The sequence below is a fragment of the Doryrhamphus excisus genome, linkage group LG3 (genome assembly GCF_037039965.1).
Source record: "Doryrhamphus excisus strain RoL-2023G ecotype Guam linkage group LG3, RoL_Dexc_Guam_v1.1, whole genome shotgun sequence".
Taxonomy (NCBI): Eukaryota; Metazoa; Chordata; class Actinopteri; order Syngnathiformes; family Syngnathidae; genus Doryrhamphus; species Doryrhamphus excisus.
Genome location: NC_136359.1, coordinates 25,619,874 through 25,677,298, shown reverse-complemented (window position 1 = coordinate 25,677,298; position 57,425 = coordinate 25,619,874). Strand labels below are relative to the sequence as shown.

The 57,425-nt window shown below is 42.0% G+C and overlaps 1 protein-coding gene across 1 annotated transcript; it reads right to left on the bottom strand.

Moving 5' to 3' along the window:
• Window positions 1-3,942: 3,942 nt before the first annotated feature.
• On the bottom strand, window positions 3,943-36,039 carry adgrd2 (adhesion G protein-coupled receptor D2). The gene is made up of 25 exons (XM_058070833.2): window positions 35,596-36,039; window positions 34,184-34,241; window positions 33,876-34,115; window positions 33,173-33,796; window positions 29,108-29,230; window positions 28,157-28,251; window positions 27,058-27,345; window positions 24,453-24,564; window positions 22,351-22,485; window positions 21,907-22,015; window positions 21,107-21,212; window positions 20,970-21,025; window positions 20,754-20,880; window positions 20,503-20,606; window positions 19,374-19,476; window positions 18,900-19,053; window positions 18,341-18,474; window positions 15,412-15,527; window positions 11,021-11,141; window positions 8,034-8,075; window positions 7,878-7,931; window positions 7,283-7,430; window positions 7,031-7,089; window positions 5,477-5,507; window positions 3,943-4,060 (listed from the first exon to the last, which is right to left on the bottom strand). Exons 1-25 carry the CDS (start codon window positions 35,638-35,640, stop codon window positions 4,053-4,055), a joined length of 3,192 nt encoding a protein of 1,063 aa, XP_057926816.2. The 5' UTR covers window positions 35,641-36,039; the 3' UTR covers window positions 3,943-4,052.
• Between the last annotated feature and the right edge of the window lie 21,386 nt (window positions 36,040-57,425).

Genomic DNA, 57,425 nt, shown 5'->3' with positions numbered 1-57,425 from the left:
GCAATTAGAAAACCTTACCTGGCAACCCTCCCATTTTGCCCATTTTTATTAAAGTCGTTATTTTCCCTTACTGCCATTTCCTGTCTTTACTGATGTCTAGTGACCAGAATACTACATACTACATATGGCTTGTATTCCAATGTTTTGATGAATAGGCCATAGTCTACCACGAAACAGCTGACATTTATTCATGGATTCATTGCTGAAAACCTGCAATATTAAAGGAGTGATAATGCGCAGGACGACTGTACTAACATGTCACTGTATTGATGAACAGAGGCATTGGAACACACGTGAGCTATGGTTGCATTTCTGAGCTTCTAATTGGTCCAAGTCTGCATAACATCAAGAAACTCTGCTGTGGATGGGATGAGGGAAATATGCATTTTGGAATATATGTGTGGACATGAAGACGTGGTAACGGCCTGCTGCCATTAATGCCTAAATATTTCATGGCGTATCACATGTTTGTTCAGCCACGTCTTTCTCATTAAACTGGTGTATTGAGCAGCGATGACAATGTATAAACTCTGAAACAAATCCTTCTTGTAACATTGTGCCCGAAAAATGTCAAGATATCGTAGACAATCGCTCAGTCTGCCTTAACACACACACACACACACACACACACACACACACACACACCTGAATGTCCCTGCTGAGACGGTTGTGTGTTACATGGTGTATATTTATGTTGTGATGTGACAAAATGACAATTGATTGAAACTCAAACAAGCTGTTTGTTCGGGTCCCTCTGCTACTGTTGGTGATATTGCTTTGGTTATTTGGTTATTTCTTTTTTTGGTTTCTTTTCCTTGTGGGTGGACAAGTCTGTCCCGACTGTGTTTTTTTTCTTGCCAAAAGAGACAGTGACCCAAGCATTTTGTTTTCTTGCAATATTTTATTGTAATAGCATCACACCAATAAAAGTTGCTGGAATAAAGCTGCATCGGCATGTTGGCGATCTTACTTTTAACAGTAGCCGTGATTATGTACAACACATGACCTTAATATAAATACTTGTGTCAGTACACTTCCATCATAAGTACACTGTGTACTAGGGATGAGTGAGTACACCGCTATCCGCATCTAAATGATCTGGATTTGTATCTGTACTCGGAGTGGGCGGAGTCATTGATAATGAATAATGATGGATGGAACAGATCAGATCTCGCACTGCAATCATGCTTCTGTCTGCTGTGGAGAGACGAGGACATAACAGGGAAATGACTATCTCAGTCTTTACCTGCTTCTTATTTTCTTACTTTTAAAATGCGAACTGGAACTGGAACCACTTAAGTCAGTCGGTCTCCCGTCCATTTCTGGTCCCATAATGTTTTTTTTCACGCACTCAGGAACCGAGTGTACACAGCATACTTATTGAAGTGCACTGACAATTTGGAGACACATAAGTTAAAACAAAGAGCAAACTAGACATTTTTTACATGAGTAACTAAAACACGGCGAGATCAGACGACAAAGAGCAAATACGTCTATTTATGTACGTGGCAACCTTTCGACAACATGGAAAGGTTCATGTCAGGTCATGAATGATGGAACATTTAACAACCTGAATAACGGAGATAGGCTTGGTGGAGATGATGGGATGCGGCACACGTTGTTTTGTCCGAGTTTCTCTTTCCAACATTTACATTTTCTTACACATGCATGGACAAAGAAAATCCAAGGTTGTTTAATAAACTACTTCCTAATGACAAATCCTACACTTTCTATACGCTTCCCAACAAGGCCTTACAGATGCTTCTGGCCTTCAGGATGAGGCTGACTGCACAGCACTGGTGACATCTATTTCTTAAAAGTACCAAAAAATTATTCTTGTTCTGTGCTTATTTCAGATATTTTACCTTGCTGAGACTTCTACTTTGTGTACTTTGTGTACTTTGTGTACTTTGTGGACAGACTAAAGAAAGACCGACAAAAATGATTGCAAAGAGCATGAAGAATGACAAATATATGAGAAGAGTCACAGGAACGTCGAGGAACCTGCGCTGTCCTGCGTGCAAGATGTCTTTCTACTGTTTTCTCAGGAAAAATACCATCTTAAAATCTGCTCAATACAATAATAATACTATTCATGAGTTTTGACACTCTTGACTGGAACCTCCATTTCTGTTTTCCATGCCAGTAAAGCAGGGGTGCTCAAACAAGTCAGGCCTGCATACAAATACACGTTAATACATTTTGTACTTTAAGGACACTAAAACCAATTAAAAAAGGCAATTGTGTGGTTATAAATTCCATAAATAAAAAGCTTTATGGGGAGAGAATCATCTCGTTTGCTTTAATGCAGTCGTTATCCACATTTTAAGAGCATCTGAGAAATGGAAAGATTTGACATTTTGCATTGTTGGATCTGAAGGAGGTTCTAAGAAGATGAAACGGGACATTTTTGAGAAAGCATATTGTGTTCGGCAGATAATGAAAAGTTTAAGACTACAGCTTTTAAAAGCCAAAATGTGGATTCAATGTCATTTTCTGTCAGGTATTCACACTCTGGTGGCCTCTTGGTGGCAAAGGCAGAATAGCTTGTTGGGCTGCGTCTTCAAAGGTGGTTATGGAACAAAGTGGTAGCCCCCCAAAAATGTAACCGCCCCACCAGAGATGTTTTCTACACGCCACAGTGAAGGGGGCGCAATCCTGATCTGGGATGAAAAATGGAGGGGCATCTCTGTGTGGAGTCCTCCCCGGGTTTTCTCCGGGTACTCCGGTTTCCTCCCCCATTCCAAAAACATGCTAGGTTAATTGGCCACCCCAAATTGTCCATAGGTATGAATGTGAGTGGGAATGGTTGTCCCAGTCAGCTGGGATAGGCTCCAGCACCCGCGCGACCCTCGTGAGGATAAGCGGTAGAAAATGAATGAATGAAAAATGGAGCTACATGTTGTGCAGGGGCGTCTATGTGGCGATGTTGCAGGGGGCATCCCCCATGACTGAATGGCCTCGTTCTGTGTGGTTTTTCAACACTGGAGTTCACGATGTTCGCCTTCTTCCAGAGAAACAACCTCACTCAACACCAGCATCAAACGTGCTCAAGCCCATTTTTGAGGTGACCCACAAGAATGGCGCAGCGAGTCATTACTGATTCAGTAGTTATTATATAGCATATTTTGCTTTAATGGTTGTTTGCAATACATTGCTTACTAAAACATTTCTTCCTTTGCGTTTTGAAGCTGTGCTTAGAAACTCCTTAAGATCCAAATATTCCCACAACCTCTGAACTGGAGGTATCTACTCCATAGGCCCCGTGCTTTAGGTTATAGATTAAGTAGTGTAATAAGTCATATGTATTCATTTTACTTTTCTAATAAATAAAAGATGAGCTGTGGGCTCCCGGCATGCACTTTGGACACCCTTGCAGTAAAAGCACACAATGAAAAAAAGCAAGTCATTATTCGTACGCGTAATACGCAGGAAGGTTTGTGTGAAGGTTTGGCTCTACGCGTATCCAAATAGCTATGGTGGAAGCAAAGGTTCAACCATTCTTCAATGTGACTTTGGTCTCCACCAGCGGCATGCGTGAGTGTTTGTGTATGCTTGTGTATGCTTGTGTATGCTTGTGCATGCTTGTGTATGCTTGTGTATGCTTGTGTATGCTTGTGTATGTTTGTGTATGTTTGTGTATGCTTGTGTATGCTTGTGTATGCTTGTGTATGTTTGTGTATGTTTGTGTATGCTTGTGTATGCTTGTGTATGTTTGTGTATGTTTGTGTATGTTTGTGTATGTTTGTGTATGCTTGTGTATGCTTGTGTATGTTTGTGTATGCTTGTGTATGTTTGTGTATGTTTGTGTATGTTTGTGTATGCTTGTGTATGCTTGTGTATGCTTGTGTATGCTTGTGTATGCTTGTGTATGCTTGTGTATGCTTGTGTATGCTTGTGTATGTTTGTGTATGTTTGTGTATGCTTGTGTATGCTTGTGTATGCTTGTGCATGCTTGCGTATGCTTGTGTTTGTGTACACTCCCAACTGTGTGATCAGGTGTGATGCAAAAGCGCCAAGTACCGGGCATCAGGACGGACTCCATTTGCAGTTCAGCAACCTGCGGTGAAACACAGAGAAGGTCATTAGCTGCGGCCACATTAGAACATGATGCTTCCCTATTGCGAGCCTGCAAGTGCGTTAGCATACAAAAGACAAATTAAGAAGGGAGGCCGAGTGAAAGCAGAGTGAGAGCGAGAGCAGGTGTTGGAGTGGTTAATGGCTAACGCTGTGAATAGCCAGACACGACCATTGCCGAGAAAGGGAATGAACTTCTTCTTTGTCTCATCAGTCGACAATGCACGCCCACGGCCACTCCAACGTCATCCAGCAGACGCTTTTCACAGACACTGAAACATTGAATGAAGCAATTTCAAACTTTGTTCGTGCCACTGATTGCTATTGGACACCATTTAACTCCCTGCACCATCTGTTGCTGCAAAATCACAACAGCAAAATACACGCTGACACTTCGCATTCATGTTTATTTTCTTTAACGAAAAACAACACATGAACGCATTTCAAAATCCATGTTACATTACGTACATTAAGTACTACTAATCGTATAATTACTGTGCCGCTTGCAAGTCACTGAGGAAACGGTAGCTCTTTCTTGGTAATGGTAATGGTAATGGTAATGGTAATGGTAATGGTAATGGTAATGGTAATGGTAATGGTAATGGTAATGGTTCAATATCAGATTCCAATTGAGTGCATCCCATAATCAGTTCCCAGTTCCACATGTCCAAAAGGAGTAGGAAGAAGCAAAGCTTATTAAATCCTACCCCTCCATCTGGTACTTTTACAATCACTAACTGTTACATTTGTTCACTTCCTGTTTTCCTGATATATATATATATATATATATTTTTGATCACATAGTGAAGTACTGGGTACTGGGCATCCAATGCCATAATGGGTACCATAGAGCGTGTCAATATAGTGATATATATAGCACATCATGACTGGTTCAAGACTCTTCATCCTTGTATTTAGCAAACATCAACTGCTTGTATTGTTTCTTGAATTGGCTCATCGTTGTGCATTGTTTGATTTCCTTACTCAATCCATTCTTTGACAGGAACCAATCAGGGTGACTGGGTGTCACACAGCAACCCAACACTCAAAAAGTAGCTAAGAAATGTACAAGAAACAATTTTAAATAAGTACCAGTTTAAAATAAACAACAAAAACTATTTGAACGTCTTCCAATATCGCATTTCCACAAAAAGGACTCCATAGACGGAAGTCGAAACTGAAACCAGCGAAACGCAACAACATGGACAGCAGTTAAGCATACAAGCGGAGTCAAGAGTCAAATTGTATGCTGGATGACATTTTTTTTCCATCGACAATCAGGGTGACGTCATGATATTTGGATTTATAAGACTCGGTTTTCACAAATTCACTGTTTATTAGCATGAAACATTTGACGGTAAATGTTACAATAAACAATGAAAGGGGGTAAACGTTGTACCTGATTGCTTGAATGCTGTGAGCTGCACCACCTGTTTCATGCAAACAAGAAGAAGAAGAGGCAGCATTTAACCAGTGTGTCTAACATAATAATAATAATAATAATAAATAATGCAATGCTAATAGAAATACACTGTGACTCTTACTGTGTTCCTTATGTTTCTAGTGTATTCATGTTAGTAAAATCAAGAGGTTGAAAATTGAGAGATTTATGAATTATGACCTGTAATTAATTGAACTCATTAAGCTTTTTTAATCTAGCCCAAAAAATTCTCAATTGCCTCACCATGACATCATTTCATTTAAATTAATTACTGTATTGTGGCAGATCAAAATACTGATACACTGTGTAACACAGTGACGATAAGCGGCATAGAAAATGAATGTCTGTATAAAGTCATGTACATTCTGCTGTCTTTGAGACGAGGCCCAAGTGCTGCCTGTTTCCACCACCAGGGGGGAATATTTATGTGTTCTTTTGCCAAATACTTAATAAAAAACGACTTTTTAATCAGATGAATCCTGTTTTTCAAATTGATTCATCATGAAGAGAAGGGCTACTGGTTCTATATTCTATATGATATATGATATCCATCTACCCTACTGCAATGCTTATAAAGCAAGCAGTTAGCAACATAAAGAAATGCACAGCAGCGTCGCATCTCCGCTATAAGTACACTAAACACACTGAAATGCCATGCTAACACTATCAATTGGTGGCGAGGTTAACAAGGCTAACATGGTGGAGGTAGTGTGATGGTCTGGGGCTGTTTTGCTGCTTCACGACCTGAAAGACTTGCTGTGATAAACGGAACCATGAATTCTGCTGTCTACCGAAAAATCCAGAAGGCGAATATCTGGCAATCTGTTGGTGACCTTCGAGCTGAAACCAACTTGGGTTCTTCAGCAGGACAATACAAAAAAACCCAAATGAAGACTTTGGAGTGGCCTAGTCCAAGTCCTGCCCTGAATCCTGAGTGATTTGAGATGCTGTGGCATGACCTTAAAAAGGCTCTTCATGCTGGATGAAGAGCCAATGTGGCTGAAGGACAACGATTCTGCAAAGACGAGTGGCTAAAATTCCTCAATAGCGCTGTAAGAGACTCATGGCAAGTTATCACAAATGCTTGATTGCAGTTGTTGCTGTTATGGGTGGTCCAACCAGTTATTAGCTTCAGGGGGCAATCACTTTTTCAAACAGTGGGTTTGGATTTTTTTTCTCCCTTAATAATAAAAAGGTTCATTTAAAAACTGCAATTTGTGTTCAGTTGTGTTGTTATTGACTAATGTTAAAATTGATTTGTTTATTTGAAACATTGAAGTGTGACAAAGGAAATAAGAAATGAGGAATTATTTTTCCACATCCCTTTATATGTCTTTGTGTGCATTTAGAATTGTTTTCTGCATCATGTGACGCTATAATTGTAAAACTATAAAACAATGATGCAATGATGCAGAGGTTCCACTGTATATACAGTACATGTACACACACATACACACGCATATACATACATATATATATATACGTAAATATACAGTATATACAGTACCTTACCTGGTTTCCTGTTGAGGGCTTAAATGCAAAACCCACAAATCCCTCTTTTCTGAAACTCTCTGAAATAAAAGAAGAAAAGTTGATTGAGTCAACAGCCTTATTTGGATAATTCATACTGGAAATATGTTACAGTGTTACAATACTGTTACAACGCCAAGATTGCAGTCTGGTTAAATGTTTCATTATGTCTGCATCTGCAGTTTAGCTTGGGGTCAAACTCAACGGCGACGGAGAATGACGAAGGGAACCTACCATTCTTGATGACCAGTGAAGTACAAATGGAACTGGGGGGTCCGGACGTCTCACTGGTCTCAGGGCTGGAGGGGGTCGGTGGGCTGTGGTCCCAGGATGTTTTCGGAGCTCTTTGAGATGGTGTGAAGGTTGTTGGCTGAGAACAGTTCTGTCGCAGTAGCGGAATGGAACAAGAAGAACGGTGAAGTAAGAAACTTTGCAGTTCAAATTCGGAGGGCAGCCATGCTGAGGAAAGACTAAAGCAACGTGTCCGCCATGAGGCGGGGCCCCGGGTCCTAAAGCTTCTGTGACATTTGGTATAGGTGTACGGGAATTAATTGTCATTATTAAAATCGGGGGAGCAACCAAAGTCCTGAAGGTTGTAACACAATGTGGTGGGAAGAGCTGGGAGCCCACACAGTCCTCATCCTCATGGACCCATCCCAGGGCAGATCCCACTACATCCTAGAGAGTCAACCCGTCCCCAGGTAGAGAATGAAGGCCCCAGCCGCTGAGCCCCTCATATAAAAGTAAAGCAAATGAGGGTAAAGTGAAATAAAGCTGTCATTTCCTCACCCACCCACCAAGACCAAGCGCTGGCTTTTGAATCACTTACTGTGAAAGATAAGGCCTTCCTCTTTTCTTTCATCCTCTTTATGGCATTCCTCACCTAAATGATAAACGCTCTTTTAAATCACAAGCTGGCAACACTTCAAGTAAACCTGATTCTGTTGCCGTGACTGACATTGATAGGAACTAAATGTCATCTTACCTCACTGTTGTAGACAGCATAAACCAAGAAAATATACAGGCCCTGTGGAAAATACATACACGCATCAGCAAGTACATCTAGACATTTTTTACCAAAGTACATTCATAGTCCAGTACTCCTTTCGCACCATTCATTCATTTTCTACCGCTTATCCGCACGAGGATCACAGGGGTGCTGGAGCCTATCACATCCAATCCCAGGGCACATATAGACAAACAACCATTCACACTCACATTCATACCTATGGACAATTTGGAGTGGCTAATTAACCTAGCATGTTTTTGGAATGTGGGAGGAAACCGGAGTACCCGGAGAAAACCCACGCATGCACGGGGAGAACATGCAAACTCCACACAGAGATGGCTGAGGGTGGAATCGAACACAGGTCTCCCAGCTGCGTGGCCTGCGCGCTAACCACTCATCCTCCTTTTGCACCACACTTACTTGAAATGTCTTTGCACTACAAAGTACAGTCATCTCGCCTATGCTTGTGGCTGCTGGTGGAAGCTTCTGGGTCAAGAGTTTGCACGTTCTTGTGTAGGACCTTTTTAGTTTCCATTGGGGTTATTTACATATCTATTAGATCTTATAAAGATAACACCAAGAAACATATGTCTCATCTAATGAATGCAGCCTATCAAGGCCGTACTCCCCTGCACGCTGCTCTGCAGCATTCAGGCTGTACACCTTCGCCTCGTTATGCAACGAGTACTACAACTTCATATTTCTATTGCATAACAATTTCTCCTCAGCAGTCTTTCATTCTCATTTTGTTTCTAGGCTGCACTGCTTTCAGTCTTTTATTGTACATCTTTTATTGTTTTATCTAATCAGATTTCAGCTTCTACGTGTTGCTGAGTCGATAGCCACGTTTAGAGGAGGACCTTTTCTCTTTCTGAATGGAATCTTTCCGAATCACCTTTCCGAAACCAATGGAATACATGGAAAGGAATACTCCAATTGCGTGTCTATTTTCAAGAGTGGACGGACAAAAAACGTGCAAATACGGAGTTATTCCAACAAGTGAAAGAAAAACTGGAGGAAGTCGGTGTGACGTGATGTTGGTGTTCACGTTGTACTGGGCATGCCCCATTGACTATTCTGGTTGATTATATTGTAGACCAGAGATTGGAATATTCCTTTCCATGGATACCATTGTTTTCGGAAAGTCATTCAGAAAGATAAAAAACTCGTCATGTAAACGTGGCTATTGGGTAATATGTTAACTAGTCTCTCTTCACGCTCTTTGATTGGCCAGTTACAGACCAGTTACACACAGCGACCGCCTCTGCAGCCGGCAAGTCTGTTTGTGTACTTCTTTATTCGGTGTATTTTTAAAAACGTGTGCTAAATTTGGGGCTCGTGCTGACACAGCCTCAATGCAGATTTGGGAGCACGCAGACATGACGTTGCACTTTTAGTGAAGCAGGAACTTTTGCTGCATGCAGGCAAGCAGTCCCATGCGGACCCGATGTTGTCGATGGAAACACGATACTGGATTGTCGATGGAAAGACACTACAGGAAAGACTGTCCCACTCATTTGCTAAAAATACGTTTTTTTGTTTGTATGCATTGTGATGCCGTTCCGTATTCCCGTGCGCCGTACCTCGTGTAAATTGTGGTGCAATCCTCCCGAGAGGCTTGCTGGCGAAGAGCACCTCAACCGGCAGTGTGTGTGCCTTGTAAACCAGGGATGTCCAAAGTGTGGCCAATGGGCCATTTGTGGACCAGATTTTTCGTCATGGGCCTGTGCTGACTTGAGCCCCACCCACTTCCGGTTCATGCCCCGCCCATTTCGGAGCACATTACACCACTACTACTGAAAGTTAAGAGTGTCGTTCTTGGAGTGTGTAGCTTATGTCTTCTCAAGAGTGAAACTGGCATGCGCTACCAAAGATTTGGTTTCACAAATTAGAACCTTCGTTAGCACACACTTGGCCTGTGACTCCTTTTTGGTCCAAAAAAGACATTAGAATAAATAAATAAGTAAAAATAGATAGCATCATCCTCCTACCGACACGGGAATGAACTTCTACTGTCTCACTACGTGTGCTGTGCTGGACACACGCAGTAAATCTACATTAACAAGCAGCTCTCTGGGGTCACCCAGGGGCTAGCTGTTTTTGATTAATTAAAGATTTGAGAGGAGGGTGGAAAGAGCAAAGAGGAGCAAAGATGGACAAAGATTGGGTGGAATGAATAAGCCTTTCTTAAAATACCCTGTGGAAATAAAACAGAGATGACTGAGGGGAAGGAAATAGCTGCTATGAAATCAGGGGAGGAGAGGTATGACCTGACTGGAGTCTCCCACACGTGCACACACGTGCACACACGTGCACACATTATTGTAGCCATGCACCATCCTCTGAGGATGTTATCATGGTCAAATTCAATTTCATTGCTTTCAGAGAAGAGTCCACTCATGAGTTCTAAATGCAATTACAGTAATCCCTCATCACTGTACACTTTGGATTTCATAGCTTCATTCTGTCATGGTTATACATAGTCATAGATGAATCAGGCTGTTTTGTGGTGAAATATATCAGATTTTTAGTTGGGGTGTCAAATGATTCAACATTTTAATCAGATTAATTGAGATTAATTTGATTTGCAAGACACAGTTATTAATTAGTTTTCCTCCTCGTGATTAATTAGTTCCCATCCATGATTAATCTGTTTAATCATGATTAATTAGTTTTAAACACCATGATTAATCACCTTCTATGAAACTATGACTGCACACATACACCGCACCCCCACCGCTGCTACACGCACCATGTGTTGTCTTTTAGGGGAAACATACAAATCCGCTCCTGAGACCCACAACACGGTGACTTGATGTTTTTCTCCAGATAATAAAGCTAAATATAACGAATCAATGAAATGTATTTGGGAAGGCATGCATGATCAATGCGCACATTGTAGGCCAAAACAAAACAAGCACATTTTTTTGGTAGAAAGTAGAAATGAATGAAAGTTTGCTTACCTGGAAGGCATTGAGCGCAGTGAAGATATAAGCAATTACAATAGACAGATGAACCAGTACTCCACAAAGCCAGGTCAGACCCAGGACTGGCAGCAGAATGAGAACTGGGCGAGTCACAGCCCTGCAAAGCAGCACATAATAAATGCTACAAAACTAAAATATAACTAATATACTGTACAGTAGATGGCAAAAAAGTAGAAGTCAGAGTAGAGTAATTGTGAGGCCCATCAGATTGGGCTGCGTCTATGGTACTACTGTACATTACATCAATTTGCTTGATGCATCCATCCATTCTTATTCTACAACGGGTCGTGGGTATGCTGTCTTTGGGTGAGAGGCAGGATACACCCTGGAATGGCGAGCTCTGTCTACTTGCAATGGATCAGCTTGGCATTTATACACATACTCACACAAATCAAAGCAACAGCAGGTCATCAACACAAACACCTCCTTCACTTGCAGAAGTGCAAGTCAAAATAACGCATGTGGAACACACAATGCATCTGCACCACACCAATTGTGCCAGTATGGAAATAAACATGGACACAGACGTATATGCTTCTGATTAATATTTCAATGCCAGTTGAAAAATTGCAAGAACATTTTGCACGATCTGATCTTTAGGAGGGTCTAAGTGCAAAAACAAATGGGAGTGAGACCTTTTTTTTCGTGAAAGCACATTATTGCAAATAATCATCTGAAGATCAAACGTTTAAAGCCATAGCTCAAAAAAGATGGTGAAGGTGGTTTCCTTTGTTGGAACTGGTGTCCAGTCTGTGAGCTGCAGCATTGTCCCGTTGAAAAAGTCAGTCATTGGCCTTTGGTAATGAATGATCCTGAGTCACATCAACAGCCGTTTGACGCCCCCACACAACCTGAAAATGTATTGTTCCATTGAAGGAAAAAGGACCCCAGATCATGATGGCACCCCCCCCCCACTGATGATGACTTGAAGAACAGCCTATTTCACTTTAATGGTTTGCACTAAATTGCTTACTCCATTTTGTTTTGCCTGACTCGCATTTCTTCTTCACAGTAAATTTCAACTTTTGAAATAAACTCCCTTTGCCTTAAAATCAACTACATTTTAGTGTACATGTGTGACTCTAGAGCTGAGTTATTCTTTCAGTTGATCTGAGTTAGCATTTTACTTCTCAGGTGTTAAGGTTCTAATCTGATAAGGAGTATACAGTATGTAACGCTAAAACTGTTGTTCACTCATTATTGGTGTTAGGAGGAACAATGTGTTTAATTCAACTCTTTTTAAGAGTAAAATAAATCTAGATTATTCATATATTCAATGGAAAAATGACTGATGCAAATTTATTTAGAGCAAAAAAATACATTTATAGTGAAGCTTCAGTTGTATAAAACAGTCAATGACATGTATTAGATTTAGTCATCAGAGCAATAAAAACAAAGCACTGAATTTATTCCAGCACATGAAACATTTCCACGTGGACCCTGTTCTGATATACAATATCAAATTGTGACTCACATTCATATGACATTTGGGCATCAAAACACTTGAAATGTGTTAAGTGTTCCATTTCAATCAACAATTCCCTTCCTTGTGAAGATGCTGCTTCACCTTCTCGTTGCCAAAGAGACACATCTGAAGATCGCAAAGCAGACTAATGCTCGTCAAAGCTAACATAGCTAACAACTACCATGATTGCCGTTCCGGGTTGAAGACAAAAGATGTCCTCTGATACTACATTACTGACCAAGAGTGACTGTCTTGACACAAATAACACCCTTAGAGTCAGCTTTACACGCCTATTATTCTTTCTTGACAACAAATTGTTCAACTTTTATGCTGCAAGGACTCAGATGGGTGCTAGCTAGCTAGCGAGCTAACAAGTTAGCAAACTAACCATTTCGCCCCAAACTGATTTCTTCTAAACTTAAGAAGCCAAAAATGTCCATAGAGAATGGGATTACGCTTCAGAAAGAACTTCTTTTAACTCAAAGGACAAAGTAAAAAAAAAGTCCCAATGGTACCTGATCACAAAGTCCAGTTTCAGCTTGCTGTCATGGAGGAACTGTTAAAAGGAACTCCAAGAGAGGGTAGAACTCGAAAATATTACTCCGACAACTAGGGTCGCTGAACACAAACCAGAGTTGGATGTAAAGAATAAACTCCACAAAAATGTCATTACCACAAATGTCACTCCAGAAATGGGCTGATTTTGCATTTTGAACATTTTTGCACTAAGAATCTCCTTAAGATCCAACAGTGGAAAATCTTTTTATTAGGAGTGTTTATATAACTAGGGGTGTCTCAGAATAGTCAAATATTCAACAATTCAATTTGAGGAGTCGAATTTTAGAAAATGTCATGTGATCAAGATTGTACCATTCTGACCACATCTAAGAGTACATTTTTATTTGTATTTATATTTATTAGTAGGAATCCCCATTAGCTGTGCTCTACAAAAAAAAAACAACAACAATGACTATGACAAAATCTCACAAATGCATCTCAGTTTTGTTTCTAGAAATTGACATTTATTTCTTTCAAACAAAGAAAAGTGTGTAGTTTGAAGTCCTTATCCTGGTTAATAGCGCTAACATCACGCATCCATAAATCCGTCGTGCAGTTTATGTCCATATTTTCCAGTGTATGCAGGAATATGGCTATCATGTCGTATTTTGATTGAAGGAATGTGTGCATGCGTAAGATTGTTTTTTTTTTTTAATTGCAGTTATCTGAACTATTTTTCATGTTATCAATATGATGTCAAATTCCCAGCCTTGAATGCAAAACAATATTTATTTTATACTAATGTATAACCCTCAAGGTATGCTGGGTAACTTCCAGTAGGGAAAGTGCATGCATGGTCTCACCTTTTTAATGAAAATTTGCAGGGATCCGCTTTACTTGTGCAGATCATTTTTATTTGTTTGCCATTTTACACGTTGAACGTTTTCGTCTAAAAACCTCTTCAAAAAAACCATCATCAAACATCCCTGTTTATGCCTAATAACATTCCTGAGGATTTGGTTTGCAATCACTCTTTCAGTAATTGGGGAGCTGATACGTCCCCTTTTGCATGATGAGGCAATTCCGCTTCCTTTTGTTCCCATCAACAGTGCTGCACCTGGGGAAGACATTTTCGACTGCGATGTATCGGCAAGGACAAAGCCAGAACTCAGCCTTTTCTCTTTTATGTTCAAAATGTGTTTCCATTTCTGGAGTGCGAAGACACACACTTTTCTGGCATCAACTTCCAGCCTGTTTGTAATGGAATGAAGCTGCAAGAGCGAGGATGGCGTTGTGGCATGTTCCATGCAGAGGTTGAAGGACATTCGACAAAATGAAAAGAATGCAGTTTGTCTTCAGCTATTAAACTTAACATTATGTCTAGGGCAAAGTAACTCATTCCTTCAATTAATTAGGCTACCTTTTTTAATCATAATTGTTTTTTCACTAAGCCAGTGGAGCAAATAGTATTATTGATGTTGTTTTGAGTTGCTACTCTTCAGAGAAGAAGCAACTTTCAATTGGCCAGCTTTAAAACAGCAATTAAAAACAGCAATAAAACAAAAAGAAAGGACTAAAAGACACAGAGGACCATACGACTCACGGCGAGTTAAATAGCCTGAGATTAAAAGTGGCTTTTAAGACAAGACTTAAAGCTTCGATGGTGGGGGCCTTTTTTTACTTTGGAGGGGAGAGAGAGTTCCATACCTTGGGGCCGACTACAGAAAAGGCTCGATCTCCCCTGGTCTTAAGTCTCGTCTTGGCACCACAAGTTGGAGCTGGCCCTCGGACCTCAGTGGCTGCGCTGGGGAGCAAATTTGAATGAGGTCCGAGATGTATTTGGGGGCCAGCCCGTTGTTGAAAGGTGCAGACTCAGTGCTATGAAAAGCCCTGCAACCTGACTGGAAACAACTGCATTAGAAATAAAATGTGAAGTCTGGACCAAAAATGTGCAAATTTGAAGGATTGTAAAATGATGAATCAGGAGTAGATGGGAATCCACCATAGCAACTATTGGGGTGATACTCAGAAATTCAAGCCCATCTATTACTCATTGGGAATAAAATAAAAGCATAAGCAACGCAAAATATGGAGTAGAAGAGTCCTACTTTGTTACATGAGCGTAAATCATCCTCTTTCCAGCGTTAAGTATTATGCACAAGAGTTTGTTGTATTGGGGCCAGGTGAAGGTTAAGCTGATAAGACCAAACAGCTCCCACACAAAACTCCCAAACCACAGCTCCTATCTCTCTACTGTCTATATTGACCACAGTTTGATAGAATAAGAAGAAAACATCAATATTGTGTGCAAGGGCTGGATCTCAGCTTGCAGAAAGATATTCTCCTACAATACTGCACAGAAAAGTAGTAACACAAGACAAATACACATTTCATTGTATCTTACCAGGTGAGGTCAAAGGTCTGCATTTTCGATGCTGAGCGTGGACTGAGCATCTTCGCACGACGGCGAGCACTGGAAACAGTCACCATGACAACCCGGCACAGGACGACTGAATTGACCTGCAAGTGGAGGACAACAGCGTCAGCCTTGCCTCAAATAAGAAGGCGACAGCTCCGGTTGGCCTCTCTTCAGGAACGAGTTCAACTCATTCACAAGCTCTCATACACCAAGTTTTGACCAGAGAGTCTCCTCCAAAGGCGACTATCCAAATAATAAATAGCTTCCCGGTGATATACATGTCATTACAATCCTCCAAAGGACGGCATCGCGGCAGCTATGAGATAACCAGACTCTGATACAAAGCAGAGTGGAGGTTTGTTCACAAAGGTGTCGACGAAGGCGAATGGTGAAGTTAGCATTTGACAACAAAGACAAGACAGAAACAGAAAATGTATATTTTGTTGGACATTTTTTATTATTGCAACATCTCCTATGCGAGCTTCTTTACTCTGGTTACCTGGTTCTGAAGACCTACAGGATTCCGATTAAAATACTGAGAGAATCAAAAAGAATAGACCAGGTCGGCGCTGGCGAGCATTCAGCGCACCTTTGGCGCCCCTTGCCATGAAATTAGTGTCTCAATTAATGAGTGTCTGTATTTGTTTATGTTCCCTGTGATTGGCTGGCTGCCAGGCCAGGGTCCAAGTCAGCTGGGGTAATTGATGTTTGCTAAATACAAGGATGAAGAGTCTTGAACCAGTCATGATGTGCTATATATATCACTATATTGACACGCTCTATGGTACCCATTATGGCATTGGATGCTCATATCACCCAGTACTTCGCTACGGGACAAAAATAAAATTAAAATTATAAAATTTAATTTTTTTTAAAAAAACTTGAAGGAAAGCAGGAAGTGAACAAATGTAACAGTGATTGTAAAAGTACCAGATGGAGGGGTAGGATTTAATAAGCTTTGCTTCTTCCTACTCCTTTTGGACATGTGGAACTGGGAACTGATTATGGGATGCACTCAATTGGAATCTGATGCATGGTCTAATGAAATTAAACCATTACCATTACCATTACCATTACCATTACATTACCATTATTTTCGGAAATAAATATATTATAAAAATATATATAAAAAAAACTTTCAGACAAGATTTTCATTGCTGATATTCACCCATTTACTGTATTTCCACACATTTATTGTTCTCATGTTGTACTTTATTGTATGTTTATTATTTTGGATGTTGATTTGAAACTGTGCAGCACTTAATTAGTAAACGTCACACAACAAAATGACCCACATCATTTCACACAGCCAGGGGCGTCACCAGAACCGATAGAAGAATTCATGAGAGCGCGCAAAGTGCACAAGAGAATTCAACACTTATTTATCATTAAAGAGCATAAATAGATCTATAAACTATTCAATCATATCAGATTATGTTGTTGTCTAGATCTTTGATTGACCACCTGAAATGCACTGCAGTAATGCAGTTGGCCTACTTGTGCACTTTCCTCTTTTGGGAAGTAAACTGTAACGTCTTGTTTCATTTTTGTAAAGCGGTCAATCACTTGGCTGTGGCTTAACTTGGAAAGTTCCTCACTTTCCACTGACGTGATGGCAAGATGGTGAAGCCTCTCCTGCCCCATTGTGCTTCTCAGCCAAGTGTGGAGCCGTACTCTGTAATAATAATAATAAACTTGAATGGTTTCAAAATGTGGCTCACGACTTGATCTCAGGGGAAAATGTTTTTTTCCTGAAGATAGACAATTTGAGAACCACTGCACCATCCATAGGCTCTATCAATATATCAATAGCCGTTCATTTCGGTCAATTGGTCGTTAGCCTGTGATCCCCCCCCCCCCCCCCCTGTGCATAGACCCCGTCAGTCGTGTCGAGTCAGTCCGTTCACTCATGTTCACGTTCGTTCCGACTCAACCGCTCACCAACTTGTGCAGCGTCCGTCATGAACAAAACGGCTGGCGGACTGGACGGGTATTTTATGGGCGGTTCTTTTCCTTCGATAGTTCTTTTGACCCGTTTGTTCACGAATGCCACACCACTACTCAGAATCAAAACATGGCGGCGGCCCGGGCAACAAGTTTCAGTAAGTCCAGCCAGAAGAAAAGATCACGCAACAAAGTATCCAAAGTATGGGAATACTTCACGCCGAAAGGTAATGATTAATAATCGTTTAACCCAGTACTAGTTGACACAGAAGTATTATCAGCTGAAGTCGCTACACGGGAATAAATTACCATATTAATTAGCCATGTGTGCATTGTTTATGTGGAGTGAATACAGCAGCAATGAATTACCATACTAAGTAGTATGTGCCTTACACTTAAAACTCTGAAGTGATATTTTGTTATTGGTGACGTTTTTACTGGGGCACTGCAGATCAATACTGGGGCACTGCAGATCAATACTGGGGCACTGCAGATCAATACTGGGGCACTGCAGATCACTACTGGGGCACTGCAGATCACTACTGGGGCACTGCAGATCACTACTGGGGCACTGCAGATCAATACTGGGGCACTGCAGATCAATACTGGGGCACTGCAGATCACTACTGGGGCACTGCAGATCAATACTGGGGCACTGCAGATCAATACTGGGGCACTGCAGATCAATACTGGGGCACTGCAGATCACTACTGGGGCACTGCAGATCAATACTGGGGCACTGCAGATCACTACTGGGGCACTGCAGATCACTACTGGGGCACTGCAGATCACTACTGGGGCACTGCAGATCACTACTGGGGCACTGCAGATCACTACTGGGGCACTGCAGATCAATACTGGGGCACGTGCCCCAGTGAAATCTGTCCGGCGACGCCACTGCACACACCCAAATGAAAAAATAAAAAGACATGTAAACTTGAACATATACGCTTTAAAAGTGATCACATACCGCCAAGACAAATACTACAGGTCCAACAAAAGACCAGATGGTGCCCGTCTTCAGATTGAGCCAGCAGTGACCGTCGGCCTTGTACTCGTTCACTGTCAGTGCCAGCGTTACCACGACTATCAGAATGGGTAGTCCTGCAAAACAGTTCAGTAAAAGCAAAATGAAGTGTGGTTGTGGTGGTGGCTAAAAGTCGTATTTATGGAACAGCCACTGCTTTGATATCTGATGATTGGAATATTTAGTCTCCAAGCCTATTTAGTCTAATGGGGAACACTGGGCATGTCTACATGGGGGGGCGAGAGGAAACATCACGGTATTGTTTATTGCTTATTCACATTCTGTTCTCAGCGCAACACATAGTTCTCAACATAACACATAGGAACACAATTGGAGACCCGGACGTGGACAACACAGCATCGGCTTTCTACATAATACGAGTTCATACATAATAAAGTTCGATTTTTTTGTCTAATCAAAACTACTTGAAAATTAAAAACCAAAAGAAAAAAAGGAAAATGCACGGGGTAAACAGACCATGATTGAAGTAGCATACATTTACCCCAGCCAATGACGTAGTACAGTTTCATTCTGCGGTCCTCACTGATATTGACAGACACGACTTTGCTCCACAGTAGCAAACCTTCAACCAGCATCCAGGAAAACGAGGCCATGAAGAAGAGATGGAGCAGCGCCGTTACCACAAAACATGCAGCCTGAAAAATCAAAGTGGACAAAACGGTGATTAGCGATGGCCAATCAAAGCCATGATGTGCATCCTGATGTCACTTGACGTCACTATTGGCTCACATTCCCCCTCTTCTGATGCAACCAAATGGCTGTTCATGCTTTGATGGACTTTTCCCACCAACAAGAAGGTGCCTGTTTACTTTCACCTTGGAAGTGGCTGCCTTTCTCTTATTGTCGCTCGTCTGATGTTTTCTCTTGCGTTTATGCAGAATTATTTGTTACATAACTCAAGGTGATTCTTCTTATTTGCCCCATATGTGGTTACAGCATCAACATGGGTTCTGACCTCATTAGCAGATGCCCAGTCACTGCACATTAGCAGCAGTTCAGCAACTCCCAGAGCAAAAATCAGGTTCTTATGGACGGTGGTACGGTCCGATTTAGGAACCCTGCGTAAGGAAAAACAGACAGGGTAACATGGTTAGCTGGAATTTTACTGATGATTATTTTCACACCTGCTTATTTTGTTTATCCAATACAAAGGGATTATTTCCATCAGCCAAAAGTTTTTAAAGGTTAAAAGGTTTTACTTAATACCAAAAAAGCAATGGTCGGGGGGATCGGAAGGGGTCTAACCACATTCACATCAAATCCTACAAATATAGAAAATCATGTTAGTGCCACAAAAAGACTAGAAATATGTGCCGACCAATTATACACATTTTTGTGTTGAGTTGACTTCTATAGAGTAGCTCCACACAATAACCCTCACAGAAAGCGTTCTAGATTTTCCAGAATCTGCACCTATTCCAGTTGTATTCCTTTGGATTTTGTGATTCCTGCAAAAATGGTTTGTTCTAATTTATTCCACCCACGGCCCGCCTCCGGGCACGCCTACCCTGCTGTGGTTGGTCACAGAGACGAGGGGTTAGAAGGCTTCCGGTTTGTGCCGCTAGCTGCAAAGCCAACTTTGTAGGAGTTGATACTAAAGGCGATTTTAGCTTTTTAAAATGTAGGAACCCGAATCTGATCCGGAAGTAGAGACTACACGGTCTGAAGTTCCTCAAGAAAAGAGGTTACTTCAAGACATCTCTCAAGTAAGTAGCTTTAACATTTTAGCGTTAGTTTCTCTACATTGGTTATGTGTCATATTTTTGCGGGACTACCAGTGTTTAAAAAACAAATGAAATGTAATTGTAAATAAATTTGTCTTTCTGTGAATGAATATGTGATTTGACGTGATATGATATTTATATATTTATATATGTGCCCTGTCATTGGCTGGCGACCAATACCGTGTGTACCCCGCCTCTTGACTGAAGACATCCAACTGTTATGTTCAGGATTTTCAGAAAATATTTCTCTTCAACAAATCAATTTTTTTTCTTGATGTGAGTCTGGTAGGTTTTTAAAAAAAAAACAGCTTTTCACCCTCCGTGATTTAAAGGGTGCACTCGGTGATGTTTGTGACTCACCCCACAACAATGAAAAGGATGAAGGTGAAGAGGAGGCCACACAGAGACACTCCACAGCCAATGAACGTCAGCACCTGCAGAGCTTTTTTGTTTTCTGGGCTCGGCTGAAACACACACATACACACACATACACACACATACACACACATACACACACACACACACACATACACACACAAACCCCCACGCATACACACAAAGTATGAGCTGTAAATAGCTGCACACACTGTGGATGGAAACCGTATGACTACCTGGGCTTCGTAGACTTGTAGTAGCAATGCAAAATTGGTGGTGTGGTTGCAGTAGCACACGGTGTAGTCATATTGTTTGGAAACAACCTTGCACCCTTTGGTATTCCACCACCCACCAGCCTCTGGACTGGGTAGACACACAAAGCACACATTCATAACACATATTCACATTTCTTAATGTTTGCTGGAAATTTAAAAATTCCAAATATCTCTTACGTGAGGGTAAAATCCCAGAAGGCGCATACTGGATCATACACAGCCCCAGCAGAGATCTATGACATGGATACCACACGGAGATGAATGTGTCCATGGAAACAATAAGAGTGAATATATTCAAAAGCAGGCGTTCTCACCTGTACTTTGTGATGGAGATGAAAGTGGACTGCAGTGCTGACGGGCTGATTGTCTCCCAGCACCGTGGTGGATATGACAGAGGACCCCAGGATCGTACCCAAATATCTAAAGTGTACACATTTGTTTGGGAAAAACGAACACCACCCCCAAAAAGACTAGCCAAGTACAAAATTCACTGAAAATTCACATTCGGCAGATTCTTTTTTCATTTGATGTATTCCTCCAAAAATAGGCTCCGTCGCGGTTCACATTTGTAATTGCAATTTTAATGCTTTCTTTTTGTTTGTTTGTTTTTTACAGCGTATTAATGCAGGCCCTTTCAGAAAAATGCATTGGGAAGTTGACAGTTGTTGTAGCCCAAACCCCGGGACCGTACCGTGGGTTCCCTCTACTGTTGCACCGCGACTAATAATGACTTTTCCTCAAGCGTTTCACCCTTTCACCCTTTGTTTGGCGACCCATGAACGCACCAACAGACAATTTGTCCTCTTACCATTCATTAATAGTGAGTAGCGACTGTATACATTTTATATTTTTAATGTGTTTAATACCCGTGTGAGGCACATTTAGGGATAAAACCTAACTTGTGTCACAAACAAACAATGGCAATTGAAGAGAGAAGGGTATGGTTCTGGAGCTGCATTTATCTAATAATTACAACACTTATTTTATCACCAATTATGATCGGAAATAGGAGTAAAACATCAACGGCAAGATAGCATGCGAGTTGAGGGCGTATCAATAGCTCAAAGTTTTTCTCCATTCACTGGTGCCCCACCCCAAAAAACGTAAACAATACCTCTGGGTTCCATCAGTGACGGTGGGGACCATGCTGATGTTTTCTTCAGGATTGAAAAGAGGCCGCAAAGAGCCATACCAGGTGTTGACCAAGGTGAGTTTATGGAATCCTTTACAGAGATTAGAGAGAAAAGTATTTCTACAGGTTGCACCAGACTGATAAATTAAATAGCATAGAGAGAGCGTTAATTGAGGACCATTTATTGTTCAAGGTGAATTGTTGTTGAAAACCCAACAATGTGCCTCCATCCGCACTTCATGGCAAGACCTTGCCGAGAGAAAAGGAGGAATGCATACTACACATTCTCAAGTCAAGGCATTCATTTGCAAGACTGAATATGACTCCTTTCCTAAAAGAGTCATTTGTGTTGTGACAAATAAGTCTGATTATGCAATTGACTTAAGTGAGTGAAGATTGGTCAAAGAGAATGTTTAGAGCGCCTACCATTGTCATGGAGATCCTGTATCTTTTGATGTGGGACTGAGATGCAGTCTGGATCGGAGTGCTTCTCACTCTCCGGTCCACAGAAACTTGATCCCTTGGATGGTTCCCACAGCCTCTGCTGTTGCACTGCTAATTCTGAACGTAATAAGAAAGCAGAGCACATTCAAGGTAGATTTCATGCTGTTCCTACACGACCCAATAAAAGGCAGAAAATACGAAAAACTCATGGTAACTCATTTTTAGCAGTGTAATGATGGCTGTGCCATAAACAGTAAGTAAGTTTTCTGGTGACACCCAGTGGCCGCAATATATAATTGCATTAAGTTTGTGATGCAGTTACGTACACAAATTGAATGACACAGCGCATACCGCTTGCTGTTAAGGAATACTTAACATGCTTAATATGCTTCTGCCTGTTAAACCCACTCATGCCTTCTCTCTTCCCTCTTTGCCACTTGCGCCGGTGGGAGGGACGGAGGCATGGGTGCGCAGCGCTGCGCCGTGCACGAAAATTGCAAAGTGCGCTGCAACTATAATTACTATATGTGGATTGAGGAATGTAATATTTGAGACAGCAGAGTTGTTCAATTAGGACATTGATTAACTAAACCACTGATTAACTAAATGCAGTACACAAATATGATTTTCATTCATTTGTAAATACAAAGTTTTGGTGTTAAAATGGGCCTGTTTGATATGTTTCTAAACCCTGACTTCTGTCCAGGCCATTAACAGTGTCTTTTTCCAGAACATCCAGAAAACTTTTTATTGTATCCGTGTACTTAAAAAAAACGTATTTTCAGCTTATGTAGCTCTAGTTTATGTCCTTGTTGTTATGAACTTGTCCCCTCGCTTGGGATGTGTCTTATTCTCTTGGAAATTGAATGTTGTTTGGAATGCTGCCTTGACATTCCTAAAAATATAAAGCTCACCCAGATGATAACTCCATCATAAATAACGCCACTTCTAGTCCAATAAAACTTGTATGTTTTTTTTCTGGACAGGTGTACCCATTTCCCACACAGTAATGGTAATGGTAATGGTAATGGTAATGGTAATGGTAATGGTAATGGTAATGGTAATGGTAATGGTAATGGTAATGGTTTCATCTCATTTGAACATGCATCAGATTCCAATTGAGTGCATCCCATAATCAGTTCCCAGTTCCACATGTCCAAAAGGAGTAGGAAGAAGCAAAGCTTATTAAATCCTACCCCTCCATCTGGTACTTTTACAATCACTAACTGTTACATTTGTTCACTTCCTGCTTTCCTTTAAGTTTTAATTTTTAATTTTTTTCATTTTTTAATTTTAATTTTATTTTTGTCCCGTAGCAAAGTACTGGGCGATATGAGCATCCAATGCCATAATGGGTACCATAGTAAGTGTCAATATAGTGATATACGTATATAGCACATCATGACTGGTTCAAATAATACCAGCTTTAAGTCTTTCGTTACTTTGGAGATATCATTGATGTTTTGGTCCCAGTATTGACCCCTGGGGAACTCCACACATAATATATGAACTTGCAGATGTGTATTCTCCTAGCTGTACGTATTGCTTCCTGTCAGCTAAGGATCTTTTGACCCAGTTCAGAACTAATCCTCTTATTGCGTACCTTTCCAATGTAGTTATTAGGATGTCATGATTGATTGTATCAAAGGCTTTTGTCAGATCCATGAAACTGCGGCTGCACACTTCCTCTGATCTATAGTGTCAGTGATTTCCTCTGTAAATTCGATCAGTGTCATGGAGGTGGAAACGTTAGCTCTGTATCCATACTGACTTTCTGATAGTAATTTGTTTGCATTAATAAATGTATCCAGCCTGTTGTTGAATAGCTTCTCAATAATTTTGGAGAATTGTGGTAGTAAGGAGACGGGCCGCAGTTTGTAAATTGGTGTGTGCCAACACTTTTAAAAATTGGAACAACCGTAGCTGTTTTCATTTCTTGGGGAAATGTTCTGGGATGAAAAGATAAATGACTGACGTATTGACCAATATTCTCAGTTTAAAGCCTCGTATGCAGTGGGAAATGTGAAAAGATTGCATTTGCAAAGCAAATGTAAATATGGATCTGTGATGTGTGCGACACGTACTGATGTTAGGGCTTTGAAACGTCATGTGATCGCTCTCTGCCATCAAGCGAGGGCTCAGGCTGGTCACCATCCGGTCGATACTCTTGACCACATCCATGGGGCCATTTACCACCTACAAGACATGCAGCACTGGCACATCAGCAACCTTCATGGACTCGTCTGCCCTGCTAATGAGGTGCATAAAAGCATTCAAATACACTTTATAGGCACAACCACTGGGACGTGGACAATGACACAAAAAAGGAAGGATGGCCTTCCTGGTTGATAAATGAGATGTGCCTACTTCTTTGACTAAATTGATAAATAAATGTTTTCACCAGTTTGCATGTTCTCCCCGTGCATGCGTGGCTTTTCTCCGGGTACTCCGGTTTCCTCCCACATTCCAAAAACATGCTAGGTTAATTGGCCACTCCAAATTGTCCATAGGTATGAATGTGAGTGTGAATGGTTGTTTGTCTATATGTGCCCTGGGATTGGCTGGCCACCAGTCCAGGGTGGACCCCGCCTCTCGCCCCAAGGCAGCTGGGATGGGCTCCAGCACCCCCCGCGACCCTCGACAGGAACTAATACCAGGGGTTACGGCCGCAGCAGTAGCCCGTGTTCGAGATCGTTGGGCCTGTTGTGAGATCATTCGAACCTGCAATAAAAGCCTGTTGTTCTGGCAAGTTTGGTGCTTGAGTGTCTCACCTAACATTACAGTAACATTACTGACACCTAGTGACCAGTGTAGAATACTACATATCATCACAACGTTTATATTTGTCTTTTACTCCATTTAGCCATTTCTGTGCTTGAAAATGGTTCAAAATAAGTCCAACTAGCTTACATAACAGTATAATCTACAGTGGAATCTCGGTTAGCATCCGCCCTGGTTAGCATGTTTTTCAGTGAACATGAAAAAATGTACAGAAAATGTAGCCTCAATTTGTGTTGTATTTTTTTTGATTAGCAAACAATATGGCGCATGTTTTGTCATGTTATTAATACACAGTGTCCAACAAGTCCAACTGTTGTCTTGTTGTCATTTTTTATCACAAACATCCAAAATAGCAACCAGAACTGGAAACATGTGCGGAACTAAAATATAAATGGAAATGGAAAATGAAAGTGATAAATGAACATTTAAGGTTCAGTTTACGTTCGTGGAGACGCAACTGTTGGCAGCCAGACACCACACGGAAAAACCATCGTCCTTTCAACTTCTACTTAGAACAATGGCGCAAATGTATATATGTAAGTGGAATGTACTGTCGGCAGTGTACTATATATAATCCCGTCCTGTCAATGATCCTTCTGTCAGTTGCAATAAAAATGTATATATTTCACACATAGTTAAGAATGCTTATTTATTCATTTGCAAAGTGAATCATCTCGTTTGAGAGTTCTAATTTTTGTTGACATCGTTTTCTCCCGTTTGTGCTAAATTGAAATGTTGTGAGTTGTGGGAAGCGGTTGAAAGAACGGTTAAGAAGATAGGATCTTTTGTCCTCTGCTGAAGCTGTGAAGATAAGTGGCCCCTCCAACTCTTGTTTTGTTTGTATTGATTTTGCCATAACCACAAATTAGCTTTAGCGATAATGATGAAGTTAACAAAAGTACAACACATAAACAAAAAAATGGCCCCTTAAATATCCAGTGTATTTCACAGTTTGGTGTATCTTGCCATGGTTTGGACCCCGGAAGACAAAGTTTGGAGACCCCCGTGACATCCTCATGCAAGAAGAACTAAAGATGGAAGCATGGACTTACTCGCTAGTCATAATGAAATTTTCTATTGTTGATTTTGAAACCCATCCTTTTAAAACACAACGTCTGTATGAAGTAGACTTTGGGGGGGCCGGGGCAGCACGGCGAGGAGGGGGTTGGAGGAAGAGCACTGGAAGGTTTTCTAAGAGATGCTCATCCATTGAGTGTGGGCTGAGGCGACCTTGGAGTGCTGAGAGCCCGGAGAGGGACGGGAGGCGAGCGGTAATGCAAACATAACACTTGCCATGAGGCGCCCTCCATATACAATCATATACTGAAATCAACAATAAAAAGCTGCCACGCATGCGTGTGTGAACAGGACGACGATCCTTCTCTGTTTAGAATCCTGCATCAAACAAAAGCTGAGTTCCTGTGTGCAGTCTTTGTCGTTTCCAATGAAGAAAGGAAAAATGTTTCCATTTGAATATGTTTTAAGCAGCTTGATAAAGCAGTTGATGGCCTGTTCACCTGTCCCTGACCCTCACACTACAGCAGCCCATCAACCTATGAATGAAAGCATATTGCCCTCTAGTGGTTACAGCCGGAAATACAGGAATTGGCTGCTGTCCACCAGAAGCTCAATGATTTGCGGTCTGAAAAAATGGCTGGGACAATGGCATTTAAAGATGTTCTTCATCTAGACGAGGGACGGTGAGAAGCTTCCAAAACGAAGATACTGTATGACTAAATAACTGATTGGCTGTCAGGGTGTATATGTTTTTTCTCACTCATGAATGGTCACAGTGGCAGTTGGGGAAAATCTACATCCCGCTCGCCACATAAAATGCTACAAAGAGAGCCAAGTGTGCAGCAAGGCAAAGAGGAGATAAGAAGGTGCAAAGCAGTCAGCGTCTGCTACCTCTTTGATGGCTTGCCACTTGAAGGCATTGTCCTGGCTGATGACGCTGTCGGCCACGCTGATGAAGTGCTGGCTGAGCTCCTGGACGCTCTCCTCGCTGTGGTTGGCGCCGTCGGCCGGCTGTAGGGGGACGTCGGCGGCCAGTGACAGCAGCTGGATGAGAGAAACCATGTCCTCTGGCTGCAGTCCTTCCTGCCTTGTGCCCTGCAGAGCCTGGACAGACACGTCCAACAGGGCTGAGGCTTCACCGAGGCTGCTCAGCCCGGATGGCTGCTGCCCGAGTACTGCCTGGGAGTGGAAAGAGCACTGCGGTCATTTATGCTTTGGCAATTCCAAACCGAATATATGGTGGCATGCAAAAAACATTGTGTGTCACGAACGAGTCATTGAAAGCTCATAGTTTACTCGCCTGGGGACACACGGGTATTAGTCTCCCTTAACTCATGCACTTACTCACCCTTAGTTACATGGAAAAATCAACTTCCTGCCAAAATGCATCAGAATGCACGATGCACATCCTCAACGCACCACGCTTCACTCACTTATGGGCGCTCGACAAAGACTCAAGTTGAACTGACTCAGGGGTGCTCTACAAAGACCAAAGCTTCACTGAGTCATGGGTGCTTGAAAAAGACTCGGCTTTCACTGACTCAGGAGTTGACGCAAACTCGAGTTTTATTGACTCGTGGAAAATCTCAAGTTTCACTCGCTACTGGGTTTCACGTCAACTTGAGATTCATTCCGTTTCAGTGACTCTCAGGTTGATGAGAGTTTTACTGACTCACCTGACTCACCTTGACAAAGACTCGAGTTTCACTAACTCGCGGGGTTGACGCAACAAAAGTTTCACTGACTCACGTATGCTCGAAGAAGACTCGGGTTTCAAAGACTCACAAGTTGCCAAAGACTGAAAGTTTCCCGAACCTTTTGAATTGAGTTGGGTTCCAAAGTGAGTTGGAGTAATGAAAAAGTACATTTTTCTTCATGGTTTAATCGGTTAACTAAAAATACTCTAAAATATGACATCTTCAAAGAAGGATATCCCCACGTCTGCAGAAAAGAAGAATTGTGAATGCCTTAACAGGTTTGGGTTGTCTACCTGGCTATTGTTGGAGAGTTTCATCAGATGATTCATAAATGCAGTGGGCTGAGAGCTCTGGGAATCGCTGATCTGCTTCATCTTCACGTAACGCTCTGGGCCAAAAAACATGGGAACAACATGAAAACTGCATTATCAGGACAATGTGTGGTATAAAAGATATTTTTATTTCATCTTTGTCTCAGGTATTCCAACCATGCTGGCCATCATCTTTCAAACGTGTCTGACCACTTTGCCCAAATGACAAAATCAATACATGAAATACAGTGGGACCTTAGTTAGCATCATTAATTCCAACCTAAATGGACTTTAACCAAATACATTTTCCCATACCAAATAATGCAAATCCAAATGTTAGCAGAAAACACATTTTTATAGTTTTACAATTATAGTTTAACATGCATAAAACATACAACAAACAACAAAATAGTTAATCATGATTAATTGCATTTTTCCATAGTTAACTCAGAATTAATCGCAGATAGCTATATGTATGCATAAAGGGACATTTTGGAAACATCGGACATTATTTTATATATAAATATATAAGATAATAAAGTACTTACTCCACACGCGGTACTTTTTCCCGTTTTCCGTTTTCTTTCACCTCATATTTGGTCCCAAATACTGATACGATGTGGGAATGCATACAGGTAAGATCTGATGACCTTATTGAGTGCACACACACAAGCACTCTTATTTTATCTTATTATGTCTACTATATTTGGCAATATGGGTGTAAAGGTGACTATAGGGATGTTATTTAATGTCCAGAAGGCTCTAATAATGGTTAAAAGAATGTGTTTAGAAGGTCAAAAACAGGTTTCTGACCTTTCTCTAACTACAAAGCTGCACTAATGAGGGATTACTGTCCTGGCAAATTGGTGGTTCATGGTTCATTACCAGGCCAGTTTACCTGTGAAATTGCCATCTGATAAGACAAAGACTTACCTCTGCTACTCATGCAGATGAAGGGAAGTGGTTCAGAGCAGTCTGTCAGCCTCATCAGAAGGTGTTGGTCTGACTGGCTCTGCAGCGTAATGCAGCCTTGCCGTTCCATCTGCTGGTGCTTTGCTGATCACAAACAGTCAGACGGAAAAAAAATGAATTTCCAACAAAAAGTGTTGAAAAATGAGGGATAATCTTTGACAGGAGGAAGTAGACGCACTGTATTCACTAATGAAGGTCAATGCAAACACCAGGACAAACTTCGCTTTCTGGATATCATGCAGATAGTCAGTTAAAGGGGCCACCTTTCTGACCTATAAATATAGTTAGAATGCTGTATTCTCGTGCTAAACTATGTCAAAGTTTCAGATATTGGGGTTTGCATCCTTGGAAGTGAGCCGTGTAAGACGTTTGGCATGGCTCTGAAAGCTCTGAGTTTTTCTAACACGGACTTTCTGATGCCCGGGTATAAGCTGTAACTTCATTCATTCATTTTCTACCGCTCATCCTCACGTGGGTCAGGGGTGCTGGAGCCTATCCCAGCTGTCTTCCCGCGAGAGGCGGGGTAAGCTGCAAGTTAAGTTTGTCAAATATTTTACATGTTAGAACGGACTTTGACCAACCCAAAGAGGCAAACATCGGGCAGAAGAGGCTGGAGTGTCTGATTCCTGATTCCTGACCAGCAAGAGAAAAACATAGGACTGTTTGGTGAACCTGGGCGAAGCTGGACTAGGAACCAAACTGTTGCTGAAGCCTGATGCCTTTCAACGTTACTTGGTCATGTTGAAGAGTCAGAAGTGCAAGCTGTAAGTAACAATTGGTGCTAACTGTGTTTAGTATTTTACGTAAGTAAGCGGTTGTCTGTGTAGCATTACAGAGTGTGCATACAGGAAGCGTCTTTTTAATAGCCTTTCCACCACAATCCATGAATCAACCCGAGCTTTTTAACATGTAAAGTGTAATGACCACATTTCCACTACCGATGCCACGATCGTCTGCATTCACAAACGTGGACCTTTTAAGTCGCGGTCCATTCATTTATTATCAACTCCTATACCAACAAAATTAAAAAGCGGGGTATGGCAGTAGCCCGGAAGTCCTCAGGAGCGCTTAGTAATGTGACCAGTCACAGCGGGGTGGGCATGCCCACAGTCGGGCTAAGGGTAGAATAAATGAAAATAGATTAAGGCCGGTCATAATGGGCCCGAGCTAGGTATACTAGGAGAGTGGCAAGTCCTTTTTTAGTACCTACTGAATTTCATTGGTTTTTACGCTAACAGGATAAACTCTTGTGTGTTGAGTCAAGTGAGGTGCCAAAGAAAACGGCAAACTAGCAGGAAGGTTTGGAGGGAGAGCCAGCTGACAACAAAAAAAGACAACTTTATGCAATGCAATTAGCATACCTAACTGCCCATCAATGCCCATAAAAGGGCATGAGATTGCAGGTCATGTGGGGATGTAGATTTCAAAATGCTGAAAGCAAAAGGCAAATTAATTGGCATGCGGCAGGTGAAAAGAAAAAAAAAACTTTGTAGTCCAGAGGTGGAGATACTGCTGCAGGAAATCTGCCACAGGAAAAATATTCAATTTAGTAGCTTTACTGCAGGCTACACCAACAGCAACAGCAACAGCAACAGCAACAGCAACAGCAACAGCAACACCAACACCAACACCAACACCAACACCAACACCAACACCAACACCAACACCAACACCAACAGCAACAGCAACACCAACACCAACACCAACACCAACAGCAACAGCAACACCAACACCAACACCAACACCAACACCAACAACAACACCAACACCAACACCAACACCAACACCAACACCAACACCAACACCAACACCAACACCAACACCAACACCAACACCAACACCAACAAAAAGCCAGCATGGGAGGCTGGCACACTTGCAGTGAACGTTGCATCAACAGCAGGACATACGACAGAGAGGGGAAAAAGAAATGGTTTGACCTCAAATGTGACTCCCGCCAAACAAAAAATGACGGGTGACTCAACAGATCAGCAGACACCCAAAATTTGAATGACTTGGACCAGCCCATTGGGGCCATCATCGGGCAAATGGCAGTGAAAAAAAATTCAGTATTACAGTTTTGTCCATGGCTGCACGGTGGTCGAGTGGTTAGTGCACAGCTAGGAGACCCGAGTTCAATCCCACTCTCTCTCAATCTCTGTGTGGAGTTTGCATGTTCTCCCCGGTTTTCTCCGGGTACTCGGGTTTCCTCCCCCATTCCAAAAACATGCTAGGTTAATTAGCCACTCCAAATTGTCCATAGGTATGAATGTGAGTGTGAATGGTTGTTTGTCTATATGTGCCCTGGGATTGGCTGGCCACCAGTCCAGGGTGTCCAAGGCAGCTGGGATAGGCTCCAGCACCCCCCACGACCCTCGTGAGGGTAAGCGGTAGAAAATGAATGCGTTTTGTCGATTGGTTTGGCTCATTGAACAGAAACGACATTCTCCAAATAACACGGCCAAACATCCTCCAAACATCAACCTCCAAACAGAATTGAATTTGTCATTCATTTCATCAAAGCTGGTCTGTTTCAGGAAATGAGCCAAAGAATTTGAGAAGGATCTTTGCATTTTGGTGGCACGGACTAAAAGGAATGAAAGGAATGAGCTCAGACGCATGAATGAACAGCAATGAGATGCAGAAAGAGCTTTGCAAGTGAGCCAAAGTGTTGTGCTCCAATCTAAGACTGTTTGAACCAATCATCTTACAGTTTGGAAAATGTCATTTCTGTTGCAACACATCAGCCAAAGTAACGAGAAAGTTCAACTGCTCCACCCTACTCTATCCCTACTGCCATCTTCTGAGAGTCTGGAATGCTTGCGCACTTGGGACAACACTACTAGGAACAAAGTACACAGTGTACACAGTATACATATTAAAGTGCACAAACAGAAGTACAGTAGAACCTCTGTTAGCGTACATCACATGTTTTCAACTGCTGGAGCCTATCCCAGCTGTCTTCAGATTAGAGGCGGAGTCCACCCTGGACTGGTGGCCAGCCAATCACAGGGCACATATTTTGTTTTGCATGTTTTTGGAATGTGGGAGGAAACCGGAGTACCCGGAGAAAAGCCACGCATGCACGGGGAGAACATGCAAACTCCACACAGAGATGGCCCAGGGTGGAATCGAACTCGGGTCTCCTCGCTGTGTGGCCTGTGCACTAATCATTCCTCCGCCGTGCAGCCATGTTTTTTATTTGAATGTTGAAAATGTATGTCCAACATTTGTCTCAGTTTGTGTACATTTTTCGGTTAGTGTACAATATAGCGCATATCTTGTCATTGTCGTCATCTGTGTTGTCAGACCTGCTGCCTTTTCTCTGCAGTGCACCTTGACTGCCAATAGGCGGGCTGGTCCTGCACATATCTGTGACCAATTTAGGCCTGACTAATTAAGCTTCACGCTGAGACCTGCTCAACGCCAGATTGTCCCTCAAGCTACCCCATGCTGTGTATGATCTCTCTGAATCCACGGTAAACACTCTTTCACTTTTCCACCTCCAAGGTGCTCAAAGCGCTTTGAACCTGTTTGCACAGGTGGTAGAGTGGTGGTCTCCCACCCTGAAGGTTTGGGGTTTGGTCGCCCGTTGAAGTATCCTTGGGCAAGATTCTGAACCCCCAGTTGCTCCTGATGCAACATTATCAGTAGGTAAATGTGCTAAGAGTGTCAAAGCGCTTTGAGTGCCTTGGCGGTGGGAAAGGCTACACAAGTGAAAGGCCATTTACCATTTAACACGACATACGGCATATTGTACACCAACAGAGGCAAGGTGATGGCATAAGAAACATGCTAACTGGGGCGTACGCTGACCGAGGTTCTACTGCATTCAGGTGCATTTTACAATTGATGTGTTCATATCACCTAATATTGGAGTTGATTCAGTTCTAGGTCAAAGGTCCTGATTTAAAATTGGCAATCTCAACAAGGTGTTGACACGTTTCTGACGTTTTCAGAACATTTCCTATATTCTGGTTAACCCAGGAATATATTGTGCACGGCAGCGTGAATAAAATGTGGCCATACCTGGGCAAAACAGAAGGGCCTGGACTTCCTTGACTGATTGGTGACTGAACACGTGGTCAAGGTTCCAGCTGAAGAGCATGACCTGACTCATGGCTGAACATCCATTTAAAGCACGAACGTGGCGGCTTTCCAGGGAAGTATTCCAAACGTTTAAGTCGGTAATGTTTCCAAAAAAGGGCTCTGTGAAATTCCCTCCAAACGAGTCCTGGTCCTGACCAAGAATTAGTATCCCATCAGCATGGATATCTCTGGAAGTGTCCGTGCCCAATCCCATGTCCTTTCGTTCCGCATCCACATAGATAGCCCAGAGGCTGCTGCTCCACGTGACACAGATGTGATGCCATGCGCCATCGTTAGCAAAGGATGCTTTATACGGAAGGTGCTTCCCGTGAACAATGAGCGCCAGCACGATTCGTCCCTGCAGGTCCTTCTGACCCCGTAGCTGGAACTCGTTGGTAAAGACGGGAGCAGCATAGGAGAAGATGGTGGACACTTCATTCCAGTCTGGGTCCCACTGAACACGAACACACACACTGATCGACGATAAAGCCGGGAAGGACGTGTTGATGCGAGCAAAACCCTCTCTGGAAGTTTTGGGGAAGTTTAGAGCTGAGAACTGCAGATCTAAAAAACAACCCACATTTGACCAAATACTGAAAGGTGGTTTTAAATTGCGTCAGCCGGTACGGTATATCTCACTTACACTGCTTGGAGAGGGGCAAGGGCTTGGGGGGCAGTTCGGAGGTGCTGTTGATCCAAACTGGTGACTGGAGTCGAGCCTGGTGCAGTAAGTCCATGGCCCCCTCACGCACCTCCGATTGGTCCATGGTGGGAAGTGAGCTGAACTGGCCTCTGCAGGAACTCTCAGCCCTGGGGAAATCTAACGAGTCGTTGACCAGCACCAAGGCCCACTGCGAGGTTAAGTGGACAAACCTGGACTGTCCTGGAGAGGAACATTTAGGAGTCAGGAGTTGGGTTGAAGGGTTGCCCGGTCGAGTGACGATGACTTACCAGGTGGGTCTCCTATTCTGTCGGTTCCAACATGTGTTGGCTCACTGTCACTCACAACCTACAGGAAGAGTCAAGTGGACATTACACTCGTTATTGACCACATGTTTCACAAAGCTAATTAGTTCATACCAGGGGTATAACGGCACACGGTAGTGCGGGACAGGAAGTGTTTATCGCATCAGGCAGGCGTCAACTTAGTAAACAACAGAGTGCAGCCAGGCGGGCGTCACGGTGTCATAGTAAGGAGAAGCCAGAGCTTGAATACCATCTTCTGTAGTTATTTGGAAATGCATAATTGGATAAAGACGAAGATAAAGTGGATCAGACGAAAGCACCACATCGCAAGAAACAATTACACACCAGTATACATGCAAAGCAATACTACTTTATAGCCAGCTATAACCCACAAGGCATGCGGGGTAACTTCCTGTTGAAGAGCTGCGTGTGCTGGTTTCCCAGCATGCTTTGCCTTTGTCTTGACATACTCTATTAATGAGATATATTATTGAATATGACATGAATTTGCTTTGTCAGCGATAACACAAAGCTTAAAGCTACGATGCGGATGTTTTGTTCAGGTCGTTTAGCCTATGCAGTATTGACCTACAAGGGACTGGATTTTGCAGCTTTAATGCGCAAAACCCTTCAATGTATGTATGTATATATTATTTTTTTATTACAATAATCCCCAGTTTTTAAAAGTTTTCTTATTCATTAATGAAGTATTTTCACAAAGTATTTTTATTTTCACAATATCTCTTTCCGACCTTCTGAATATATTTTTTGAATTTTTATATTTTTTTCTAGGGGAGCTAAATGAAGGGCAAACAGGAAGTGACATCAGGGATTTAGAGGTGAGTTTTAGCTTGGCGTGAGTTACAACCACAACAGTAGCCCGTGTTATGGATTACTGTGCCTTTCAAATCCGCAATAAAAGTATATTGTTGCAGTCATCAAGTCTGGTGCTTGTGTGTCTCACCCGACATTACAGTAACATTACCGTCACCTTATGACCATTGGAGAATACTGCATATCTTCTTTGAGTGCATCTTCTGAATGCCTGACATTTGACATTATGCTTAAGCATGATTAATGATAGGCCATATTCAACCATGAAACAGCATAATTCATTAATGATTCATAGATTTTTATTTATTTGATATATATGTATTTTTTGAGAATTACCTGCTGCAACTTTACGTTTTCTATGTCCTTAAGTGTTTACACAAAACCTTAACAGTTTATTGGTTTGCATTTTTTCCTTTGCTGTACTGAAAATAAACCGTACCATGACCTTCAAAATTGAGGTAAGTACATAACAGAGGTCATAGTGTGCCGTCACACCCCCAGATAATCCTAATTGTATTATTATCATTATTTAATAAAGCGTAGAATAGTAAGGACGCTATTACCACAACAGTAATGAGTATTAGTCCAGCATGCAAGGCCCCAGTCATCTCTAAATCAGTCTAGTGTCCACTTCAAACAAAAACCTTGTCCAATTTAGTCCTGGTCCTGTCACTCGGGGAAGAAAAAACAAAACTTTTGCATCAATGTTTCACACAGTGTAAAAAAAAAAACTATTCCATTCCACTTCAGACTGGAGGGAAGCCACCAGGGTGCTTTCAAAAAATCTGGATTATACAGGTTTCCGAGTCATGGCATAGGTAAAACTTAAATCCGCGTTTTTCAAACAAAATAGCTGAACGTCACTCTCTAAGTAATCTGGAAACAGAATCCACACGTGTAGGGCATCTGCAGGTAAATCCATCCAGATTCGTCATCAAGTACCTCTGCCTCAACGTCCAACATATCCAGCAGAAGTACCAAGACTGGCGGGCGATCAGCAACCCAAGCGTCTGTGTGAAAGGACCAATCTATTCTGCCTCCTCGTCTGTTCAGATACCAGTCCCCTCCTTCTCTTCAGCCATCGAGCTTTGTCATGCAAATGCAGTCATGTTTTAAAAGAAGCCTACTTACGCAAGCAGTGTCAAGCATTTGGCCAAGAGAGTTCATCAAGAGCAGCAGGGGAGCGGACATTTTTACCACACGGCTCTTATTTATGCCTTCTATAGGACTCCAAAGTTAATTGGAGCCTCCGTTTTTTTGTTGTCATTTCAAGTCAAGAAAACATTCAGAAGGTGTAAAAACTTTAATGTTGTTTTCTTTGAATATTGTTCATGTTTCGCAGATATTCACCATCGTTCATTCTTGTATGCTTCAAAATCCATGGCTTCATTCCATCATGTTTTTAAAATATATTTTTTTAATGTTTTGTGGTTGCATTTCTATCTATTATCACTTTTTAAAAATGCATATTTAAGCAAATGTTACGTATTTTTGTCAATAAAAGTGTTTTCTAGCATAAAACTGTCTCAATGAAGTAAAATACAAATATAAGACATTTAAAGACGTGATGATATGTAGTATTCTACACAGGCGGCAGTAATGTTGCTACAATTTTGGGCAAGACACACAAGCAGCAGACCTAATCCTGGAACAAAGGCTTTTATTGCAGGCACAACAATCCCTAACATGGGCTATTGTGGCGGTCAGAACCCACAGCAAGCTAAAACTCAACTCTGAACCTTTCATGCCCCCCCCCCCCCCCCCCCCATTTAACTCCTCTAGCACCATTTCCAAAAACACACACAAGCACAAGTCTTATTTATGTCACCGAACCTGAGGGAGTAGAAGGGAGCGATACCGCCTTCGTTGACAGCCAGAGAGAGAGACTCATCGTATAGAAAATGGATGGATGGTTGAAAACCCTGCAAACTGAGGCCCCAAGACCAGGCACCTGTCAGGGCAACTTCGCACACATCCCTTTCCTCATCCAACAACTTCACTGGAGAGATGGGGACCACGCCAATTATGGTCATGCTGGGAACACCTCCACTGCCCCTTTTCCCTGTCCCCTGGTGCAAGTGTTGTGTTAATGTTGTAAAAGTAGGCCTATGGAATGCTGAGGTTTTTTGGAAAGTCCCAGACTCTACTTCCCCATGGAAGCTCAGTTTGGAATTTTTTCCCCTCCCCTCTCCTCTTGTGGTTCCCTCTCTTCTCTGTCCTCCATCGTCAAGTCCTCCTGTCCTGTCTACCCCCCCCCGTCTTATTGTATAGTATGCCGTATGTGTATGAACGGATGATTGTACTATTCCGCTTGTACAATTTGTACAAATCTGTATAAATTGTGAGTAAAGGCTGATTCTGTGGTCCCATCATATTAGCAGTTACTATGGTAACTTGGTCTGTGAAGCTCACCTGCTGAGGAGGCTGGGTTTCTCACCGTCTCCTCACCGTCTCCTCACTCATAGAGCGCTCATAGAACACTTTGACGCCTTTGTCGTTCAGTCACTCAGTTTAAGGTGAATTATAGCCGAGGCATCAGCACATATTGTTTGTGAGAATACCCTTTTGTTGAGTATCCTCTTCCCGATCCTGATTACGTACCACAATTTATTTGAGTAGTACCATTTTTCCTTACACTCAACTGTCAAAACTCTTGTTGATGGTCTTGTTGCCAATTCCGGTGTTTTTCTTGCCTCTGAGGTATTTTGACAGTCAGAAGACAATTCCAACTCGGGTTTAAGAGCTTAAATGACAGACGACTGCCGTTTTTCTTTCACCCAGCAAAGTTGAAGTATAGCAAGTAAGTTCTTGTAAACCGAGCAGCTGGTGAAAAAGGCCAGTGGGGGAGTCAGTCAACTAACTAGTGAATTAGGCCATAAAAGCAGTCAACAGGCTGACATGCATTTCTATCTGCAACCCTGAGCAACATGGCGACACGGTCCTGACACACTTTACAACTTAGGATCATTTCAAAGCTTTTGGAATATATACAGTAATGCAACATGTAACAAACCAATATGTAGACACAGATCCATCATGTTTAGTTTACTTTATTATTTATTTAACGGGGAATTATTATGCTTTTCCCACTATTCTGACCTACTACGTGTAAATGTAGTTAGAATATTCTTGTGGCAAATGATGCCAAAGGTTCAGATAAACCGACAAACTTGCTGCCGTTATTCTGCTACTTGGTCGCTGAAATGCTAAAGCTACTTTTTACCATTGAAGGATGTCTTGAAGTAACCCCTTTTGTTGAGAAACTTGGGACTGTACAGTCTCCATTTCCGGATCGCATATGGCTGTATGTTAAAAGCAGGCATTTTAAAAAGACAAGTCACCGTTGATCAACTCCTGTCGAGTTGGTGGCACAAACCGGAAGTCTTTTTATGTACTCGGCAGTGGGCCAAATCCACGTTTATTATCAACACTTATAACTTAAGCTGATCAACTCCTAAACTGTAAGTGGCAGAAACCTGAATTTTTTGTAGAGTGGGTGTGCCTGGAGGCGGGCCGTGGGTGGAATACATTAAAACGGATCATTTTCGCAGGAACTACGAAATCCAAAGAAATACAGCTGTATATGTGCAGATTCTGGCAGACACTTTCAATGCTGGTTATTGTGTGTATCTGCTCTATAGGAGTCCATAACTCAGCACAAAGCGTCAAAAAATGAGCACAATAGAAACAATGTGCTAACTGATTCATCGTTACAGCAACTGAGAAATGTGAAAGTTAAGTTTGTGTTGAGGTGAAAGTGAAACTTGTGCGAGTGACCACTGTGCGTCCATTGTGTTTCTCAAAGTACTGTATATGTCCAACAGGCTTGGGCACAGTTTTTACATCGGATGCCCCCTGCCATGAAAGGCAGCACTCTGGAGCTTGTTCAAAGCACCATCTAATTTCCTCATTGTTTTGGAATTCCACGTTTGAGTTCAGTTTTATCCATTCCGTTTCATTTCTCCAGAAATGAGCTGTTCAAGTATCGGCAAGTATCAGCAGGTTTTCGTCCAGGTTGTCCTTTATTGTTTGGATTGTTCACAAGCTCAGGCCATGAGTTGTTATCGGCTCCTCTGTGCACACTTCAGTCCAGTAGATCAAGTGACTTGAGCAGGCATTTAGGGGATGTTCACCACACTTAGTCAAGTCCCATAAATCCAACAAGTTTAAGCCCATGTTTTTACCACATGCAAGACGTAAAGTTCGTAACAAAGCTTCGGGTTCCTGTGTGTTTTTTCCCGGCCATTTGAGTAATCTGTCCTGCTTCTCGACTCAAGCCAACAAACTTTGGTCAGAGCTTTTAATCAACAGGCTTGGCTGCATTGAGTCGCAGCTCACAAAGGAAAGCAGGCTAATTGACCTCCTCCCTTTTGCTTCTCCAGACCCGCCACTGTAACTCTGCTGCCAATGCCACCCAGTGGATTTCCATGACAACGTAGCGATTGTAAGGATGGTATGGAAACGTCAAACACTTGGTGGGCTTGCATCGTTGTGCACAAAAGACCAGTGACCTACATGTTGAGCATGGGTGGAGGCTTTTCCCAGAATAACAGGTCCAGGAGAGACCGGACTAGAACCACAATGGTATTTTTCTGTTTCAGCGTGTAGTCGTCTTCTGCCATCAAGTTTCCTAGGAACAAGGGTTTATGTGATCTCACGCAGCAGTAACCAAAACATTTGCGGTGAGAACGGTTTTGTGCATGATGTATCACGGTTGTATCAATGCACTCCGACTACCCTCTTTTCTTCTCTGCTCACATGTGCGTCTTGGGCAGAAAATGGCGGAATGCTGCCTTGCAAAACAATCTTTTTGACCGGTCAGTCATCAGGGGCTATGTTTGCCGGCTCTAATCTGGCAGCAGCAGATAGTCTTTATAGCGGTCTCTGCACCATCAATCAGCCCAGCTCCTCAGGGTCCTGTCCACAGCAGCGGGGGTCGCATCGTCGCCACAGAAACCGCCTTTAAAAAAAAAGCCATATAAACAATATAGGCTTTTGGCATGACACAAAGAAGAAAAAGTGACAGAGGAAGAAGGGGAAGAAGAGGAAGAAGAGGAAGACGGGGAAGACGGGGAAGAAGGGAATGGGCTGGTCCTGTGTGAGCTGTCTTCTCCGGACATAATTAGGCCTCAGCTTGAGTCCCACCATGCTGACCCGGGTCAACCCTCCTCCATGTCAAAAGACATCTCTTGCAAAGTTATTCTGTTTTTATATGTACTTCATATTGAAATTGCTATTGTGATATTATATTCATTTTCTCTCTTATCTAACTAAAAAGGGGAATAGTCATTTTCTTCCTTTACATGGTCAAGTGTCATGTCTTGTCTGGGAAGACAGTAGCACATTGTGAGGTGAGCTAAGCATAAAATAATCATTTTGCATACTCCAAAGTAAACAATTCAACTCTATATTTTTAAAAAATAAGCTTTTTTATACCAGAAAAGGAACACGTGTGTAATTGCTAGAGGAGAGATGAAGGTTTTCTGTCATACTTGAGTCATTGTTCTGCTTCAAGCTAACTTTAAGCTACAGCTAGCTCAAGCAAACATGGCCGCCTGGGGCAACATTTCAGTTATTGTGGGGTTAGTTGTCACCAATTACAAAGACTATTTGAATTAAGTCGACTCATCATCAGTTGTTGAAATGACATTTGGGCTTTATTTTTATAGAAATATTGGTTTAAAGGAGAGGACCCTGCTGAAAAAGAATAAAATATTATGCTGGTCTGTACTGGTCTTCGCTGGTCAGAGCTGGTCTATGCAGGATGTAGCTCTCGTTTCTGAAAATCAGTTAATAATCGGCGATTGACTGGCGACCAGTCCGGGGTGTATCCCGCCTCTCGCCCGTGCAAGTGTGGGCAAAATCCGGGAACGAGTGCCGCCTCAGTATGGATTTGAGTAATGGGGGTTGAGAGTAGGAGTATTTTTGCAGCTGGACCTGGTAGATAAATTTTAATATAATCAGACTTAACAATCCACATTGCCGCACCATTTTTTTGGTGGCGTACGTTTCACATTGCGCAGGCTACGGCATCACTGCATAACAAATAACCGCCATTAGCAAAGGAAGCTAGGAAGCTAACTGGTTTAGTTATTTTATTTTTTGAAAAAACGTGATATAATTCAAACGGTGACATATCTTTTTACTAAATTGGAACGCACAGTGATTTTCACAGGTAACTTTAATCTGATTAATGGCTTGTAAAAAAAATGTGTTAAATTACTCATTACTAAAATAAGTGGTGAGTTTAGAGTAACGAGTGGTTAGCATGTAGGCCAGACAGCCAGGAGATCGGGAAGATCTCGGTTCGAATCTCTGCTTGGGCATCACTGTGTGGCATTTGCATGTTATCTGTGTGTGTGTTGGGGGGGGGAGTGGGGGGTCTCCTAACATGTATGCTATGCGAGGTTAATTGGCCACTCCAAATTGTATGAATGTGAGTGTGAATGGTTGTTTGTCTATATGTGCCCTGGGATTGGCTGGCCACCAGTCCAGGGTGTACCCCGCCGCCCCCCAAAATAGCTGTGATAGGCTCCAGCACACCCGCGACTCTCGTAAGAATAAGCAGCATAGAAAATGGATAGATGGACATCAATCATCCTTTAATGTATGCTGCTATTCCCACTCTGACCACAGGGTGGTGGTCTACAACATACGACATATTAATGGTTCTTTGTTGAGTTATTTTGAGGATACAGCAAATTTACACGGTATATTTACTAGTAATACTAAGTGTAACGATTCATCTACTACATTTATAAATGGATTTTTCTTTCTATGATACAACTCCATTGATCTGTGTTGGGCAAGTTGCCATTCCCGGTGACATATGGCGACGACGTTGACGTGGTAGCTCATCTTCCGGTTTCCCAGGGTGCTTTGCTGTCTTGTTGTTGTTAATGGCGAATAAATTACACGTTTAAAGCTCACATTGTTGTTGGTTAATTTGCATTATTTGTTGGTAGTGTCTTGTTTTAGCACTTTGAGAAGCCGTGAGTAAGAATAGTAGCTACAATACTAACCCACCCGCGATTTTAATAAAACTTGTACAGTCATTATAAGCTGTGAAGTGGCAGTACTTGTGTAAGTAGAGTTTTATTTCTTTCCCAGTAGAATGTATAGACGACACGATATTAACTGTAATGCACTCCAACCTCTGCAAATGCAGTATTTGTGCTACGTGCTCTACATTGCTTCTCATTACTCTAGGAAACATTTTGGTGTTGTCATGTGACTTACCCCCGAACGGCTGCGTGTTTGTCAATAAAGTTAAATTTAAATCCGTTCAACGATTGGCTTGGATAGAGTATCAGATATTATAATTCATGTGCCCTTGCTATAGTTTTTCATTGAATTCAAAGATTTATATATGTATATAAATCTGTATGTATATAAACATGTTATAGATGTATATATCACCTATTCATAAATGCCACTGTTTGAGTTATTTTGAATAAATATATATTTTGCTTCAATTAAAAAAGCAGATGCCATGATGAGTTCTAAGAATTAACAATGTAATAAGTAACACTGAATTTGACCACAAAAAAAAACTGTCATGAATGTTTTGATCCACTTGGTTTGTGTGGTACCGCCCATAGTGTCATATCGGTCTTAGGGGATAACGAAGCTGGGAGTCTCACTCTGACCACTAGATGGTGCTCAAGTCTTACAAAAGCTCCCGTTGCTACACTTGTCTGCCTGTGTGTGTGTGTGTGTGCGTGTGCGTGTGTGTGTATGTGTGTGCCCGCTTAAAATGTTGTAACATCTGTGTGAGTCGTCCCCGCATGTCAGCACTGATCAGAGAGCAGACGGTTTGCCCGTCCTGATTTACCTTCAGACACCTGAGGTGGAGGAAATTACAGCAGTAGGAATGGGAAACAGATGTGCAATTATGAGAACAGAGGTTTTGTTCATAGCCTATTCATTACAGTATTGTTACCTTCCAAAATAATCCTCATCACACAGCGAGAACTACGTCATCCAATAACACACACATAACTGTAAGTCCAAGTGGGTATAACATCGCCTCTGTAAAAGAAAACCGGGGATTTCTGAAATTTGGGAATTTTGGCCATTATCCCCAATCCTTGTGAGGCATCTTTCTCTTTTTTGTGCATTAAAAATAGAGAAAAACGACTCACTTCCATTAAAATACCCGCAACAATGTTATATTGACTTTTAAACTAACAACAATCCCTTGTTTCCTGGAGGTTCTTGCTTATAAATTGAATATTTTTATACTTAGATCATAGAAAATCTGCTTACGACCATAAAATAATGTTTTTAATATTATTAGAGCCCTCTGGGCATGACGTAACACCCCTATATTGAATAATTACATCTGTATATAGTAGGCACAATAAGCCTGTGGATTATTGTGCCTGTTCTGACATCATTCAAACCTGCAATGAAATCCTGTCATTTAGGCAAAAAACAAAAAATGTTGTTTTCTTGATGCATATTTTTTGACTAATAATCGGATATGTCTTTTTCTGTTTTACTGCACTTGCTTGCAGCTTGCAGTGTTCCTGCCACTGTATTGTGTAAAGTGATCACCTTTGTGACAAGAAAGATAAAGGATGGCAATGAAGTGTCCCTGTTGACGAGGGAGAGGTCTGCATGTATTTCCTGGGACTCACGAGGCGATTCACTGCTTACTCAGGAGTGAAAGCCTCAAATTAAAGTGTTTGTGCTGACAAAGGACAAATGGGATTTTTCCAATGCGCAAACAGTGCAGGATTGTGTTGGCTTGCACAAAAAAATGTCTCCAGGTTGACACCCCTAATGAAACGTGTTTGAAATGAAGGCCGGTATGTTGCGTCTAATGTTGGATTATATGTGTGTAAAAACAAAACGGGAAGGATGGAGGCACAGACATATTGGTATGACACAGTGGGAGAGATGGCGTTCCCATCTCCTGTGTATAGCTACGTCTTATGCACCCTTGAAGTGGGGGTAAATTGAATATTCATGAGTGAGTGTGAATAAGTGCTCCGTCAGCCGATAGTGTCACTGATAGATGAGATGTGGACCCACACAATCCTCTTCAGAGATCACTAGTAGCGAGCCAGGGGCAATAGTCAAGTCGTGCCCCGGAAAAGGCGAACGAGGGCGAACGAAGGGTTATGTTGGAGGCTTACACTGAACTCTCATTGGTTTTGGACGCACCGCCAGCCCCAAATCCCTGTCCCTTGTCCCTTTTGGGGTCCATTCTGAGCAAAATGACATCTAGAAATCTAGAAATGGGATTTATGGCTCTTTGAAGGGAGATGGCTCGAGACGAGACATTCCTCATTCAAAAGGCTCTCTCCTTATTGTAACTTTCTTTAAATCAAGTTATTACATAACATTGGGGTCAGAATGATTCAAACTTCCACATCCCAGCTTTATTTAAGCTATGGGTGGGAAGCATATTCATAGTAAACATTCAATGCAGTGGTTCCATATTTTCATATTGCTTTGCCAGCTTTGACACCTCGCTATTTTCAATTATCTCACACAAAATTGTGTCTGTTTATCCAATCAAACGAACAATGGTTTTGAAAGCAACAAAACAAAAATAATGAACGTTTTCACCTTCATGTTTAAGGAGTCGGGATATTGTAGCAGTCAACATTTCTCTTCCATGTTGATGCCAAAGAGCTCCATTCTGGTCGTCTGCCCAAATTCTCCCAAGCCTCAATCAGGTGTTGAGTGTCAGACTTGACATATGCCCAGTACACATGTCTTCTTAAAAAATATTGAAAGACAATTCATATGTAGTATTCTGGTCACTAGGCATCAGTCATGTTACACTGATGAGACATGACATGAGATTAGTTTACTGCATGGAGTCAATTGGCTTCTTACTTCGTCCTTCGTCCCCACTCCGTTTGATACACTTTCTTATGTTTATATGGTGTGAACAAAGAATCATACAAGTGCAAAGATGACAAACCGGGTGGGATTTCTTGCTCTAATAATGGTCTTTAGAAAGTCATAAATAGGTTTGCTGTTGCAAAGATCTGTACACAGTGGAAAAAAATATACAAAGAGCAGTTAGGATAATACTATTGATAATGCTATTCATTAAATCACAAATATTGACATTATGAGTGAGGGATGAGTGAGTACATCTGTATCTGTACCTGTATCTGTACCTGTACCTGTACCTGTACCTGTACCTGTACCTGTACCTGTACCTGTACCTGTACCTGTACCTGTACCTGTATCTGTACCTGTACCTGTATCTGTATCTGTATCTGTATCTGTATCTGTATCTGTTCACCCATCTAAATGATCTGTATCTGTACCTGTACCTGTACCTGTACCTGTACCTGTACCTGTACCTGTACCTGTACCTGTATCTGTATCTGTACCTGTACCTGTATCTGTACCTGTACCTGTACCTGTACCTGTACCTGTACCTGTACCTGTACCTGTATCTGTATCTGTATCTGTATCTGTATCTGTACCTGTACCTGTACCTGTACCTGTACCTGTACCTGTACCTGTACCTGTATCTGTATCTGTATCTGTATCTGTTCACCCATCTAAATGATCTGTATCTGTATCTGTATCTGTACCTGTACCTGTACCTGTACCTGTACCTGTACCTGTACCTGTATCTGTATCTGTATCTGTATCTGTATCTGTACCTGTACCTGTATCTGTACCTGTACCTGTACCTGTACCTGTACCTGTATCTGTATCTGTATCTGTATCTGTATCTGTATCTGTATCTGTATCTGTTCACCCATCTAAATGATCTGTATCTGTATCTGTATCTGTATCTGTATCTGTATCTGTATCTGTATCTGTATCTGTATCTGTACCTGTACCTGTACCTGTACCCGTACCCGTACCCGTACCCGTACCCGTACCCGTACCCGTACCCGTACCCGTACCCGTACCCGTACCTGTACCTGTATCTGTATCTGTATCTGTTCACCCATCTAAATGATCTGTATCAGTATCTTAAACCGGGACATTAGTCCTTAGTCATTATGGATTGAGCAGAAGTTTATATGTTTATTCTTCAGGTATATGTGTACCGTGTATGTGTGTAAGTGACTTCATTATTGAATACATTTCCAATGGTTTGTGTGAAGTTGATGGTTCATGCAAAAAGCTATAGGAAGCCTTGTTTACTGTATTTTTCTCAAAAGCAATGTATTCAGTACTCTGAGCAAAGTTTTCCAAGTGACTTGATATCACTCTCCAAATTAGAAGCAAGAAGACAAAAAAAACAGGCAGTGACTGATGCAACACAAGCTATTTACAACTCTGTCTTGTCAAATGCACCGAATACATGACGAAAAAGAAGTTACCAACTAACTTTAAATCATATCATTCAAACCAGTGACCAAAGCGACGCAAAGCGTTTTCAACTCTGTCTTGTCAATTGTACACAGTGTACACAATTGTACGTAACGGAACACGTTTACCAATATTTACCTTTAAATATCATACAGATCAAAATAGAGGCCAGCCAAGGAAAACTGAGGACTGATTCTCGCAACGTAACGGAGAGTCAAACACGAAGCATGGAAAGGTCATCACACAACGTCTGTCTGTGTGTGACTGGCCAATCACGGAGCGTGAAGAGTGACGACATAAGCAGTCACCCAGTGAGGATTTTCCTTCAGCACGAGTCCCAGTAATGATGAGCTCTATTCGTTTCATGCTCATACTCGGCAAAAATGCATTACCCGTAACAGATACTCATCTAAAACAAGTCGATGGCTCAACCCGAATTGAAATTCCCCAATCTGCCACTTCCTGTGGAACTGAAAGTGGCGGCCAGAGACCGGAAAGTGTGGGTTTACCCACTGAAACTGCTGACCCTGCAACATGGACTTCAAGCCCAGGATGGGTCTATGCAAACTTTTGACCAATAAACACAACAAAACTTAAAGTACTACTTAAATCTGGCCTCAAACTAGATTTTTCCATGGCAAAACACCCAGAGGAATTTCGGTGAAGGCCACACAAAGACAAATGAATGAAGTTTACAAATTCCACCCGAGGGAAGCGAATTCTTTGAAGCTTGCAAAAAAGTGCCACGAGTCCTTGAAGATGTTAAAATTGGCTAACATTCTGGATGCTTAAATGACTACCCAAGGACCAGTGGCCCCCTCCCCACCCCATCGCTGTGCATTGATTTGTGTTGCGTCCTCCATGCGCGGTGCAGCCGTATCATGTTTAAATGATTCAGATTGCTACTTTTACCTCTGCTTACCCTCCCTCTGCTGTCATTGGCACGCCCACTTATTGCATTACGGATTCAGTAGACTTGATAAAACAGCAGGGGTGCCCATTGCACGGCTCTTAGCCAGCCTGGCCTCAGACAAAGAAGCGGTCATTCGGGGCAACAAATCACACCAAATGGAGCATTTGGTCTTTGTGCGCGCTAGTTATGGAAAACTGATAGTGGCATACAAAATACTGAATAGGTGTAATAAATGCTGAAGAAGAGTGGGCTCTTCTCCTAATTGGCAGGCGTAGGGGGGGCGAGGGAGGAAGCGCTGGCATCTTTTTGTAAGCGAGACTGAATTGTGTGAAATGATTTAATAGCTTGTTTAAAGTTGAAAGGGGCAGTGGCACTTCCCGTCTCCCGTCTTCTCTCTCCTGTCGTTGGGCTGACAGATAAACATGTTAACTGCTGGCTAATTGTGCTACCCATTCCTTCCCGCTCTCAAGTGACACTTTTGTACAACAAGCGTCAGATCTCAGAGCGTGCACACTCAAGATTTACAACCGCCATTGCTGAAGAACGTGTGAGTAGAAGTGTGTACCTCCAAGAACTTTCTCAATTAGCTGCGACATTTGCAGGGAAAGCGACCGCGTTTTGACAGGCTGGGATGGAAAAACTCACATTTGATGACACGCTGAAAAACATGAACATCGATTGTCCTCAATTTATCAAGAAGGGAAAACTAAGGCAACCAATGACAATCCCATAATCCCATGCATTTGTTTTACGTGTGCAGCAAAAGTTGTTTGGGTTGAATTCGTTCTCATTCGTACTCCCTGAACCCTAAGACCCTTTTTTGGACTTTTGTCTATCATCCAAAATCCTTATCTGAGACAACACATGTGCCTTTTTCTTTTTTCTGCGTTCTAAACACGAGGCAGTCAACAATCCACGTAATGGGATTCACCCGGTCCACTTTTAGATCCCTCTACTAAAACACCTCTAACCCCCCCACAACGTTTTATCATTGTATGTACAGTACATGCTATGAGCATGTAGTAATTATAAGTACATTAATGACAACATTTCTGTCATTTTGAGCATTGCTCAATTAGCACAATTGAACAGCGAATAATAATATAATAGGGCTGTATTTAGTACATTAATAAGTACAATTTGTGTAGAAAGTATACATTTTATGGGCCATATTCAACCACAAAACAGCAAATTTATGTATCAATTTCTTATAAACAATACAGTGAGGGTGTGATGTTCAAATATAACGATGGAGCATCCTCTCCCATGACGGAAGCAAACGGTTTTTACTTGTCTTTTCAGGAAGTAAATCCGGGGCAAGGTTTAATTCGGATGTTAGCAAAGACACAGCATGGTGAAAGAAGTATCTTGTTCAAGTAAAACCCTGAAGAACATGTGAAAATGATGAATAATGTATGGCTATATGGCGCATGACTCACTTTGGTATTAATTGTGAGGAAGGTTTGTTTCCAGTGTGTGAGGGGTGGGGGGGTTTGGGACCCTGAGATCACAGGGCTCAAAGCCGCTGGCCCTACAGCCTCAGTTATTGACTTGCAAATGAGTTCTGCAGCCAATTAATAAGAAGTGGATGTCTGGAATGAAAGCAATGGCAGCGCCCGAGTAAAAAAAAAAAGATCAGGGTTCCCCATTTTACTCTCAGACTTATTTATGACTCCATTTATTTCTGGTGATTCTGCTTGACTGTCAAATCCATCCTAATATGTCAACAGACACCAGGAAGATGTGGTTTGGTTTTGTAAAGTACTTTTAAAGTTAGAGTCATAGCGTCTCAGTATCCACGTTTACATGAGGAGTTTTTCTCTTTCCCAATGGAATCTTTCCCAATGAGCTTTCCGAAAGCAATGGTATCCATGGAAAGGAATATTCCAATGGCGTGTCTCCATGTGCCGCTATAATCAACCAGAATAGTCAATGGGGCATGCCCAGTAAAGCGTAAACACCAACATCACGTGATACCGACTTCCTGGAGTTTTTCTTTCACTTGTTGGAATAACTCCGTATTGCCAGTTTTTCCTTCGTCCGGTCTTGAAATTGAGTTTGGATCAAAAACAAACTTTCCTTAGCAGTCCAGTGCCGATTGCTGGCCTCCATTTTTTAAAACGGAAGAACGTGTGGAGCTGCGTGTTACGTCATATCTCAGCATTGGCTGAAAGAACGCACCCGGGAACAGGAAAAGATAAAGTTCAATCTTGCTAATATTTGATCATGAAGCTGGCCACATGTTTTATATAGATATGTATTTTCTTTTGGAATAAAAGTGGACTTGTGAATGGCGTATAGAAGGGTTTAGATTCGGTTCCACAGATGGCGCTAATGCACACCAAAGCTGCTTGCCAACCGCCAATAAACAACAGAAGAAGAAGAAGAACGCAGTCTGACAACTTTCCGTTTGAGCGGGTACAAGATACCTCAATCGGATTGGGGAAAGGAATATTCCACCCCTGGGAATCCCATTATATATTCATTGGGATTGGCACTTTTCTTTGGGAATGAGGTGTATACAAAGGTTACATTCTTTCCGTTGGAGCAAATAACCCCAATGGAATTGGAATATTTGGCTCCATGTATACGTGGCTAGTGAGAAAACCCAAACTTCTCAGTCTCTCATCCAAATTCCACCAGACAGACGGCTCTGATCTCCTTCGGGATGACTGAGCTCCTCACCCTGGATTGAGATCATCCACCTTATACGGTGGAACTCACTTCAGCCACAATGTTGCTCTTGTGAGGTGAGGGTAGGAAGGTAGCTCCATCCATCCTTCCGCTGTAATTTAAGGGGGGCTTGAGCTTGTGGAATAAACCCCTTTCAGTTGTTTAAAATGGGGGGAACGTGGGGGAAAGGGGGGGCGGGACATGAGGAAGGATTTGTGCACTGCTAAACCATATTTTCGGGAGATCTGGGCTGTGAAGAAACATCCAGCACGACCACATGGATGAGTGATGAGTGGAGCTGTCTTGTGCTTTTTCACTTCTAACATTTTGATTTGAGGGGTGCAAGTTATTTATTTAGGGGGGCGCCCCCCCCCCCCTTACCCCAGTACTCCCGTTAAAATCAGAGTTTATGGTCTTCTCTGGTCAACCATTGGTCCTAAATAGTTGACAGCAGGGATGAGCGAGTACACCACTATCCGTACCTGTATCCGTATATCCGTATCTGTACTCGGAGTGGGCAGGGCATAAACCGAAAGTGGGCGTGGTTTAACCAGAAATGTGTGGGATTTACATCTATACTTTATTTTTCATATGAAATTGACATGGATTGGTCAGAAGTTGCTATATTTATTCTGATTTCACTGTATTGTACTGGGCTGCACGGCGGATGAGTGGTTAGTGCGCATGCTGAGTTCGATTCCACCCTCGGCCATCTCTGTGGGGAGTTTGCATGTTCTCCCCGTGCATGCGTGGCTTTTCTCCGGGTACTCTGGTTTCCTCCCACATTCCAAAAACATGCTAGGTTAATTAGCCACTCCAAATTGTCCATAGGTATGAATGTGAGTGACATCACCATGACAGCATAATGACATGGATAAGTCGGATAAGATGTATGTAGGGAAGTACTGATGTACTGTGAGTGTGTATATGTATGCGTGTACAGGTACCTCTGTCTGTGAACATGGTAAAAATAAAATAAAAAAAAAATCTGTGACGCATATTGAAGAGAAGTTTCGGAGCGTTGTGGAGCTTAATGCAATCAAGGGGCGTCAAACTCATTTTCCTCGTGGGCTATGGTTATGGTTATGGTTATGGTTATGGTTGCCCTCGGAGGGCCGCCTGTAACTGTGGACCATATAAATATATAATTGCCTCATTATTCCGTATTTCATTATTTAGTTACATTATTTATTTACTTATATTGAAATCAGAATTCAAGCAGAAATGCAAGTACAGTATTCATTGATTCGGGGTACACCCTGGACTGGTCTCGAGCCAGTCACAGGTAGTCTCCCACTATTGTATCATTGATTTTAAAAGGGGATTGACGAGAACAAGAAAAAAGAAACCCCACTTGCACAAGAACGTTTTCTAGTTCATGAGCGGACTCAAGAGGCTGAAAGGAGTTTTAGATGAGGCGAGAAGCAATGTCATCCGGGAGAGACTCGGCGTGGAACCGCTACTCCTCCTCATCAGGGGGAGCCAGATGAGGTGGATTGGGTATTGGGTATGGTTAGGATGCCTCCTTCTGTGCGAGGAGATACAGGAGGGGTACTGCCAGAGCCCCACCCAGGGGTGGAACCGTACGTGATATGGCTTTGTCGCGTACTGAAGGTTCCATATAGAAAAATGTAATTGGTCATATTGTACATGTACCGTTACACCCAAAATAAAACCAAGAAGAAGTTAGTTGTACGCGTACATCGCCAATGATTAAATTAGTACGCCTGTCAATATTTGTTTTACACTTAATGAATGTAGAACCAAGTAAGCGTTTTCCCAGAATTCTTCTCACGGCTTGTTAGAACAGCTGAATGAAAGTCTTGGTGGGTTCTTCAGGGTGGTTCCTCTCTTCACAGCGAAGCTGGTCAAAGGATGATAGGCCTCGTGGAGTCTTCAGCCTCCCTTCTTGTCCCCAGGTATGTGAACCCCTCCCCTCTTGCCCCGTCTCCCCCATGAAGGGGCAGCGATGGCTGGAAACAAAGTCCACTGCCCCCCAGATGGGCTGATTTATGGCCCCTCCTTTCCATCTAAGCAGAGGATGGGCCCCAGGTGCCCCGCCTCGCATGCACCAGGGACACACGGTCTCGGACCTGATGGCCCCAGACTCCCAGCACTCTGAGATGCCAAGTAGCAAACAGCCATTCTAGAACGGTGTTCATTTGTCATACGGGTAGCCTGGGATATGCCTTAAAGAGGAACAACACGGGGAGCAGGAACAATGAGAGATGCTCCCTTCCTCCCTCAACTCCTCCTCCAGACATTGATCTTCTGTAACAATAAATCATACGGATGTTATGCACAACCGCTTTCACTATTGTCAGGGGGGGTACTTTACTTTAATGGCCTGTGCAATCGCTTCACATGTGACGACATTCAGCACTGAATCCTTTGTGTTACTTTTACTTAAACGTATTGTATATATATATATATATATATATATATATATATATATACAGTGAAGAAAATAAGTATTTGAACACCCTGCTATTTTGCTATTTCTCCCACTTAGAAATCATGGAGGGGTCTGAAATTTTCATCGTAGGTGCATGTCCACTGTGAGAGAGATAAACTAAAAAGAAAAATCCAGAAATCACAATGCATGATTTTTTAACAATTTATTTGTGTGATACAGCTGCAAATAAGTATTTGAACACCTGAGAAAATGAATGTTAATATTTGGTACAGTAGCCTTTGTTTGCTATTACAGAGGTCAAACGTTTCCTGTAGTTTTTCACCAGGTTTGCACACACTGCAGGAGGGATCTTGGCCCACTCCTCCACACAGATCTTCTCTAGATCAGTCAGGTTTCTGGGCTGTCGCTGAGAAACACGGAGTTTGAGCTCCCTCCAAAGATTTTCGATTGGGTTCAGGTCTGGAGACTGGCTGGGCCATGCTAGAACCTTGATATGCTTCTTACGGAGCCACTCCTTGGTTTTCCTGGCTGTGTGCTTCGGGTCGTTGTCGTGTTGGAAGACCCAGCCACGACCCATCTTCAATGCTCTGACAGAGGGAAGGAGGTTGTTCCCCAAAATCTCACAATACACGGCCCCAGTCATCCTCTCTTTAACAGTGCACTCGTCCTGTCCCATGTGCAGAAAAACACCCCCAAAGCATGATGCTACCACCCCCATGCTTCACAGTAGGGATGGTGTTCTTCGGATTGTACTCTTCATTCTTCTTCCTCCAAACACGCTTATTGGAATTATGACCAAAAAGTTCTATTTTGGTCTCATCTGACCATAAAACTTTCTCCCATGACTCCTCTGTATCATCCAAATGGTCATATGCAAACTTAAGACGGGCCTTGACATGTGCTGGTTTAAGCAGGGGAACCTTTCGTGCCATGCATGATTTCACATCATGACGTCTTAGTGTATTACCTACAGTAACCTTGGAAACGGTGGTCCCAGCTCTTTTCAGGTCATTGACCAAGTCCTGTCGTGTAGTTCTGGGCTGATTCCTCACCTTTCTTAGAATCATTGAGACCCCACGAGGTGATATCTTGCATGGGGCTCCACTCCGATTGAGATTGACCGTTGTCAGGTTTAAACCCCGACACTTGTAAAAAACACTGCCTGTACAAAGGAAGACACAGAGAGGTGAGTTTCTTTTTACTTGCAAGGAGAGTGATCAGGAACCGTTCAGTAACAATTCGCCACCTCACTCTGAAGCAGTTCCTGCCCTCTTGCCTTTTTATTGAAGGAAGGCCCTGGTTACAATCAGTTTTCTGAGGGAAGGGGGGTTTAATTATTCCAGTTGAAACCAGTTTCTTTGTACAACATGTTATCCATAATGTGTGGACACCTCATCCTTGACATGTGATTCTCTGGTGATACATATACACACACACATACACCTTGAGGTCATATCTACTTCTGACCCGTGCCTATGTCCCACGAGGGTGTTAAAACTATCTGCTGAGGAATGTTCTGTCATGTTCTGTTTTCCCTTAATCATGATGTACACCACAAGTGCAGGCGTCACAGCATTAATCTTACATTGTTATGTGAGTGATATGAAGCACATGTACAGCGTTAATCTTACTTTGTTATGTGAGTGATACGAAATGTTTGTAGGTCATAAGAAAAATAGGTCATAAGAATATAGTAAATATAGGTAATAAGAATATAGTAAAAATAGAATAACTTTATGTACAATTATTCCAACATTTCCCTCCTGTTTATTCATTTTGCAATATATTCTCCCATCCTCCGTTGACCTCTTCTTTTTAGATTTTCAGTCCTGGCAAGTCCGAAAAATGCCATGATGTTTCATCATTTATCTCTTCAGTTTCGGTGTCTTCATTGTCGCTGTCTTCTTGGGGCTCCCCTTTTGGAGTAAGGAGCGCATATATTTCTGACACCTCTTGCTTAATTGGTTGGATAGCAGTAGTGATTAGCCTGGTGCACAAAACCCTAATGCAGGGAATGCAACAACATCCACATAAGGTGAGAATAGCTGCAAATACAGCGATCAACATTAAAACTGACATTATCAGTTGTTTATATTTGCCAAATACGTCTCCAAAACCATCCCACATTGACGTGTCAACTCCAGAATGGTCTTTCATCTTGCTGTTAAGGGACCTTAGACCTTCTAAGGCCTTGGTGAGACTCCCGTCCGCTGCCGTGTTGTTCAGAATGAACGTGCAGCACTGATCATCAAAGATGGCACATACTCCGCCCTTCTCCGCCAGGAGCATGTCAACAGCAATTCTGTTTTGGAAAGCCATGAGGGAGGTAGCTGACAGTTGTTCATGGATGGCGGAGAACCCTTCTTCTGTTTTATTACCTAATTTCTGCACGTTATAGTGGATGTAGTTGATTTGTCTACATTTTTGTTAATTGTGCACCACCAGCAAATCGATGATTCAAAACCTGCTGCTATCTGGTTGACTAATTTGTATTTATCAGGGACTCCTCTCGGAACTCCAATACTGTCTATGTAGGTGGGATCATTTTTATCCCACCCTGACACTGATCTCTTTGATTCTGGGTTTGAATGTTATGTCTACCATCTCTATTGATTGACACTCAGTATCATTCAATCTTCCTAATTTGATTCCAACACCTGTTCTGTTTATGCATGAGAAGGTTCCTACAGAAAATACTTTTAATTTAATTTTTAGAAAATACTGGTTTTTGTTTTTCAGTGGAAGAGGATAGACCTTATCCCATTGTGAACGAATTATTATTATTATTTTTTTTTTCTTTCTTATTCATTACTTCGATCAAACAATCTATTCCCATAGTTGAAGGCACTACTTGTAACAGTGGTCTGGCTCCCATACATACTACATAATCTCCATAATTTGACATGTTTGCTGCCTGTTCCACTAGCAGCAGCCAGTTATTACTTTGTTGTGAAATGCCCGTAGTGACCTGAAACCAATCATCTGTATTTCGAATTACGGCTATTTTAACTCCAGCGTGATGTGTGTAGTTATTTGTGATTGGTAGTTAAACAGGGGTCATAGTTTGATTTTTGCAAATAATTATAGGAAAGTAGGGATCTACCCCAGAAGAGTAGGCCCATAAAAGGAAACCCCAACACGGGGTATTTAAAGTAGTGCCCAATGGTCGGTCATATGGGTTGAGTTTAGCTGAGCTAAAAGCAAATGTCATACTTAATATGGCCCCATGTTTCTTTAACATAATTTTATTATGGAAATGCCTGGCTTCTAATGTGGTACCAGGTGCCCAGTAATCACCTTCCTGGGTGGTAATCAATGTGTCCCAACTTAAATCTAACACGTGTCCAGTAACATACCACCAATAACTAGCATATGTCTCCCCTGACACCTGACGTCTGTTTGTAAATCCTTTCAATGATGATATGGGTATTTGGAGTTCGGTAGTCGAATTTGGGGCTATGGTCATACATCTGGAGTTGTTGTATGCCCACCTAATTATCCAAGGTGTTTGTTCGATCTGCGTTTGTGATCGGTTAGGGTCCCCACCCTTCTTTTCTGCATGTTAAGATTTTTTTTTATTTTTATTTTTTCCATAGTGGCAGTGACATCACTATTATTGCTCCGATCAGTCCTCCTGCTGCTGCTAATTAATTATTTTTATTTTTTTATTTATTTTTTATTTTTATGCGTCTGAGTGATCATCTTACCAGCAGGCTTGCAACCCCTCCTAATAACGCAACAGAGTTGTGGACAATCTTCACCGGTTTGAGACGACTGCAAACTAGAATTACAGCCCCCTTTGTAGCCGGACTTCCTCTGAAGGTTGTTGAGGAGCTACAAATCTACAGCAGATACCACAATGCTATTATCATGACGCAAATAGGTACAGTTAGGGTAAATACTAAGATGGAGATGGATAATTTAGTCATAGTTTATCACTGTAAATTTTTTCTGGAATACCATAGCGTGGAATTATGTCTTTGCATAGAGCTTTAGCTACTGTTAGTGCATCTGGATGTTTTGTAGGAAACAGTTCTATCCATTTTGAAAATGAGTCTATTATCACTAAACAGAATTTTTTCCCTTCACTGTTGTTGAGTTCAATGAAGTCCATGTGTATTTCTTGAAATAAGTATTGTGGTTCTTTGAAATTGGCCACGCCGAGGTCGCAAGCTGCCCTGGGCATTGTGTTTTGCACACGTTAAACACGCTCTACAAAAATTTTCTTTTTTGAATAAGAATTCAATCCCTACGTAGTAAAGTGGGTGTTAATAGCACACTATTGTGCCACCGTGCCACAGCACATATCCCTCCTGTTGAGACATGTGTAAAACCATGGCTCAAAATAGCGTCCCACTTATGCAATTTTTTGGCAAGATTGTTTTATTATCTGTCGACATATTAACATTTTTGTCCAGGATTGCTTTATTCCTTAGCCAGTGGTCAATTTCTTGCTTTGGACTCTGTTGTTGCATGTCTGCCAGGATCTCAAAGTGTACTTGTAATTTTTTCTGTGTTAAGAAGGTTCAGTTCCTTTAGTGTCGCTTGTTTTACCATTTTATCAGCGAACATATTTCCTAAAGATATTGGATCCGTATTATTAGTATGTGCCGTGCATTTACATACAGCAATTTGTTTTGGCAATTGCACTGCTTCTAGTAAAGTTGTTAATAATCATGCATGAGTTACTGGTTTTCCCGTTGATGTTATCATACCTCTGTTTTGCCAATATTGTGCAAAGATATGTACTGTTGAATATAATATTGGCTATCAGTATAAATTGTCACCTTTTGACCTTTCATTAATGTGCATGCTTCTGTAAGCGCTATGACTGCATAGCCTGTTATTGTTTTTCCCGAATAATTTTTCTTTGAGGAACCATCTATAAAATCACCCCTTTTTTGTTAGTGTCTGATCTAATAAGTCTGGTCTATACTTTGCAGTTTGTGTTGTTAGCTCATAACAATCACGTGGTTGGCCTTCCTCAGGGAATGGTAGAAGGGTAGCTGGGTTGAGCGTGGTGCATCGCTCAAGTGTTAAATGTGGTTTAGCTTCATTTAAGATTGCTTGTTTTCTATCTGTTAGAATGG

Coding starts and splice junctions, on each gene's coding strand:
- adgrd2 (XM_058070833.2), bottom strand. CDS start 35,640: ATGACTGGGGCCTTGCATGCTGGACTAATACTCATTACTGTTGTG. Junction 22,486..24,452: donor GTTTCAAAGCCCTAACATCA/GTACGTGTCGCA, acceptor TATTACGTTCAG/AATTAGCAGTGCAACAGCAG. Junction 18,475..18,899: donor GTACTACGTCATTGGCTGGG/GTAAATGTATGC, acceptor ACTGTTTTGCAG/GACTACCCATTCTGATAGTC.